Here is a 72,089-nt window from a genome sequence, read left to right on the forward strand (position 1 = left end):
CTCAGGCTTTGCAGCTTAGAAACTTTACCCTTTCAATATGTGTGTGTGTGTGTGTCTTTGTGTATATATCTATTTATCTATCTATATACATATATATCCCAAAGAATACATTGACTTGATGTGGATATTTTATGATAAATGTTCACCTAAATGAAGCAAGGCTTTGTCTTTCTGGGCATTGTTATGTGGCTATCATTTAAACCTTGAAATTATCGAATAGATTTTTAAATATTTTATTAAATATCACAAATAATAAAAATGAAGCAAAATAATTAGGGCCTTTTAAATAAAACTATTTCTAATTTATTCATAAAATTCTTGCTATGCTAATAAAATTAGTTTATTTCATTATTAATGGTACTTTTTTTTTACTTAATAAAGATTTTTATTTGGCCAAGAAAATTGTCAAAAGTTACTTGTTATACCTGTGAAGATTGTTAAAGTCAATGTTATTGAGCTAAAAAGGGCATCACAGTAAAAGAAAGCCTTGTTTTTTACCAAATGTATAATATGATTTTGTCTCTAATTTGATATTGTCTCTAATAATAGGCTAAGCAACAAAATAATAAAGGCAAGTCTGTATAGATGTTGAAAGTTAAGTTTGACAAGTTGTGTGTTCTATAGGTAATAGCCTTATTATCTTCAATTAATTTCCATTCTTATATTAGAATTGATACTTGTATAGGCATTAATGAACTATAGTTTTAAAGTTTGTAAGAGAAATGCAATATGAAATTAAAAAGAGAAAAAAACATAATTACTATAACAGCTATACATTGAGAAATGGAATTTTATATAATTGATCTCCATATATATATATATATATATAGTATTTTTTGTTTAAGAATATAGTAAGTTGCATAATAAAAATAAGATAATGTTGTTTCACATTTTGCCAATTCAAGTTTGAGGAACATAACTTTAAGTGTAATATATTACATAAAATTGGATTCCTTTTCCACCTAAGTCTTTATTCATGCTTTTCTCGAGGGAAAATCTCCATTAGTAATAATTTGTATATAGCAATATCTTTATTCTCAGTGCTTTTATTTCTTCAAAGTGTAATCTTCCTACATCCCCTGTTTCTCATATCTAGAAATACAGTGTTACTCTAATGAACTATTTCAGAATATATTTCACAAATTTTCCACATGACTACTGAGAGAAATGTGATTATTCAAGTACCTGAAATCAATCTGTATGCATTCACTATTGCACACCTATTTATAGCAATTTCAGCATAGCTGTAACAACTTTAAGTGAAGAGCATTCCTTGAGGATGAAAAGCTATCAGTTGCATTATGGATGGTTTCATCTGGAACATTACAGATTGTAAAGACAGACACAGTACCACACTTCTTCTCATCTAACAAAGGTATGTTCTCATTTTGTAACTTTTCTGAAACTTAGTTCAAATTTAGGAGCACAGATTACTGTTCAAATTCAAGTAGCAATGGTGAAATGGTGATGATTCCTACTACAAGTGAAACATGCACACACACACACACACACACACACACATGCATGCACAACATTCACAAAGGTTTCTCCATGTTGTATTCTGGATTTTAATTAGAAATTCTTTTTTTTCCCACTTATCAGTGAGCAAGTTTTAAAAAACTCTCTTTAGCTCACACCAATCAGAAAAAGAGAGACCAAATTAGAAATGAAAATAATAGTCACAATACCAATGGTTTTGTCTATGTAAGAGGCTAATCACTTATATGGAAGTTCCCTTCTTTAAGGTATGACTTAGTTTCAAGCTCTTAGGTGTACAGCTTCTAGATGTTTCCAGAAATGGCCATTTTATTGAGCTTGTACAAATTTTAGTACAGCCTGGGGCTGAATAAGTTCACTGTGGCCTGAGAGAAGTCCTTGACCCCCTTGCAGGCCCTGAAAGGTCAAGGAGAAATAAGGCAGGCCACAGGTACTGCCTCTACCCCAGGAGGAGACATCTGGCTGGAAGAAAGCCCCTCCCAGCTTCCCACAGATGTTTCAGTCTATTACAGAGTTTCATGAGTTTTGGTCTCTATGCATATAACTTCCCATATGAAAACTCATCTCTAATTAGACTGTAAGGATCTAACTGTGGAAATGTATAGGAAAGTGCTCCTCTGGTAAGCAAACTCTTGGGGGCACCCTGTTTTCCACATTTGGAATGTTTTGTAGTTTCTCCCAGGAACTAGTAAGATAACAAATGCATGTGCAATGCCTAGCTGTTGTGGCAATTGCCTTCATGAGGAGGTTCTGTGCTAGAATCTTATCACCCTTGACCTTGACCTCAGGCACTCAGATCCTGGAAATAAAGAAACTCTCTTGTTAGACAACCACAATGTTTCACCATGCTATGCTGTGCCTGAACCTGTCCACATAACAGTAACTTTAAACAATGGACTTTCTTGAGAGCTACACAAATCTCCTAACATTGCACATTGCAAGTATAGTATGTAACTGAGGAATAAGCTTCATGATATTGCTAACTCTGTAACCTGCCTAATGACACAATGCACAATAATGTACTACTAATGCCATTGACCTAATATAAACTATTGATATGAATAAGGCTGACAGCTTGGGCAAGGGCTTTCTGCCTTTCTGCCATTCTGCCATCCTGCTATTCTGCCACTTTGTCTCTGCACCTTGCTTCTGTCTCCTTTTGATTCTCTTTATATTTGACTGCTTGTGGGGCATCATATAAATAATACAAACAACTGATGCTCATTTTCACCCTGAGAGGCTTTCCACTGTTTTAAGATCATTTAATTACAGTTGTCACTAGGCTTTTGAACACTTTTATTTGCTACCATTATGATTGTCCTTTGTCCCTTGCTGTATTCTCTCTGTGTCTCTGTCTCTCTTGGTACAGTAGTATCCACACTTCTCCCCCATTCATGGTTTCAATTTCCAAGGATTAAGTAACACAAGAGTAATGAGAATAGTGAGTAAAATATAATATGATACTGAGAGAGAGAAAGAGAGAGAGAGAAAGAGAGAGAGAGAAACAATCACCTAAAATTTATTACAATGTAATTTTTTAATTTTTCTATTTTATTATTATTATTGTACTTTAGATATGACGTTTCCCCCAAAAGCTCATGTATGAGATGATGCAAGAATGCTTATCAGTGAAATGACTATATAATGAGAGAGTTAAACATTGAATTAATTCACTACATGAATTATCTGCATGGAAACTGTAGGCAATTAGATGTGGTTGGAAAAAGTATGACCCTGAGAGCATTCCTTTGGGGTTTGTATTGTGTCCCTGATGAAATGAAATTATTTCTCTCTCTTCCCCACCCTCTCTCCTTCTGATTACCTTGTCTGGAGCTACTTTTCCCCACCACATCCTTTCTCCATGACATTGTACCTCAGCTCAGGCCAGAGCTATGGTATTAGTTGTCCATGAACTGAACATATCTGACACCAGGAGCCTAAATAAACTATACCTGTTTTGTCACAGCAACAAAAATGTTAGCGATGTACATTTAATTATTGGCCAGACTCAAACACAACCCTCTACTGTGAGGTAGTCTGAATTTGTAGCACAGGGACCCATGTAGGGCTTCAAAGTTTAGTCAGCCCTTTATAAACTACCCTAAACTTGTAGTTGAGAGATTGTTAAAGAAGAGGCAGAGGTAGGGAGGAGACAATGAAGAGTTTTGTTGGGCATACATTAACCTAAAGAGGCCTGCTGTGTATCAATTCAAGAGCTTAGAGGGAACTTCACTGGAAAGAAGTGGTGTGAGTGGTGGTGTGAAGCAGAGATCTAAGGAATCTCTGCAGAATGAACTGGGTGGTAGCCTTTATCCACCTATGCTTAGAATTGGAGACAAGAAAGGTACATGGATTGGAGAGAGAAGAGCCAGTGAGGAGGGGTTAGCCCAAAGTGACCATCAGCTAAGCAGGTGCAGATGGGAGAAGGGGACCATTGTCCCAGAAAATACAGGCCCAGAGACTGCAGCTTGAACAAAATCAACATCAAGGGAGGGCTATGAGAAGATAAGCTCATGTAGGTAACCATGTCCAGACAATTTTCTGATAGAAAAGTACAGGAATAAGGTGCAAGTGGGGTGCCATGACTATTGGCTTTTAGACGAGGAGCCTCACAGTATGTTGTATTCTGAAGGAAAAGATACAGCTACCAGGGTAGCTCAAGATAGAGTGAGAGGACACCATCAGTGAAGAAATTAGGCTAAAGAGGATGTTGAAAGTCCAGAATATGGGGTAATGTGTAGGAAAGACTGTGATGTTAAGTAAAGAAACAATTCTACAACACATCTTAAAACATGGCACAAAAGACCTTACTCCTGATCAGTTGATGCACTAGTGTAAGGGACCTGCGAAACGTCGGAGTCGGAGGAAGAGACCACAAGAGACTGGCTTCATGCAATAAGCAGACAGGGATTTTTATTGAGGATCCTATTCAGCGCGCTGAGGCTCCAGGCTCCCTCAGGAAAGGAAAGCAGCCCAGAGCCCAGAGCAGGGGTTGAACAATGCTTAAGTACACTTTTTGGGGAGGGCGGGGGCTTTGCATACAACATAGTCTCCTTTAACAAATCACCATACACCGCGGGAAAAATCAAACAACAACTCCTAGACTTGATTAGTAAATTCATTGGTGGGAACAGGGCTGGCTGGAGTGATAGGTCATTCCTAAGGAGGGGGTTACATTTAAACTGATTGGTTCGGGCCCTGAATGTCTACGTGACAAGCAGCACAGGGTCTTGAATGCTTTCGTGAGGAGTTACACAGGATCCCAGGCCATAAATCAAGTAAATTCCCAGTAGGGCCTTGTCTTAACTGCCTCAGGAATTTAACCCATGCTCTGCAGTTTAGAAGCAGGTTTACAATGCCTGGTCCTTTACATTTTAACTCAGGCTTTGCAGCTTAGAAACTTCACCCTTTCACTAGGTATAGGGACCACTATAATGCAATACCACTCACATGGGAAAAACAGATTAGGCTAATCTGTGCCTACAGCAAAAACAAATGGATAGAGAGTCAAAAAGCAGGTTGGGGAACAGTGGATAGAAAATGAATTAAGAGGAGATAGAGATATTATTATGGGTCAACCAACCAAAGATTCTACTGAAGATAGACCTAGGTGATCAGAGATGTTACTGGGCATGGCAGAGGCTGAGGAGCTTGATCAGATTTGGAGATCTTCTCAGTCTGGATTTGATATTGAAGTGCACAGAGGAGCTTAGAGGAGAGTTAAGGGACCTGACTACTACTTGGCCCAGCCAAGAATCTCTGTCAGTACAGACCAGAGAATGAGTGCATATGGCTCCATTTCTGGGGTGATGGAAATGGAGTGATGGAGTGTTGTGGTCATGGGGTGATGGAGTGTTGTGGACTGAGCTGGGGCTGCACTGAATGCAGGCCATGTCTGTTTCTCTTTCAGCTTGGTGAAGTACAGAAGAGCCTACTGGGTCTGGGTTTTGCAAGGGTGAGCAAGACAAAAGGATGAGGGAAGCAAAAATATACATTTAATGGACATGCCTGGAGACTGGGCTGGTTAGGAAGAAATAAGGACACCAGGGGAGTGTAGAGAAATGGATAGTTATAAGCTGAGTGTTTGGATCATGCTTATATCCCAGCCCTGGGTCCCACCCTGGGGGTTTCACTGCATTGGGCCCTGCAGCATTCCACTGCTTGACCAGCCTGAGTCTGGCACCAAGTTGAAACCATTCTGTTATAGGTTCTGCAATGTGCTCTGAGAATGATCATCTTAGCCATATGGAATTGTTGTGAGTACTAAGTGAGATTGTCTGGGAAAGTGCCCAGCAGAAAGAACCTGGAAAAAGCAAAGTGCTCAATAAAGGGAACCTGTTGTTATAGCCTTTATTATTATTACCAATTGACTTAGAAACAATTGAAATGGTAATGAGATCTTAAATGCCCACTCTACAAAACTCAACTTTTCTTTTTGGAAGAGGTCTAGGTGAGCAGTCATACATAATTTATTCTTTGCATTTTATCAGTCACATTTAGAACTAAGTCCAGGCAAAAATTATGGTGTTTGTTTCTTATGTCTCATTGTTATTACTTTCTATAATTTAATATACAAAAAATATAAAAATAATACAAAAGAAAAGCCTCATAAATTTTGTTCTCAGTAAAGGAATGAAAGCAAAATTAAGGCTATTTAGTTTATATATTCTCTCTTAAGTTTACTCTAATAGTATGAGAACTAAAATCTGTCAGATCATGGTAGTCAACTAGTGTTACTCCAAGAATAATCCCACACCAAATTTCTGGTAGAATGAATAAACTAATATATGTTAGAAGCTGTAAGTTATGGCCCTTATGGCATAGTGGCATGGTGACCAAATGGAAGCCTTCTCAGGTCAGACCTTACCAATGGTCAGTCACTCCCTGAGCTTCTGAGGACATTAGTTTCCATGACTCTGTTACAGCAGTGTTTCTCAAACTATATTAGCCATATCCTTTACCTGGAAACCTTGTTTAGGTGCAGATTCTGAATGAGTAGGTCTGGGGCAGAGCCCAAAGCAAGCATTTTTAACAGGATTCCCAGGGAGGCCCATGCTGTCCTCTTTGGGTAACTAAGCTTTACAAGAAATAATTTGTCAAAACAGAGCCTCTTCTTGACCTTTCCTTGACCTTGTAACTCAACTCTGATTTTCTCTACTTAGCTTTTCTAGTAGTAATACAGGCTTTTAAGAAATTAGAACCTTTCGTGGAGGAAGGGCTATGTGCAGGTCAAGAAGTGAGGTGTGTTCTTTGACAGGCAGCGAGAGAGAAAATCTTCCTTGTACAGGTGGGCATCAGGATCTGCTCCTTGAGGTTTTCTGATCAGACCCTCCCAAATCTATGAAGATGTTTAGATCCTTGAAATATTTATACCCTTTTGAGGGTTTATTCCCATTCTCCACTGACTGCTCATTCTAAGATATATTTCTTCAGTTCTAGCCTCTAGAGAGTCTTTGGTTTCTCTCCCAGTTTTTCTTTTGTCATATTCTCTTTAGCCCTTGAGTTCCAGTCACCTCATAAACATCATTTAGGTGACCTTATCATCAAATACAGAAAAGAGCTCACTTCATTTCTGTGCATCTTCAGGAGGCTATTTCAGAAACTCCTCCAGAGTACTTTCTTAAGGTGGTACAGAAATGAGAGCATGTGGCCAGCGGTTGAAAGTGTAACTACTGGAATTGATAATCATTTGCTCTGGTGACATGAGCATGACTGACTTGCCTATTAAGCACTGTTTGGAGCTCTTAAAAATAGATTAATTTATTTCACAGCAAGTGAAAAAACTCTGAACATCATCTTTGTTATTGAGCACTCTAACACACATCCACCTCAAAGAAAATATTGTAATTATAATGTTCATAGGTATGCCAACATGGCTGGAAAACACAGTTTTGAATGTTATTTTTTATGGAAGAAGGGATCCAGGAAGGCAAATAAATCTGAAGTTCACTCAGGTTACCCATGGCTGAGTTTGTAAGAGGATGGAGATTAGATGCCACGGTTGGCTTCAGTTCTTAGAAACTTGGTGCAGTAATTACTGGATTGCTGTGTCTAGGAAGGTGTAAGGAAGCCCTGAATTGGCTGTGACACATTTCCTACTACAGGGAATAGAACTCAACTATCTTATTGTCCCTGAAAACATGTTTAATAAAGCAAATCTTTTATAATCAAGTATTTTAATGTTTCTTTTTGGGGGGTGGGAAGTGCAGAGTGATAATGTAGTATTTGAATTTAATCCAGCACTTTTCCCATGGAGTTTTTGCTATTTGGATATAACTATATTTAAAAACTAAAGAAAAAAACCCCTTTCTTTTCCAGTGCTCTTATTGGATGGTGTTCTTTCAGTGGCTTATTGTATGGTGTTCTTTCTCCCTTTTTCCCATGCAGAAAGAACTGAAGAGCATAAAGACTTATGCAAAGCTCTTTGCTTAATTAAAGACATGACTGCAGCCATGGATCTGAAAGTCAACGAATATGAGAAAAAACAAAAATGGCTTGAGATCCTAAGTAAGATCGAAAACAAAATGTACACAAAGCTGAAAAAATGGCTACGTGTTTAGAAAGCAGGACCTGAGGAGTATAGAGCAGACCCTGCTGTATGATGGCCTCGTTTACTAGAAAACCACCATGGGACATTTCAAAGGTGGCTACACCAGACACACTCCTCCCTTCATTCCTGTTGTTCAGGCAACAGAAGACAGGTTTTCAGAGGAAGGATGGTTCTGAGTGGCAGGACTGCATACACAGGCACTTGATTTTTCAGTTGAAAGATCAAGTTGTGAAGTTCAGTAGGCAAGTGTGACCAGTGATCATGTCTTTGATGGGAATTTGCTGTCCCGACCAACAACTTTCCTATGTATTTTTATGAATGTGCATGTTTGTGATGTCTAAGATTAAAGGAGCTGAGAGTTCTGCTCATCATTGGCACAGGAATATTATTCTGTCAGTTGTGTTGATAGCAAGGTATTATCACACCTACACAGGTAGGGGTCCATTGTGTGCCACATCAGTCTGAAGCTGTCAGACTGTGAAGGGAGCAAGTGAGAAAACTCTGAATATCATCTTTGTTATTGAGCACTGTAACACACATCCATCTGCTTGCTGGCCCTGTTTTAAGTACTTCCTCAGGCTACCTTTTGCTCATGGCATTAACTCAATTCTGTTAATCTGGTTAGACTCTAAACCAGCTGATTTCCATTATTGAGGTCGTATAGGTAGGACCTTGCCTGACCCAGGCTTTTTTACTCTGGCTACACACTAAAATCACCCCTGGAGCTTAAAAAACCCCAATAATGCTTAAGTCTCCTCCCAAGATTCTGATTTTGTCAGTGAAGGGATGAAAACCAGCTCAGAGGGATGTTTTAAAGTTCCCCAGGTAAGTCTGCTTTGCAGCCAGGAATAAGAGCTACCAGCCTGGTCTCCTTGTTTTTAACACTTCATCATAGTAATGTTCTCAGGTGATCAACAAGAGGAAGAAAATGTTAAATTCTAGTTAAATTGTTAAAATCAAGGTCATTATCCACAGGAGGATGATCAGGTTTTGTTGGAAGTTCAGCTAATGTCTGAAATGGGATTTGTTGTTTGACAGGTGCAATGTTGTATTGAAAAAGCATTAACCACTATACATAGATCTGATTGTTCCTTGTCCCTTTAACAGATTCACTGTGCAGGTTAGCCTGTGTGTGCAGTGGTTCCAGTGAAGGTGGGCTTTTGTAAACAATTTGCAAGAGAAATCTAAACACTCAAACTTCACTCAACTCTCCATGAAACAAAGGAGCAGGTTTTCATGTATAAGTTGATGTGGAAGCTGCCTTTTTATATTTTTTAAAAATATTTATTTTTTAGTTGTAGTTGGACACAATACCTTTATTTTATTTATTTATTTTTATGTGGTGATGAGGATCTAACTCAGGGCCTTGCACATGCTAGGTGAGTGCTCTACTGCTGAGCCACAACCCCAGTCCCCTTTTTGCATTTTTAATTGAGCATGGTTTTCCCCTAAATGTAAGGGCTTGCTCCAGTCTATTATAACTTTCTTTCTGTAAGATATTTTCCATCCATTTTGAAATCTGCAATTTAAATTCTGTATGTATATGTATAGCTGTACATACAAACATGCACACTTAAAATTGGCTTTTTAGTAAGTTGTTTGTATATCCTTCATGATCAAAATACTGGGGATTTAATAAAAGTTTTATAATTAGACTAATCTGAGTCACTTACTTTTTATTCAATTTATTTAAATTGGAAGCATGAAATTAGAATATTTAATAAAGGCATTTGAAATACGGTTTGCATCACTAACATTAGTAATGTTTTTTTTTTTCCTTTGAAGATATCCTAGCTCTACTTCTAACTGATGTTCTGTGCTTTTTACAAGAAAAAGACCAGAAATACATCTTTGAAGCTGTAGTAAGTATATGACTATATGATGCATATTTTTAATAAGACTTCATTCTGCATTTCCTTGGGATAAAATGCCCGAAATTCTTAGTGAAATAAAATGCACCTCATATAGTTCCATTATTATTAGTGATTTTACAGCTGATTTAGTAACTATTTGAATTGTGAAGAGATTGTAGTACTTTGGTACTAGATAGTGAATAGGCACTTCCCTGAGGCCCCCTGCCCCCCAACCCCGGGTACTTCTCTGTTATGTCTATCTTGGTCTTTCTTCTTATCCCAAAACCCCATATCCTTCTCTCAGATCTAATGACTGAAATGTTTTTTTTTTTATTGTTGGTCGTTCAAAACATTACATAGTTCTTAATACATCATATTTCACAATTTGATTCAAGTGGGTTATGAACTCCCAATTTTACCCCGTATACAGATTGCTGTATCACATCAGTTACCCTTCCATTGATTGACAAATTGCCTTTCTAGTGTCTGATGTATTCTGCTGTCTGTCCTATTCTCTACTATCCCCCCTCCCCTCCCCTCCCCTCCCCTCTCTTCCCCTCCCCTTTTCTCTCTCTACCCCTTCTACTGTAAATCATTTCTTTCATTTGTATCATCTTGTCTTACCCCTCCTTTCCTCTTATATGTCATTATGTATATATAACCCTGAGGATCGCTTTCCATTTCCATGCGATTTCCCTTCTCACTCCCTTTCCCTCCCACCTCTCATCCCTGTTTAATGTACATCTTCTTGTCAAGCTCTTCGTCCCTACCCTGTCCTTGTTTACTCCCCTTATATCAAAGGGGTCATTTGGTATTTGTTTTTTAAAGATTGACTAGCTTCACTTAGCATAATCTGCTCTAATGCCATCCATTTCCCTCCAAATTCTATGATTTTGTCATTTTTTAATGCAGAGTAATACTCCATTGTGTATAAATGCCACATTTTTTTAAATCCATTCATCTATTGAAGGGCATCTAGGCTGATTCCACAATCTTGCTATCGTGAATTGTGCTGCTATGAACATCGATGTAGCAGTGTCCCTGTAGCATGCTCTTATTAGGTCTTTAGGGAATAGACCGAGAAGGGGAATAGCTGGGTCAAATGGTGGTTCCATTCCCAGCTTTCCAAGAAATCTCCATACTGCTTTCCAAATTGGCTGCACCAATTTGCAGTCCCACCAGCAATGAACAAGAGTGCCCTTTTCCCTGCATCCTGTCCAGCACTTATTGTTGTTTGACTTCCTAATGGCTGCCAATCTTACTGGAGTGAGATGGTATCTTAGGGTAGTTTTGATTTGCATTTCTCTGACTGCTAGCGATGGTGAGCATTTTTTCATGTACTTATTGATTGATTGCATGTCCTCCTCTGAGAAGTGTCTGTTCAGGTCCTTGGCCCATTTATTGATTGGGTTATTTGTTATCTTATTGTCTAATTTTTTGAGTTCTTTGTATATTCTGGTTATTAGGGCTCTATCTGAAGTGTGTGGAGTAAAGATTTGTTCCCAGGATGTAGGCTCCCTGTTTATCTCTCTTATTGTTTCTTTTGCTGAGAAAAAACTTTTTAGTTTGAGTAAGTCCCATTTGTTGATTCTAGTTGTTAACTCTTGTGCTATGGGTGTCCTATTGAGGAATTTGGAGCCCGATCCCACAGTATGTAGATCATAACCAACTTTTTTTTTCTATAATGACTGAAATGTTAAATGCTGGGGACAAAGGGTCACTTTCAGCATCTTGCTCCTTCTATTCCTACTGGGATTGCCTTGTTGTGCTGCTTGCTGGCCCCATTTGTAACTGTCATTATAATGTCCCCTCTGCCAAACAAGTGAACACCATCCTGACATCTGAAGAAGATTCTTTCTTATTTCTACTACAACTGGTTCTGATGACTAAGGTCGTGAATAACACTTACCTTTGCAATGTGTAATCTTGAGTCGTAATTAGGTTTAGTGAAAGCCAACACTTTATCACATTTCTTACATAACATCTATGTAGTCCACAATGGTGTGGAGAAGGAAGATAGCATCCATTTACTTCTTATGGGCATCATGGAGCATCAGGCTCTGTTAACAAGAAGAATCCAAGAGACAATACTGACAGGGGCAGTACAGTGATGGCTCTGTAAAATGTATCTATTATCCATTGAATGACATGCTATTTGGTACATTAGCAGATAGCATTGATTCCATCTGGTTTTGGAAAATTCAAAGCTCAATGAAGTTTCTATCTTGCTGTTCCAAGAAAACAAAGAAGCATGTCTGTGGTGATGAGATTCTCGGGTGAGGCGGCTGGAGCAGTGTTTGCTGGTACATGTCAGTTGGCTAGAGAAGCTTCTTCATTCTGCTCAGCCATGCTGAGTTGTTCAAAGGTAAAATGTTTTTCACAGAGCTAAAGCAGAGGATGACAAGAAGCCTTCAACAAGCCCCATGTCCCTGATGCATTTGCATTGTAACTATTGCAACTTTCATGAAAACTTGCTGATTTTTCTAGCTGCCTCTTTGGTATCTGGGATATTCTGAAGGAATATGGAGAAAAAAAATGGCAAGTGAAGGGAACAGTTTTGATTAATTCATGGGATGGTGAAAACCAGGCTGGAAGAAGGAAAATCTCAGCATATCTTTATAGAAACTGAGATTTCTTCAAAACTGAAGGCCAGAAAGAGAAGCAAATCCTGCTTCTTGGATGGTATTTAAAGCCAAATGACTGGCATATTAATAAAGAATTAGATACAGTATAAAGATGATCGTTGTGTTTTCTGGGCAATATAGCATATGGATGCAGGTCAAGCCATGATGCTCAACTTACAGTATGACTTGAGCTATGGATCTGGGCCTCTTATCTCACATGATCTGCATAGACCACCCGTAGACCACACAAACAGGCAGTTTGGAATGCAGTTAGTCAAATATCAGAATGAAGGCAGCCACTACTTAGTTTTTGGTAAAATGTGTTTGGCCATGAACAATAGTAAAATGTTGCTAATATTGTTTCTGCATTCATATCATAAGGGTGATACCAGAGAGTAAAAGAGAAAGCAGGATTTTATCCTTAGTGTCAAGTGCACCCTGCTGTTTGCTCATAGACCTTTTAGTTACATCTGTCTGACATCTCTTATATCTGTCCCTGCACCATCAATCTCTTTTAGTGATCATCTTGGAGAATTGAAGCATTAGCTAGGGGTACACAGATACCCTCATTTCCTGGTTCCCATCCTAATGTTTCAGAAAATTATTCTCACACTCAGATCAAAAAGAAAGATTCTTCATTCCTTGTGCCCTTTAGAAAAACCTTCATTAGTACTAAGATGTTTATCTTGCTGCATGTTATAGAAGACATGATGAACTGGGAAACAGCCAGACGCTAACCATCTGAAAGTAGTAAGAAGATAGAGTAGTGTCCTTACCAGATGGTTTTGTTTGTTTGTTTGTTTATTTGTTTTTAAAGAGGACTCAGCTGGGAATGAGTGGGAACTAAACCTACAAAACGTATAGATAAGTTCACTAAGTCCTCAGATACTGAGTCTAAGAAGCATCCCTTGAATATTAAATAAGACAATTTCTAAATTAAACAATAAAAAAGACAATGAACATGTAGATCAGCTAGTTCAAGTTCAAAGTATGAAGCAATCTTAAATCTTTTCATTCCCTTGGAATCAGTCACTAACAGAATCAGTGCAAAGTGGATATGATATAACAACAGAACTAAAGGGAGCAGCTCCTTTTTGTCTTTCCCTGCATCATTGGTCTTTAGCTTTGTATGTCCATAGGGATTGGGCAGGAATGGAAGTGAGTGAATCCCAGTTCAGCATCAAGGAGTCAGTGTGGCGGAGGCAGCAGAGAATGATGGAGACTGTAGTCAACTAGTGAATACACATTCCAGCTTAGCAGAGCCGATACTCAGCCATAGTCAGTGTTTTTAAATGAGAATATGTACCTATTATTGCCAATCTTCGGTTTTACCAAGCACACAGAATCCTAGAGGTGTTTTTTTTTTAATGGTAGAATCTCTCCGTTTTTAAATGTTGGCAACTTATTTTGTAAGAAATGGTTTCTAAATGCTATGGCACAAATAAACATCTTTGCATTACCAATGTTTAATATCTGTCTCCAGAGAAGCCATGTTGCCTTTTCTCCTGGGAATTTGAGTTCTTGTTTGCAGCTTAGTGGTTCACATGATTACTGAGTAGTGATGGGTTTGCCTCGGTATCTTCTGGCCTAAAGGTTATTTAATGAGTGAGACTTTACATCCCTTTATCTATTCTTCACTTTTTAAAGATCTTATCATGCCAGGTGAGGTGGCACCTATAATCCCAGTGGCTTGGGAGGCTGAGGCAGGAGGATCGTAGGTTCAAAGCCCGACTCAGCAATTTAGGGAAGCTCTAAGCAACTTACTGAGACCCTGTCTCAAAATAAAAAGTAAAAAGTGCTAGAGATGTAGCTCAGTGGTTAAATGCCCTTGGGTTCAATACCTGACACCAAAAACAAAAAAAATAAAAACAAAACAAAACAAAACCTTACTCTGCCAGTGCCCCTCCCCCAATAACTCTGACTCAAGTGATTTCACTCTTCCTTATGTCTTAAGCAATTTAAACCCACCCTGAATTTTTACATATAGACACCATCAACCTTGTAATCTGAGAAAGTTGAAACAGTACATTGAATCAAGGGAGGCAGATGATACTTCAGATAATAGGGCTGTAATAGAACAACAATGCTCAGAAGACCTTTCCTCATTACAGAAGGCCATATTGGAGAAGGCTTGCCACAAAATTGCTTTTGCTTCCATTTTCAGAGGCCAAGCACAGAACCAGGTAGACCAATTGTCTGTCTGTCCCATCTTATATTTTCATGCTACTTTAAAAAAACATGGAGGAGGTACTCCAGGTCCCCCCTGGCACAGAACTCCGGATCTGGCAGTGATGACTGCAGAGTCAGGAGGGCAGACAAGCCAGTGCCAAGAAGCTAGCAGCAGTGCACAGAGCAGCATGTTCTGGGTAAAGGTGTCACTCAGTCCGTGAGGGAGAAAGAAAACCACACGCTGCAGCCAGCTCTGTAAACAGTGTCAAGAGCCACAAACCAAAGCCAAGTTTTCATTTTCACCCCCACACTGCTCAGCGGCAGACATTCTTTTGGCCGTTATTTCAGCTCCTGGTCCAAGTCAGTGTCAATCAGGGTGGTCTTCATCTTTGGGTCCCCTTCATCTTTGGGTCCCCAGAGCTGCACGTGAGGCATGTAAGGACTACAGTGAATGTCCATAGAACAGGTGGCTGAATCACAGTGTGGCTTCACATTTTAGGCTTTCCCCCTATTTCTCTCCAGTGGAATTATGTTAAATATATTTGTTGTGAGCCTGTTGTGTGCAAGACAGTGTGCCTGGCACAGAAAGATGAATTAGACACGCTGTCCACTAATCGGCTTATCTGGCTGGTGAGGAGAGATACCTACAGATAGAGCTGTAGCAGTTCTGTTGCTGGGTTGTACAGGACAATAGCAGAAGAGGCTGGTGACATCTGGGCAATGTAAGGTCTGGCCTTCTCTTTCTTACCTTTTTTTTAATAGTCAATGTTGTTGATTTCTGGGGATTTGTGCCCATTAAATAATCATTGAAACTATATTGCTATTAACTGCCAAATTCAAGGGACTCTTCAGGTCCATCATCCTTCTCCATCTGTCATGTTTTAGAGACTGCTTCCTTTTTCATATCCTCATAGAAAAATCCCTCATCCCCGACCACAGCATTTTGATATTTTTTAAATGAGTTCTCTGATTTTTTTCTCTCTTTTTTAAAAGTTGACTTTTTAAACCACTAATTGTTAAGCACAGACATTCCCCTAAACCTTTTCTTTTATTCTTTCTTCTCCATACCCTCTCCCTTAGAGATCTTATCAACTTCTTCAGCTCTTTTGAAAAGTGGGAAGTGAAATAAAGGTTTCCCTAGTCCTGTGTTTCCATGGCTCATGTGTTCCGTGTAACCCTTAGAAAGGACACGGGTTCATCTGCACATCCTCCTATTTTATGTAGAATCAGAAACCATCCGTTATTTCCCTTCAGAAGCTTACTGCTAGAGAAGTTGCTAATGAGGAGAGAGGAATGTTTCTGATCAGTGCTTCATCAGCTGGTCCCGAGATGTATGAAATTCACACCAATTCCAAGGAGGAATGAAATAACTGGATGAGGTGGATCCAATAGGCAGTAGAAAGGTAACATTTCCTTCTGACTCTGGTCCATGGAATGTGCTTGTTCAATTGGGAAAAAATATTAAAATAGTGTCTCCCCTGCATGAAAATGCTGCTTCAGCCAGAATGGTCTGCTCCCTGCCCCTGCACCTGCCTGTGATAGTGACAGCGCGTCACCTGCAGGTCTGTAGTCCATACTCCTCTCTGCATGCAGTGCCCTCCCCTTACCTCTGCCTGTGCACTGTGGTACAGCTTCTGTCCTCACCTGCTTCATGAAGAATGCGTTAGCACTTGCTCTCTAAGGCATTTATCTGGTGCTTGTGGATCTTATCTTTTACATGTATGTATATATATATATATGTGCTTATTTCATCAGATTGGAAGCTCCTTGAGGGCAGGGACATGTCATGCATACCTCTGGGTGCCTTGTATTGAGGAATCATTCAATAAATGTTTTTAGATTAGTGGATCTAAAGGTTCTAAATCAATCTATTTCTCTTGGGTACTCAAGGACAGTTTGTGTAAATGTGGGTGCAAGACATCACTCTTAATGTTAATTTGATTAGTTGGATTTTACTATTATGTAAAATTTCTCTATCTCCACTGTATCCACTCAGTATGGTTCCCTAATTCCATCCCCCAATGCTCTTACTCTCACCTGTTAAAACACCCAAATGTTGTAAAAAATAAAAATTATTATCTTATTTGTACCAAACATGGGTGTTGGATGTGTGTGTGTGTGTGTGTGTGTGTTTGTGTGTGTGTGAATATTTGAGTCATCATACACTGCTGACATTGAGAATCATGTTATATTTTTCAAAGTCCTTTTCTCTCAAGAAAACCAAGCTCTTGGCCAGGGAGCATCACTAATTCTCTTTATGCTGATTTTTTTTGCTTTTATAAATTAATTTTATTACCAAGTTTCCATGTTTTCCTAATGATCCTACACATACTTGGATTTAGTTTCAGTTGTGTCCCTTGACTATTGTCTCTTAAAGTTGCCCAGAAGAAGAAGGGGGAAGGACAAGTGAATTTGATGAAGAGAAGTGGAAAGCTGAAGCCAGAGTGGCCAGAACTCAGCAATGTCAAGGTATGGTGTGGGCCCTTCTGGCTCCCTGGTCATGGTGTGCTAGTTGGGTATTGGGAAAACCCTGGTGTCATGAATGGAAGGTTAACTGTGTGTTTCTGAGGCTTGCACTGACCTCCTTCCAGGAAAACATCCCGATACTATCCAATCTCCTTCTTTTACCTTAATGATTAAAACACACAGAAATGCATGCATGAAACAGTAACTGGGCAGTGTGGTACTGATGAATGTCGGAATTGCTTCCTGATGGTTTAATTTTAGGTCCAACACTGTCATATTGTAGTTTTATGATTGCACAAGGAACCCAATAGGTCTGGCCATCAAATACAAATCTGTAAAGTAAGATTAGCTCACTTGAGGAGGTTGCTCATCCTCAACCAACTGACTCAGAATCAGTGAGGTGTGCAGAGTAGACCTGAGTATTTTTTAAACTCCCCCAGGTAATCTTGAGGAGCACAGAGGGATGAGAACTCCTGTATTAGATTTTGGTTAAGGTTTCTTAGGTTTAAGAATTTTGTAACATAGTGAAATCAGGAGAGAAGGATTCATGCAAGGGTGGTCACAGAAATTGGGTGTTTAGAAACAAAGAAATAAGCCAGTATGCTTGGTTTTGACCATGACTGGCTGAGGACTGAGGAGTTTCAGTCTATTTGTGTTGTTTATTTGCATGTCTATTTGTGTTGTTTCCCCCTGTGGGCATTTGCTCATTCTGGACAGGGCTGCCTCAATTTTTATTCCTGAGCAGGGTGTCTAGTCTTAATAGGAAACAGCTTGCATAAACAAAGAAGAACTTTTCAGGGTTTTCTGGAAATAGGGGAATGAAGTGCAGAGGAAGCTGAGAGTGTTGATAAGTCACTTGCAGTCACTAAGTGGAAGAAGCAATATTTGAACCTGGGTCTGTCCTACCCAATGGAATCAGCTTTACCTTTTAGATCACACAACTCACTAAGTAGCATCTTTATCTCCTAACTTGAATTTTTATATAATTTGTTGTATTCATGGTAGTGATAAACTTCTATGGTAAATTCTATTCCACAGAAATACTCAGTAATCAAGACCAGCAAATTTGCACATATTTGGAGGAAAAGCTGCATATCTATGCTGAACTGGGGGAGCTGAGTGGCTTTGAGGATGTCCATCTAGAACCTCACCTCCTCATTAAGCCTGATCCAGGAGAGCCTCCTCAGGCAGCCTCTTTACTGGCAGCAGCACAGAAAGAAGGAAGGTTGTATTGTAAAGGATTTGTTTTGACAAATGAAAAAAATGTTTATTGAGTACCTACTATATGTTGTGTACCATCGTCTTGGTGCTAGGATATAGTAGAACAAGACATGAATACCTGCTCTCCAAGAAGTTAAATATAGGAAGAACAAAATATAAAGAAATAAACATGGAGGCTGCATCAAGTGCTATAAAGAAAAATAAGCAAGGCAGAAGAGATAGAGAGTGACAGACTTAGAATGGTTCCATTTTAGATAGGGTGGCCAGGGAAGGCCTCTTTGATATAATGCTATAAAAGCAGACATGAAGGAAGTGAGAAGGCCAAGTGACAAACCACTTGACTTGTGGTTTAAAGGGAGACCTCTGATTATGGCATCAGAGGGGCAAAGTGCAGATATTACACTGAATGAGGCCCATTATCAAGTATCAGCATGTGCCAATGTAGGAAAGAACATAAACGTGTATGTCATCTATATGTGGTAAACGTAGCATTTTGTATTTGGTATAAAATATGACATCAAGGGCTGGGGATGTGTCTCAAGTGGTAACATAATCGCCTGGCATGCGCTGGGCACTAGGTTCGATCCTCAGCACCACATAAAATAAAATAAAGATGTTGTGTCCACCGAAAACTGAAAAATAAATATTTAAAAATTCTCTATCTTAAAAAATATGACATCAAATAAATAATTTTATAAACAGCATCACAAAGTAAATATCTTTTTCATCAGCTTCCTGATTAGACATTCATTGTTTCATTGAAATACTATGTGTGAAAGGGCCTCAAAGGGTCTAGCTTTTATCAGTGTAAGGTGATGTATGTATTACATATGGCTAGGAGAAAAAGTTCAAAGATTTTTAAAAAAAACATAGGAAAGACAACTGTAATTTTAAAACTTTATAAGAAAAGTGAATATATATATATAGTTTTATGTTTTCTGATTGTAAACTTTCTAACTTATGTGTCTTAAAATGTTTCTGCTTTTCATCCTTCTCAGTACAGACTTCACTTTTAAATCTGTTTTGTAGCTTTTAACTGTTTTCATGTTATCAGGAAGGAAGGAAAGAGGTAGGGAGGTAGGAAGAGTTGGTCAGTGATAGTTTAATCTTGAATGGAAAGCCATCGAAGCAGCTCCCATCCATTATTTAGTCACAGGAGGATAATCGAGATTAAGTGTCCAGGTTCCTCTTTGTATTAACCTATCTAGAAAATTTGGCACTTAATAAGGCATTTTGAGGAACTTCGCTGAGGTACCACTTGAAATAACACTCTTAAAAATTGTATAATGGATAGTTTCCCATTAACTCACTTAATAAGGTAAGGTTAAAACATATTACTGAAAGAATTAAAAAAACAAAACACCACCACCCGCTTCCAAAAATCCAATGGCAGAAATCCTGTTAATCACCAATTGCAGTTATCCTCTTGAACCACAAGGTGGCAGACCAACTCCATTAAAAGGATAATGTGCAATTTCCTTTCTCACTAGTAATGGTAGTTCTTGGGTAGCACAAGGCAACTCATTTCTATGTGTTTAATTTTTAGAGTATAAAAATTCTATACCATTGGATTTATTGCTACGAAAATAATAAAATTTGGATGGGCAAGGACAGAACCAGTAGAAAAGCAAAAACTCCCAAACTCACTAAAGAATGTGGATACTTAGTCCTTGTTATCTTCCAAAGGGTTGAGCAGAGATCTAATGCCTTTTAAATCTCATCTCCTTTATTCAGGCTTTGTCTTTTCTCTATTGGAGGGGCTTCTCAGTAATGAAATTTTTAATTTGCCATATGGGGGAAGAGAAGATCTGGTTAGCTCATCATCAACCTGAAATGATTACATTTAACAAGCTGAAAGTTACCTGAAAACATTACCATGGCTGACTGTTTTTTACACTTAAAATTAGGTCTTCTCAGATGAAAATAAGCAGCATACTGGAGACTGTAGGCTCTTGGAGATCAGGGAGTCAAATGATCTCCCATAGGATAAAGCACAGAATCAATAGTGGGTGATCAGTACTTATTGAGTGGAGTGCAATCAAATTCAAGTGTTCGTTGCATGCAAGACATCATTCTTAGTTTTGCAGATATAATATTGAATATACAAAGTCCTGATACTCACTGGTTTACGTACAATTTGAGAAGACAGACAATAGATGAATAAGCAAAAATTTAATTCAATTCTGGAAACTGGAAACCCTCAGTATCCACATGTTCCGTTAATGTGTGCTGTGGGCAGGACAAAGAATGAAGCATAGACCCACTTCCCAAGGAATGGATGGTCTCCTGTGGCCTCATTTATAGTCTTTGCACTGGCCCAGTGAAGTCTAATTGAGGCAGGCTCTGGGGGAGACCAGTTTTCTTATCCCAACCAGTGACTATTTTAGCCAGTGAGGCAGGGAGCTGGAGGCCTGATAGAATGTTTTCTGTCTTCTAAATCTGGCCTCTAGGATGTAAGGGGTCAGTCTGACTCAGGAGACAACTTCAACCTGGGCAGAGTGCTCAGTTTATAATGTGGTCTGCATGCAGTAAATATGTGTCCCTTGCAAGGCTTCCTCTCAGTCCTCCCTTGTTTTAAGACCTAGCTTGGTAAAACTTGCCATGCATCCCTAACACCAAGTTTGCATGAGGGAGGCTCTTGCTTTCAAGTGGGGGTTCCTATAGGTTTTTCTTCCTAGGAGGATTCAGAGTCACTATAGATGAGGTAACTGAGTTTAGAGAGGATGCAGGTCATGCATTTTAAAACAGCTTTTTCAAATTGTAGAGTGGCTATTCATTTTCTTATGTTTTTATGTTTTGTAGGTGGAATATAGACTTTTTCAGAATCTTCACAGAGATAAGCTATGTATGCTTTAAATATATGACTATGCTTTTTTGATTTGTAGCTAATGAAAGGTTTTCAAGAATTTGATATATACCATCTTATTTTTCAGATTATACAAGCTATACAGAATTTAACCTGTCTTTTATATAACCTTCAGGTAACGACCTTCTGCTAATCTTTGACCTTGTGAATGTTTCTCTTAATGCAATTCACTTTGATGATTCCCAGACTTTAGAAATTAGAATATCTTGAGAGGTAGTAAGTGATCTCAGAAGAATACCAACCCCCTAAGAGTAAGCCAGCCAGATGAGCTGAACTTCACCTGGCTTTGTAATCATGAGGCAACACCACTACTACATTTTATAGCATTTATCTGAAACCATAAAACAGTTCATATTTTTAGAAAATAGTGATGAATATGTTCTGGCTTTACATTTACAATGAAGCTTTTAGGTGAGTATAGCATGACTTCACATTTTCTGGTGAAAACTTAAATCCACACCTAAACTTTTTCACTTACACATGTGGCCTTAGGAGCACTTAGGAGTTAAATAATCCATCCACTCTCTTGTTTTTTTTTCCCTTCCCCATCGCTTAACATTTTTTGAATACCCCCTCTGTCTGTGCTGGACACTGTGCTGAGGGTTAAGTCCACAAAAGCAAAAGGACCACAAGACCTAGTCTCAAAGGTCTTATTCTTTTTCAAGGAAAAATAAGCATATAATATGTCTGAATTGAGGATTAGAGTGCCGAGGGATCCCTCAGGTCATACACAAAAAAAGAGGGTCAAGGTACCCAGTTGCTTAATTTACTGATTAAAAAATTGTAATGCTATAAAATCAATGTTTATCTAGTAAAAAGGATTTGAAGAAATTTGGAAATACAAATAGATAAAAGAAATGGCTTGTGAGTCTGTGGAGAAGAATCACCACCATCATCTGGTGCACATCCCTCCAGACTTCTGGATTGTTTTGTGTATATATGTTAGCAACACCTGTCTGTGCCATCCTCTATCCTGCAACAGCATGATTTTCAATGAATATGTAATATTCAAGTCTATGAAATTTATGCAATCACTGATTAGCTACACTTTTGTACTATTAATAACACAAAATGTGGACATCTTTGTACGCTGATCTCTGTAGCCATAATTTATCCAGTTTCTTCAGGATAAATTACTAGAGCTATTTTCTTTTTCTTTCTCTTTCTTTCTTTCTCTCTTCAATTTGAAAATGGGTCAAGAATCTGATTATTTTAATTTGCATTTCTGTGATTACTAGTGAGACTAAACTTCTTAACCCTTCCTGGTTTATTATTCATTCATATTTCATATTTGTATACCTTTTGAATCTTAAAAGAAATTAAGTCTAATTTGTCACCAAAAAATGTTAAATCATATTGCATTTGCTGTGTCCTTATTTATACTTCAACCTAATTACATCAAGACTTCATTATTATCACATTGATTAATGAATAAAACTTTGGATTACATTTGAATATATGACAGTGCTAGTCTCCTCTTATTTTTCCATATATTTACATATACTTTTACCAGAACTTTTGAATCACTCTGTCAATTATTTCCTACCAAGGCCACAAAATCAAAATTTTATTTTATTTATGAATTAAATTGGACAGAATTGGAACTTCTGCCATAACCAGTCCTCTTGTCTAAGAACATGGGCCAGTTATCTCTTATTTTATGTTCTGTTAGAAAGCTTAGAATATCTTCATATAGGCACTATATATATGTTTCCCTAATGATTGTAAGAAAAGGTATTGATATTTATGTATTTATTTTTTAACTGGTCTACTCAATTAACTTCTTTATTTTAATAGTTTTCCCATTGATTCTTTAAAGTATATCCCAGGTAGAAAATAAAAATTTGAAAATATTAGTTATTTAACTGTTCTTTAATAGTCCTATCAATTTCATTTTCTTGATTTATTGCTTCAGATGAAACTTCTGAAAGTCTATTAATTAACAGTGGTGATAGTAAGTTCCTTATTCACAGTTTGTGGGATTGCCTTTAGTGTCTTACATCAGAGATGCTGATCTGGAATAGGTGTTCTTAGAGATGAATTTATCATGTAAAACAAATCTGTTTAAAAATATGCTTTCTTTTAAATGTCAACTAAGGAATAAAAAAAACCTTAAGCATCCTGGGTTGTGTTACCTGGTAAAATACAAGTTCATCTCTCTTCTATTCAACTCTGAATGCAGCCCCAAGTGGATTCAAGTTTTAAAATGACCTCATTTTTTCAATGCATTAGGTTGAAACCACGTGGGAAACACCAAAGTCTACAGTAGGCTTTTTCAACCAGGCTAAAACTTTTGGGCTGCTTTAAAGATATGGTCTCCTTCCATTTCCATGCAATATCCCTTCTCTCTCCCTTTCCCTCCCGTTTCTGCAATCTGTATATGGGGGGAAAAATGGGAGTTCATAACCCACTTGAATCAAATGTATGAAATACGATATGCCAAGAGCTATGTAATGTTTTGAACAACTAATAATAAAAAAATAAATAAAAAATAAAAATAAAAAAATAAGGATATGGTCTCTGAAAGATTTTCATTCATGGTACAGTCATCTCTTTAGAAGCTGAATTTCTTATCCATGCTTAATGTTTTTACATAAGCATGTCTGAATGAGATGAAAATGAAATTTGATCATTTGAGAATAGGGTCAGAAAATAGACAGAATGAGTCAAAAAAGGAAAAGGCACAGATATTCTGGCAAAATAAGTAAAGAGAGAATAAATTGTGGATTCCTAAAAAAGTGCTGCTCTCTCCTAAATATAAGTGCAAACTTTAATTTGGGAAATGAATATCCAATCTTTGGATCCCACCTCTGTATTAGGGAAGAAAATAGTCTTATCCCAAATGATAAGTAGACACAAAGAAGTCTTCATAGTCATGCTGAATTATTCTAATGGTAATCCTTACATGAGAGTTATCATTGCCCATGTTCTGCCAGGTCAGGGAGTCCTGAGTGGTTTATTATGTGCTAATTATTTCATATTTAAAGAGCATTTTAAATATCATCTACTCTCCATGATAATTATTGTTCTCTAACAGCTCTTAAAGGTCATTAACCAAATATTCAAGGGAGCCTGAAATTTTAAAAATAATTCTCAAATCTAAAAATATGAATTTCATTTCAAAAGGCCCCATTAATGTCTTTTTGAGTCTTACTCTAAAACGGGTACACATTTAAAATATATTTTAGTTCTCTAACTTTCAAAAATATAGAAAACTGCTGAACTAACAAAGAACTAATAATATCCAAACCCCCATCTTCCCAGCATATGTTACATGGACTGTTTAAAAAATTCTTAGAAAGGAAAAATGTGAATTTATTCCTAAGAGAGTAATGATTTCTCATATGAGTCAAAACACACACATACCCAGATACCCAGTATGTGTCCATTTTCAATCCATCCCTTCTGTACATCTTTGCACTTTAAATGGGAACTTTCAAAATGAAAAGCTTCCAAGGACATTCACAGATAATTTTTTTGGCTTAGTGGTATCTATCCAAATCTTGGCAATTATTTTCTGTGATGTTGCCAAACTTTTCATAGGCAGATACCATAACTCAATTTTTTTTAAATATGTTTGTTAAGTCCTCTGGGATTTAGAGTATCTATTTTAATCATTCCAGCCTCCTGTTAGCAATCTATTAAACAAATGAATTCCAGCTTAGTGTTTTACACCACCTTCCTGTGAAAATGCAAAGACATAACAGTAAGTAGACTATTCAGCCATTTACATATATCCTGAAAATAGCATTAACTGCTATCATTAAACATTATGCTATAAAGAGATATTTATCAAATCTCTCCAAATAGTTCACTTTTATTTTTATGTCTTTATGAAAGCAACCTACGTGACTCAAGTAATTTCTGGTTTGGGATTCAAATAAAAGTTATTACTAGGTTTACATAGACTTTAAAATTAATGTGACTATTAATTTATTAATAGGGAGAACTCAGAAAGAGAATGAGGTCTAGAATGATAATGTAGAGTCTTATGAGTTTATGTACTGTATTATTACTAAGTAGACTTACTTAAATATTATCCAACAGCTGGCAACCAATGACATTTCCAGAAAAGGGATTGAGTAAAATGAACCTTCTGTAACCACATTTTATGCATCCTTTCATTCAAACAACATAGGATAGAAAATGTAGGGAAAAAATTCATAAAGTTCCAAAAAGCAAAACTTGAGTTTGCATCTTGCTGAGTATTACACTGGCTTTGTGCACATGAAGTGATATGTGGGCATTGTATTAGGAATTATGAGTCATCCAGAGATGATTCAAAGTATGCAGGAGGATGTGTGTAGGTTATGTGCAAACACTAAGGGAATCCTGGAACCAATCCCCTGAGACACTAAGGAAAAATGATATTGATTCTGTGCATGATTTCTTCTCTCTGTAATTTCCCAGATAATGTCATTAAGAACTAAAGATAAACCTATTTGAAATGTCAAAGTCTGTCTTTACATGTAATTTGGGAAAAGCACAGAATATTAAGAGAAATAGTTTGATTATACATTTTGTGTTCAGGGATGCTTCCAACCCAAGAGGCAAACAATACACAAGCTTGTTTATTCATTTGTCCTCCACTGCCCTATAGGCCTCCTTGACCATTCAGGATAGCCACATTGAGATCCACAAGCTGATTTTCCATCAGGAGAGCCTGGCTCCCAGCCACTCTTTGCGAGGTGGCTCCTTCCAAGACCAGGAAAAGTCCCGCAACCTGGAGAAGCAGCGTGAGGAGCTGGCTAACATCCATAAGCTCCAACACCAGTTCCAGCAGGAAGAGCAGCGCTTGCACCTGGAACCGCAGGTATGACCAGCATCAGCAGGAGCAGGAGGCCAAGGAGAGCTGGCTGCAGGCGAGGGAATGGGAGTGCCAGACACAGGAGGAGCTTCTGCTGAAGAACTGCAGTGAGCTGGACCATCAGCTCCAGGAGTACTAGAAAAACCTGGAGTGGCTGAGTGAGGGCCAGAGGGTGGTGGAGAGGGAGAGAGAGAGAGCATGGGCACCCAACAGGGCCTGCAGTGTCCAAGCACAGCTGGCAGAGTAGACTCCCAGCAGCCTTTCCACCAGGAAGCAAGGAGGTATGGCTCTTCCAGGGTGTCAAAGCAGCTTTCAAAGGCAAGCTCAGTCCTCCTGGGATGCTATACAAACACTGGTGTTACTCATTGTTGTGTAAGAGCTCACAAAAGCATCTCAAATTGGTATATAATAAAAGCTAGGAGCTTTCAGAAGCAATGCATGTGTCTTGACTTAAAACATGGAAATTTTAAAGACCAAGGTTCTATTGGATCATTGTATTGAGAGACACCTTTCCCTGAGGAAGGAACATAGAATCAGATTGACCCAGTGAGGTGAGGGCAGGTTTGCCTTAGAAGCATGTTCACTGTGACCATGCCATTTCTCCAGTATTTTAAGGACCCTGTTTATATAATCTATTCTTATAGGATAATAATTCTATGATTCATATATTTGTCAGTAATTATTCATTTTCTACTTTGCTGGATTCAATTTGTTCCAGGTGTGGAGGAGAAACTGACCTGAGGATAAAAGGTGAGAGGAGCTTTCCCATAGGCTCTGGAGTTAAAGATACAGTTTCTTTTCCTCACCCTTTTGTTTCCTTTCTACCTATCTTTTCTATCTTGCCTCAATGCTAATTAATGACATAGGATGTGTCTGAGTAGGATGAAATCTTTCTCAGAAGATTATGTGTTTTCTTTGCATCCTCTCTGACAAGGCTTGGCAATTCCATTATCCCAGGAGTTTAGTTTTCTGTGCTATATGTGTTGCATGTATGCTTTTTATTGATAGTGCATGAAGTTGTAAAAGCTAATGAGTATAAAAGAAAGAACTGTGTTGCATCTGATTTTTCTTTCAAGTTTGCTAAATTACATTTATTGCAAATTCCTTATGTATATATGGATATGTTTTCAATTTTTATTTAGTAAAAATTAAAATGTTCTGTCTTTGATTAAAATAAAGTAGAAACTCTTTAATAGTCTAGGACACTTCAGCTTTGTTATAAAAGACATTGTACATAGTGAGAATTGAAAGCTTTGGTTTCTAGCTCATTTAAATGGAATGAGAAGAAAGAGTAAATGGTGATATTCTTATTGATGTCACTCTAGTGAGGTCTTGATTGTGAGATTTTAGTAGAAATAAACACTTTACTACATTTGTTTAAGTTGCTGGATAAATTATAGTACTTTTTCTGTATTTCTTTACACAGGTAATGGAATTTAATCGATCTGAGGGTTTGTGTCATGAAAATTCACTCCTCATCCATGAAGCTTTAGTACAAATGTCACTTAATACTTTCAGTAAACCTAGTCCATCAGACATCCACAAGGATGCCACTTACCCCCCAAATATATCTAATTCTGATTTGGTGAGGACTAGTGAAAATCAAGTAAACCTCAAGACAGAAGTTTCTCAGCCTTCAGACGTCAACCATGAACTGTGGACAGCTGTTGGGCCCTATCATCAGATACCTCCTCTCCATGAAAGCAGCAAGGATTCTTATAAATATGGTAATTAACACCTTATACATCGCCTGTGTAGTTTCAACAAGAAATCGTATTCTCTGAATGATTGGCTCTTCTGTAGATTGAATCAAAGTGAGCCCTAATATGGGAGTCAATTGGTGATGACGAGCTGGAGTCTGTAGCACACACTTTTCTGTGGGGAAATCTGGGGATGGCCTTCTCTCAGAAGCATCGAGACAAACAAAGCCACGAATGTGGGGTTTAGGAAATGAGACAAACACATAAGAACCAGGTGGTTTTTAGACCCATGGCCCAAAGGGTCATGTCCCCTTAAAAGTGAAGCAACTTGTTCTTTATTCCCCACTGTAGACCCAGCTATATCCCAATACACATATCTGTTGACTCTCAGAAATAAAAGATATGAACAGTGTTTGCAATAAGACTTTATGGTCTATCACAGCAATTTCCTGTAATGTTAGAGAAATCTTCTGTACTGCTATTAAACACCCAAAATGAAACTGTTAACATCATTTGTCATTGTAAAAAAAGGTCTCTCCATAAGTACCTCATAATAACACAATTTGCTAATCCCATTAAAGCATTTGCCAAATATAAAGGAGGGGCAGCTCGAGTTTCCAACTGAACGTGAATCCAAATGATTTAAATCTATGTCTATCATAAATTGTTTTCTGTGGGATATGAGGTAGGGAATGAGAAGAACTTGAAACCTCTCAACTGAAAAACAGATGATATGCAATAGAATAAACAAACGGCTGGCCACATGGACCTGAAATAAATCACTGACAGTAAAATGTTTCAGGGTGCTTTTTTTCTAGGCACATGTTGCTTTGCTCTTCTGATTCATTAACTTGCTACTTACAGGGCTTTATGTTTTTGCCAGTGTGGTTTTGCCTCCTGGCTTTGACATAATTCAAAAACTAAGTTTAACCACATTCAGCTTATGTTTAAGAGAAGTATTTCTCTTTTACTTGTTTTGTGTATCTGCCTTCTTTTTCTATTGCCTTGTGCTTCAAAGTAGAAAGCTTTTAAACATTTGGCAGCATACCTGCAGTAGGTAGAAAATGTACCAAGGATTGGGTTGGGAATGTGGCTCAAGCGGTAGCACGCTTTTTATCCTTTTTTTTTTAATTATTCTTTTATCATTTTTGTTTTTTAGTTATGGACCTTTATTTTATTTATTTATATGTGGTGCTGAGAATCAAACCCAGGACCTCCCATGTGATAGGCAAACACTCTACCAGAGTCACAACCCCAGCTCTTTTTTTTTCTCCTGAACATCCTGCTGGTCCGTCAATTAAGAAAAAATCACTACCGTAATTTTAATTTCTAAGACATTTTCCTTGTTTCTTAGGGGTCAGTATTTTACAGAATCTTGTTTTGTGGCTGAAAGTTCTCTTAAATATTTCTTTGAAGATAATAATTATGATTTGGGGAAATTTCCTTTTGCTTTCCACATTCTTGAGTTGTGTTCTTGACTTTTCTAGTTGGATTTGTCTGTGTTTATTTTAGGCTTCCTCTGCCATGTTCCATAGTATACCTACCATTTGTATAAGAGATGTGTGCATGTAGAAGAGTGCCTGGAATTTAACAAGTACTCAATGATTTTTTTTGTCATTTTAAAGGCTTTTCACATGCCTGGATATTTATAGATCACTTTGAAGTACCTTAAAAAATAAATGTAAATACCGAGACTTTACAGGAGAAAAATGATGAAAACATAAACCACATTATCATTCTGAGAAATCTAAGAAATTTTTAAGTTCAAAATATATAAACCTTCATCTGTTTTGATCAGTTGTGAAAAGTAGACTGAATAATAATACATTAGAAATAATGGAGAAATTGCTTAAGTTTGTAAACTATTGACATTTGACATGTATCATTTTAAGTTGGAGAAAATTCAAGTTTGCCTTTACAGGAGCAGTTCTCACTTGCATCCTGATGTACTTAGTAGCTCAGGAATTACTAATAATTTGTGACCTATTTTATGTGTGGGACCCCCAATAATTTAAACAAATATGTGGTTGTGTGCTCTGCTGTGAACGTCATCCCGTGTTGTGGGGAGATTTGAGGTCTTCCACCTAGTTCACATGCCTCAGTAGAGAAATAAGGACATGAAAGTTCACTATATGCTTACCTAAGATCAAACAATAGTAGTAGCTTAGTGGGAGAAGCCTGGTTATGCAGTTCTAGCTTTGTTCCATCTCAGTTTGATTCTGCCAAGAGGACAAGGATCAAAGAAAATGAGATTTTAAGGTCTTTTCTAAGCATAATAATTCCACATTAATGATTCCTTGTGACTCTCACCACAGTAGATAGAATTTTTGAGCCAAATATTCACAACTCATTCACTCATTTGACAATATATATTGTTGGAACTAGCTGTACTATTTTATTTATTAAATGTTACTTTTTTTGGTACCAGGGATTGAACCCAGGGCATTTAACCACATTCCTAACTCTTATTATTATTATTATTATTATTATTATTAATTTTGAGACAGGGTCTCCCTAGGTTGTTTGTACTCTCACTTTGTTGCTGAGGCTGGCTTTGAACCTGTGATGCTCCTGCCTCAGCCTCCCAAGCCACTGAGATTACAGGGGTGCATCACTGCACCTGGCTCAAATGTTACTTACAAATTTTATTTTATTTTATTTTTTTTATTGGTTGTTCAAAACATTACAAAGCTCTTGACATATCATGTTTCATACATTAGATTCAAGTTGGTTATGAACTCCCATTTTTACCCCAAATACAGATTGCAGAATCATGAATTCAAACTTTAAAAGCCAAAATTCCAAAAGAACGTTATGAATTTATTGCTAAGGGAAAATACACCCAGGGTATAAAATAAGTTATTTTTAGAATCACCTAGAAGGTATTATTGTATTTTCTAGACAAGAGCAAGAACTATACCTAAATCAATATCATTTTTATCATAGCTATAAACTCAAATGAACCATATTCATTTTATACACTATTTGTAGTATCTTTCTACATAGATAGAAGCCTATAGACACACTTGCCAATGACTTGTCATACAGTTGCCTTAAAGTTGATACAAACATGCTCAGCATCAGAAGGAAGCCTCTCATTTATCACCACAGTGTTCCATTTATATCAGATGTATAGAAGCTACATTGTTAGAATAGCAGAGTAGCCTTTATAATATTGTAGTCCAAATGTATGGAAGGCCATTGATTTTAAAATGTTATCATAGAAAATTTCAAACATACAAAAGCAAAATAATTTAATGAATCCCATCTGCCTACACTGAACTTGACAATTATCAACTTGCAGCCAGTCTTGAGTGGATGTCCTTTTCTATCTCTTTCATATTGACTTATCTTTAAATGAATCCAGGGAATCTTTTAATTTAATCCCAAAATACTTCAGTATCTTTCTCTAAAAGTATGATTTGCTTTGTAAACATATCCATAATATTGTTATCATATCTAAAATGATATTGATAATTGCTACTTAAAATCATGCTGTCAGTACTTGTCTTCGATTGTTTCACAAATGCCTTTTCCCCTTGGCTTCTTTAAATTAGGATCCAAATAATTTCATACATTGTATTTGGTTGCTGTCTCTCTTAAGATACCTTTAATGTTCTCTTTTCTTTAATCTTATAATTTATGTGCAGAAAAGACCACATTATTCATTTGTTGAAAGACCAGGTTGTTTGTTTATTTTTCTAAAAATATTCCCAAACTCTGGACTTTTCTGGTTACATTCCCATGGTTTCATTTAATGTATTCTTCTCCTCCTTAGTTCCTATAAACTGGTATTTGGAAACAGAGATTGGATGCAATCCAAGTCTTATTTTTCTGACATGAAAATATCTCCATGGATGGTATTGTATGTTTCCTATTGCATTCTCATGTGACACACAATGTCTGTTCCTCTCTTTAAGATGTTAAGATTGATCCCTGGGTTCAGATGTTGCCAGCCTGATCTGTTATAAAGTTTGCCATCAGCTTCTGTCTTAATAGTTTCAGCAGCCATTGATGATTATTGCCTCAGTCTCCTATAGACATTATATATAGGGTTATGAGCTTATAAATTTAGAAAACTTCACCTATTTCCACTTTTCATCCCTAATTTATTCTAGCATCTCAATTATTTACTTTTTTTTCCTCTCTCAGTCTATAATGGACTTATAGTTCTCTATGACCTGGTCTCTAAAGGGTGTTACATGGAACATAATACTATAAGGTACAATATTGAGAAAAGGATTCTTGAGTGGGGGGTATGCCTCATAGTGTTTGTTTTCTTCCTTTGAGGAATTATAATATACATGAATGTACTCAAGTTCTGAGCAATTTGTCAAATAAGAATCTTGACTTACCTGGAGTTTCACCATCTTATATTATCACTGTTTTCTTTTATTATGAATGCTTATTGGTATCCTGCTTAGAAAAACACTTTGAAATGTGCCTCAAGGATGAGGTGAAAATGTTCCTCTCGGGCTTGCTGATTTTGAGGTCATGACTTAACAATGGCACCTTCTTGAGAGAAAGATAAATGTGAGAGCCATCAAAGTTCAGGTGGCAGATTCATGCGTTTCACTGTTTTTTGTTAATATGATTTCATCTTCAATGTATTGATTGCTTCAATTTCTTTGTTTCTTTTACTCTTTACTTATATAACCAATATAGAATATTCCAAATATGTTAATTATGAAGGAAATTAAGTCCAACTGTCACAATCACAACTTTAAAAAATTATAACACAATTTGCTTTCTTGACAAATTTGTATATGCACATACCACACACACACACACACACACACACACACACACACAAATGCTCCAAAGCGCATTTCAATGATTTTATTTCAGGTGTAATATTGGTACCCTAGGAATAGAAAGGGAAATCATAAAACTAATGTCGATTTTTTTTTTGCTTCAGATATCAAGTCCAGATTTGTTTTCATTCTAGAGGCTCACATCCTGTTTGTGGCTGTCTATGGAAAATTGAGTTGAGCAAAATTAGGGACAGAGACCAATTTTCCTTTGCTCTGAAGATACCTCAAGCTCTCTACAGTAAAAGTTTTCCACTAGATGGAAAATATTGTTAATTAATGCTCCTCAGAAAAAACAGTGATTGCCACTAATGCCATCAGGAAATAATTTTTCAATGTTTCAGAGTGTAAGCATGAATCAATCACTAAATAGGGAATACAACTTATTTTGCAGAGTTGGAACATTAATGATAAAATCATAGGTATTTCAGGTACAGTTATTCTAGGAAAGTGTGAATTTTGATTTTAGGAATGTGCACGAGGAATATAGTCATGAGAAGTACAATTTAGAGCACTTGATTAAAATAAACAAGGGCAGAGCCAAGACTGCGAAGGAATGAGGTTCTGTTCTGTGACCCCGTTGAAAAGGATGGAATGGGATGGATGAGACATGAGGGGCTTGAGTGGTGTGTTATCAGTGATTTTGATAGTAAACTAAACATGCTTTGGTGCTGGACTTCTGGACTCTTGGCCATTGGGTACACAGTTGAGCTAAATTCATACTTTGGCAGTTGTTGTTTATGATGAAAATTACACAGTGATTTTGAGTTGAAATAAAATTTTCGTTTAAAAATTAAAATGATCATGATTTTAAATGTGTTTCTATTCAGAAGAAGGCCAAGACTACATTAATTTAATATTTTTACATTATAGACAACACTTTCCTGCTTGTCACAAATTTATTCTTTATGAAAGTTGCTATGAGGTTTAACAAGAGGAGAGATCAAGTGTAGATTATGAGTGTGGATGTTATTTTCAACTCATTAGTTAGCCTTCCAAATTCTATCCTTTGAGGATTGTGTGTGGGCTTGCCTCAAATATGTTGGGAAAAGCAAAGATAGAGGGGTGGAAAAATGTCTGACTCCCACTATAAAAACATTATTTTAAGTACAGCTTCAGGTAATGAATTTGATTGCATTTCCTCAGTAAAAAAAGGAAGGGAAACACATTTTTTTTAACTTCTAGTATGTTACTTGATAAATCAATCTGCCAAAACACACATGTAAAAATTCACATGCTATGTGACAAGTTTGAGAGGCTTTTGTCATGATTTCAGTTCAATCCTTCATGAGCTGATGTTCAGAGGGGATGTGAATTGCCCAGGATTTTTTCATTTCACCTTATGGTTTAGGAGATTTCATTTGCTTCATAGTTTAGGGGCCACTTTCTTTATTCTAAATATGACACACAGTTGTATTTCACACATGGTGTCTTAGACTGATCTTTAAAAACAGCCAATTATTGAGTTGGCTCAAAATAATAATAATGATGAGCTGACGGGAGGGTGACTGATTCTCTTCCCTGTTAGAATTTCCAATTCTGAGTGAGAAAAGTCTGAAGATGATAAATACAAATGTCAACAAACAGGTTTCCACTAGGAGATAAAGATCAGGAGACTCAGGGAATTGCCCCTGATTATCATTCCTCCATGCATGCATGTCCCTCGGCAGTTTGGGTATTTTTTTGCCCCATGTATCCCCAAGAGAAAGCAGCCATGACAACTAGAATGTAAATAACTGTAATTTAAAAACTGCATCAGAAGACTAACTAGACCCCATAGTGGTCCTCATAAATATGAGGATGGAAATTTCGTGTAGAGGATGAAATTTTAGTCTGTGAACAGAACCCTCACTATGAAGCAGAAAAATCCCTGAAACAAGATTCCACTTTTTCACTTGCTATAGCCAGGTTTGGGGGGTTTTTATGTGCATCAGCCTATTTGTCCTTATTTTAAACTTAATAATACTCATTCTGTTTCATTTCCATAGATATGGTTAGGATCAAATTAGTTCTGTTATGTCAAGAGAGACAGTGTTGGTTCTTTGCAGTCTGAAGTTTTGTTTCATTATAATAGTATTCAATTTTTAGTGGACCAAAATTATGATTGTATTAATACTTCTCTGTTATTTAAAAATAAACCATTCAATTTTTATCTCTTATTAACAGGCATTTTGATCATAAATGGATGATTAATTTTATGCCCCAAGAATCCTGCTTTTGGGATCAGCAATGTTTAATTTTCACAAATGTTTCTTTCAGCTTGGGGTTCTATGTGATGATAGTATTCTCTAGGGTAAAATGTGTGGAAAAAGGTGGCTGGCCCTGAGAAGCCCACTATTGCTGTGCTGGAGTTCTTTCAGGGTTGAAAGGGAGTAATAAAGCCAGAAATCATGGAACGATTCCAATTTCAAAGACAAACTGTCTGACCTTGCCTGCATAGTTCAGGTAGAAACCAAGAAGGTACACAGAGAAGGAAATTGAGTTCCTGTCCAGGTGATGCACAACCACAACATCATCCAGCAATATATCTGAAATTACATCATGGGCCATTTTATCATCAGGCTCAACAAGGTCTTGTTAGAAATGTTTTCTACTATACTTTTGTTCTAATTTGAAAGCATTTTTATTAAATCTCTGCATTCTCTCTCTCTCTCTCTCTCTCTCTCTCTCTCTCTCTCACACACACACACACACACACACACACGCACACACACACACATACACACAGTTTCCCCACCCCACCATTCCTTCTTGTTCCTCTATCTTCCTAAACTCAAGCCTACAATTTAATTTAAGGTAATTCTTCCTATTATACATTTGGTTCCCTGGCTTGTTCTTTGGACAAGTCTCTTGTAGCCATTAAAGAGATTTCCTAGGTTCTCAGGCCCATCAGTGTTCAGGACCTTTTGCTACATGTTTCACCTCCAGAAGAAGGAAACTTACACATATTAAGGGCTTCCAGTGTGCCTGACATTGTCACAATTCTCAGCAGTCACCTCCCAGATCCTTGTTCAACAGATGAACAAGGATCTCAGTGTAATATTTCTTGCCATGGCCAGATTCTTTTTTGAAGAGAAGGCTGTGACTAGAACAGCTTTGGTGTCTGCTCACTCTGCTACATAGAAGTTTTAAGAGTTTTTTTCTTCCTTTGAAGTTGTGTGATATTTACATAAGTAGTTGAACTGGGGCTTTTTGTATTTAGAAGTGGCTCATTCAATGGCTGGAAAAAAAATGGAGCGTATGAATGTGTGGCATGGCCACCAATAGTCATACTCTGTCTCCTAATGAGTAAAAATGATGGGGAACATTCTAGATTGATATGTTCTGATAGTGAAATCTGTTGGGGATATTTGTGTTTTTTGCCTGATTAAATGGACAAGGTTTCTAGTTCTGTAATAACTGTTGTCAGTTTTAAAAGGCTCATGATGTCTTTGCTTTTGTATTTTTTTTTCTCTTTTGGTTCAAAATGTAGAACTTTTGGGAGGGCAAGTATTAAACATCCAGGTTCTCTTACCTCAGAAAAGATGCACAAGCCATTTCTGGCACACTGAGAAATAAGGACCCTGAGACTCTGGAGCTGCTTAAGCAAGGTGTCTTCACAGGTCACGGTCCTCTGAATGGAGAGCTAAATAACATCCTAGCTGTGTGATGTCCTGCTTAGAGTTTAGCCTAAGGAAAGTTTCTGCAGTCAGAGAGGGTCCTGAATGAATGATGGCAGTTAGAAACATCCTCTGTAGTTGTTTTCTCTGTTGTTATTGAGTTATTGGCATTTGAGGTAAGGATTTGGTATCAGGGGCAGGAGAATAAAGTCATCTCATTGTCGGTGGATTTTTTCTTCGTACCCCATGGGCATGTAAAAGGTCAGGGTCTGAGTCATGGCCAGGGCTGGCCTAAGTCTTTGAGCATTCTGTGGAGGGCAGCCTTCCTCCCTCCTTTCCTTTCCTTTCCTTCAGAGGCACAGTTCAGCTTTTGGCACTGCTTCTGGGGGAGTCCTGTGTCTATTTCTGTGGCCCTGCTTGGCCTGACCCCATCGGTCACCCTCCTATTGGAAATTTGGTAATCAAAGAAATGATGAGTAGCAAAGGCCACCACCTTCCTGAAGATAGATCCTTGTGGGGACAGTCTGCTGTTCATTTCTGCTAAGCCTTGTGGACTCCTTTACTAGCAACCAAAGATCTGTGTCAGGAGGGTAAAAGTCACAAGCATTTTTTGTCATTAGAATGCTAACAGGCATAATATTCATCCAGATAATAGATGCTTTGAATAAGATGTGGCAAGAATTAGAATGGGCTCTAGTTAATGGCTGACAATGAAGAAGGTGGGCCTCAGGGCAGTTCACCCTCCCTGCCCACCTGGATTTCCATGCCTGCTCTACTTTTGGCTCCAACAGAAGCTGGTTATTTGTAATATTGCCTTATGGCTGTGCCTCAGGGAGGGTGGTTAATGGAAGAAGTGCAGTGAAAATGATTTGCAGTAAGTGTCTTCCTTCAAATCAATCATCTCCCTTTTAAACCCTACTATTAAAGAGTTTTACCACAAAGGGGGTGCCGAACCCTGCTGTTGCTAGGTAAACAGAAAGGGGAGGGCAGTTCAATCCCAGCCATAGTTGATATTGGCTTGATTTTCTTCAAGAATCTGTCTACTCTTGCTATGGATTCTGAGTAGTGTTAACAGATCTGTGCAATGGTAAGGCCTGAGGGTCTCTCTTGTTCCTCGACTTCTTTCTCCCCACACCTAGCCCATACCAGTGAAGTCTCATGTACTTTGTGATTTTAATATTGAGGTCATTCCTTAATTTTGAGGTATTCTGAGGAAAGGGGCTTTGTTGATAGAAATATGGTTTACTATGTGTCACTGGACTATATATTTTCAAGTCCTGGACCCATTAATAAAGTGGGGGTGGGCGACCTTTACTCAAAGGTAGCCATGATTTAACAGCTGTGAATAATAACCTCTTCATTCCCATGATGCTTCCCTAGGTGGATTTTGTAAAGGTGATTTGTAGCCACAGAGATATTTCTGCACACAATACAATATCTCTTAATGATACTGACAAAAATCATTAGATATCTATTATGTTCCTTTCTGCCTGGGCTCTGCCTATCTCTCTGTGGCTGACTTTCCTGGGTGCAGTGCTTCCTAATCTTTGAGATCTAGTTTCATGTGCTTTGTATCCCAAGCTGGCTGTCCTGTAACCTGTGCTGTCTGTCTGTTTCAGATCTGGACACCTCCCGAACTGAGTCCCCAACCCCACAGGACACAAATCCTCACTACCATCAGCCACAAACATTTAAAGCAGAGCAAAGTTAAATCTACAGATAGTGGCCAGACAAGATGGGGAAGTTGGAAATAAAGGGAGCTGAAGAAAATATTTTTTAGCTCTAATTGTGTTTTCATTATTTTTTCAAAAATGCAACAGACAAACCACTGGCATTTCTGATTTGTGTGTATGATTGTGCCCAAATTGCTTTATGAATATTTACCATTTCATGCAAGTTGATTTTTTTGCATGAGTCTAATAATTAAGTTATTGAGAACAGTTCTGTTTGTATAATCTTTAACTTATCACACCTACTTTCAACTTTCTGGAGGAGAAATTAACTTGAATAAGCAGAGTATATTAAAATTGTTTTGACTTTAAATTCCACATTGCATTTTTTGCACAGTCATCTGGATTTTTGAAATATCCTTTAAGATCAGGGTGAAGCAACTTGGATTTAAAGATTGATGTTCATAAGGGGTAAACTTTCACTGTCACAGTGATGTAGGGACAAACGAGGCAAGGCACTGAAGATAGCAGGAAACAGTTTTATTTGGCTGCAGCCAGGTTCAGAGGGTACAGCCTTTGCTGTAATCAATCAATCCCCTCAACCCCGAGTTCAGGGAGTTTCAGAGTTTTATATTGAACGTGTAAGGGGAGGGGTGAAAGAATTCCCCACGCAAAGACACTTCGCCGGGAGAATTCCAATTTTATTGTAAAAAGCTGTGTGCTTATATAGAACTAAAGGGGAGATGGTAGGCCTTAGATAAATGGCAGGCCACCGGTTTTTTGGCAAGTTCTTCCAGATATCAGTTCCCGAGCCCAGGAATTAGTTCTCATTGGGGCTAAGGTTCCCCGCCAGCAAGGTTTGAAAATTGGCGCCGAGATTTGAAATTGGCGCCAGTGGGAGAATTCACAAGGGCGGGAACTTTTCGCGCCACTGCAGAGAAGAAGAAGGTAGGAAAAAGAAGTCCTTAGGCGCCATGTTGGGGTTTTTTCTCTGGGGTACGGCTGCCGTTTATACTTTTCCCAACAAGGGGCTCAGAAGTTCACAGTCTGCAGAAATTCACATAAAAGCAGCTTTTGCTTTCACTGTTCTGGGCAAATTAACTCTTCAAGGACAACACCTGAGAAGGGGAGAGCTTCTTCTCCCCTTTCTTTCCTCCCCTGCCAGCTGTTACCATGGAGCCCAATTGTAACTTATCTTAAAAATGTAGACATCTCTGTGAAGCCCAGCTCAAGGCCAGAGGCCTTGTTTGCACATTTCTTCAAAGTACTATTCTTGATATGTTTATGAAAACTAGTAAGGGGTGTCCAGCACCTGGAGTGCTGGTATCTTCTCAGCCAGTGGCCAAGTAAACAGGGTGACACGAAAACAGGAAGTTTATCTACAATGGACTCTTTTGTTGACAGTCCTAAAATCAGCCATGGTGAAAAGGGCTTTTCTGTGGAGAAAGGGGGTGCCACTTCAACAGAAGTTGCTTATTAAGAGTGGCCTCAGTGCCCAAGAAGGCAGGGGAGGCTATGGGGAGGGCTTTGTATCAGCTAGCTTGTATGTGTTCATTTCTCTTTGGAACATCAAAGGTGGAGATCTGTCTTTATCACCATTTAACCAATGTGTCCTTCTTGGGCACCTGTTCTGACTCAGTGACCACTGTGCCAGGGACATAGTGTAAACATACCTAGGACCTAAGCCACATGCTCTGTGACATATTTTCTTGGTCCTGATACTGGTAGGGTTTCAAGCCACAGTTCATCAGCATCTTTCAGCCCAGCTCAGACCCCTTCACCTGGGCATTTTTATATAAATAGTAAAATCCTCTCATCTATCAGCTAGCCTGTCCCTGGGGCACTTGGAGCACCAATGACTACCACTTACTGGAAGGGACACTTCCCTTCAGTTCTTTAAAGACAGAAATGGCTCACTCTTGATGAGACATGTTGCCAGATAGTCTTTTCCATAGAGGACAACTGGGACATCTTGCTTTCTGAGTAATATGGGTCTGTGTGAGAAAATAACCAGGAAATATTTTCATTTTGTTCTTCAGAAATATTTGTATGTGTTTTGGTCAGCTTTTTCATGCCTCAAGTGCAAATTTTTAATCAGGTAGCCTGTTAGAATTGTTCCAACCTACTTTTTCAGAGCAACATTATTTTCAATGATAATCTCTTCTTATTGCAAGCAACGTTTTTGTGTTCTATGAAATTACCATTGAGATTCTTTCACTTTGAAATTCCCTCTCATACCTCTTCCCGCTTTAGAGTTCATTTCTAATGCTTCTTCATCAAGAATGCTCTCACTGATCTTTACTCAAGTCAGCTGACTGTTGTTTGTTTTTTGTTTGTTTGTTTTAATACTGGAGATTAAACCTAGAGGCACTTTACCAGTGAACTACATTCCCAGCCCTTTTTATTTTTTTATTTTGAGACAGAGTTTCACTAAGTTGATTAGGGCTTCTCTAAGTTGCCCAGGTTGGCCTCAACATTTTGCTTCTTCTGGCTCTGCCTACTGATCTGCTGCAATTACAGACTTGCACCACTGTGTTCAACTAGGTACCTCTTTTCTTATTTTTTCTTTCCTTGGTATCAGGGGGATTGAACTCAGGGGAACATCTCCAGCCCTGTTTTGTATTTTATTTAGAAACAAGATCTCATTGAGTTGCTTAGTGCCTCTCTTTTGCTGAGGCTGGTTTTGAACTTGTGATGCTCCTGACTCAGCTCCTGAGCTGCTGGGATTACAGGCATTCAGCACATGCCCAGCTACTACCTCTTTTTCAAAAATTAAATTATATATATATATATATATATATAAAATTCTCTTCTATGTGTTTATATGAATATTACCCATTCAGAACATACTCGTTACATGGATTATCTAAATTGTGTTTAGGGAAGAGAAACAAAGAAGTTATGAGTCATGAAACTTTCACTATTGAAAATATTTGCATTATGAATCATTTTTAAGAAGGTATATATTATATTTTTCCTCAGGAATATTTAAAAATTACTGTCACATGACTTTGTAAAATCATATTTTGGTTTTCTTGGGCCTCGGTTTTTCAACTAATTTGCCTTGGTGTTGCTTTTCTGAAGTGGGAAGAAAACTACACACACACACACACAAAAATTAAAGTTTTGTCTTTCTTTTTTTTTCTTTTTGCACATCATTTGAGCTTGATGGATACCAAGAGACATATATCAGACCCTGAGAGTTTCACGACACTCAGTCATTTAGTAATGATCTATGCTCTCAACAGTTGAAGATAATGACTTCAGGAATAATCTTTACGGGTTTCATATTAAATGAGATGAAAGTGCAGGCACGACATTAAAGCACCTTTTTATTTGCAGAGTACTTAGGGTAACCTTAAATATGGAGATGATCAAATTTCATGACCTTTACTTTTAATTCTTCCATCTCATCTTCTTGTACAGTTAGTATTTTTAATAAAGATGAGTGTGTGTGTGTGTGTGTGTGTGTTTCTGCCTAAATTAACCCAGACACTGAATACAACATTAACACTTTAGATTTAAATACAGAGGCCGAGAAAAGACAATATAAATATGATTATTTTTTATTGTCAGCTTATCTATATTACCTCTATGACTATATATTTTTAAGGGACTATTATTTTTAAAGCATGCTAGGGGCACATTACAATGAAGAGTCTCCATCTTTGATTTTCTTTCTACTGATTTGCATATTTCAATTTATAATAAAATTCAGTTTATTAAATTCCATTTTTGACAAGATGTTTTACTTTTAACATTTGTCATTAATAAAAACTCTACTGTGACAACAATGGCAGAGTTTTCTCCAGAGTATAAATCAACCCCCATGAGGTGGTGGGAGAATTTGAAAATCACACATAATTCGAGAATGAATACATATTTGCCCAGAAAGAACCATATATCCCTGTTACAATTCATAAACATAAACTGAAATTTGTATTTATTACTTCTGATGAGCTAAACCCGTAGGTTAATATAAAGTCCAAAAGTAAAATATGCCACAAGTTTCATTCCCAGGGAAAAACAGGAAACTAGTTGACTCATGAAAGTTCTAGAAAAAGTAAAATTCTCAAGACTGAAGATTTCTTTCTGACTGCATCTCCCTATCTTGCATAACCCATGTCCTGCCTATTGCAAGTGGGCCCTGCATAGCATTCGAGTTAGTAGAGTGATCCTTTTTTGACATTTAAATAAATGAGTGAATAAAAATGAGAAATAGACAGAAAAAGAAAGCAAGGGAGAGGGAAAGTGCAACATACTTGGGTTGACTTAAAGAATAATGTTTTAAATCATCTGGATGTAGAAACTAGTTTGGCTGTCTTCTTTGCTTTTTTTTTTTTTTAAAGACATTATTGGTGTAGAACAGTTTTAGAGACACAGAAAACAGATTTTCCTTACACCTTACCTCCATACATGCTTAGTTTCCAATTATCAACCTCACATGTAAGAGCAGTGCTTTCGTCACACAAGATGGACCTACTGTGACATCACACTCACCCAAGGTCAATAATTTACATTATGGTTCACTGTTGGGTCTTTTACATTCTATGGGTTAGAGTGAATGTCTAAAAACATGCATCCATCATTAAACCATCATTTATAGTAATTTCACTGTTCTTAGTCCTCTGTGATGTGCCTAATCATCTCCCAAGTCCCCAGCCCTGGAAACTGCTCATCCTTTCACTGTTCCAACAGTTGAGCCTTTCTCAGAATCCTATGGTGTAGAGATCATGCAGAATTCCCAGGGTGGCTTGTTTCAATTAGTAAGATTATTTCCTCCATGCCTTTTCATAACTCAATAGCTAAATTTTTTAGTGTTGAATAATATTTCATCATCAGAAGGTACAAATTTATCTAGTTACATACCATTATCTTGTTGTTTCCAGGTTTGGAGCAATTATGAATAAAACTGACACAAACATCTATGTGCATATTTTTTGGTGAACATAAGCTTTTGAATACTTTTAGGGGTAGATTCATGATGACAATTCATATTGTAAGAGTAAGCTTAGTGATCCTTTTTTGACATTTATATAAGATTCAAGTAAAACTCTCCACAACCAAATATCTCATTTTTTGCTTTTTTTTTTTTTTTGCATGTGCAGTGTGGCTCATTGTTTTCCATCTCCATTTTGTGCTGCCAGGGATGACCTGATACATCTGTTTTGCTGCTTGGCTTCTTCTAAGTAAATCAATGGTAGGAGAGCACAAGCTGTCATTCACTTTCTTGGAACATCTGGCTGTTTTGAGAGAGACATTCCAACCTGCGCTTGCTTGTACATGGACTTTACAACACCATTAGCAATACCTCTCAGCAGTTTGCTTTTGATTTTTTAAACTTACTTAGATTTTTTTCATTGTGTATGCACGTGTGTGTGTGTATGTGTGTGTGTGTTTGTGTACACACACATACACACATGGTACTGGGAATTTAGCCCAAGGGCTCTTCTCTACCACTCAGTAATACCCCCACCTTTTTCTATTTTTATTTTGAGACGTGGTCTTGCTAAGTTGCCCAGACTGGACTCCAGATTGCATTCCTCTTGTCTCAGCCTCCTGTGATTACGAGTGTGTGCCACCATGCCTGGCTTTTCACAGTGTTGCCGTGTCTTCCTTTCATGTATGTTTTCTTGTTTTGCTATTAAAATAGTATGCTTTTTGATGAAAATCATTTCATTTTGTCTTTCTTTTATTATCCTTGGTCTTATCAATTGAAGTTTGGTAAATATATCATTTGCCTGAAATAAGTGTTGTTGATTGACTGGCAGGCATTTATTACCTAAATAAAAATGTCACATTCAGAAATGGATTTTGAAAGATTCTGAAGATTACTGCTTAAACTCGGCAACTTCTCCAAGCTAAAATAGTCACATCAATAGGACTACAGGTACACAGCTAATAAAATGCCCAGCTTTCATGTTTTGATTTAAAGATCTTCCAAATACTGGTTCTCTTTGGGTGACCACACTTGCCAGTTTGGACTTTTGAAACCTACTAATATGGGCTGACATAACAAATTAGCAACAAGAAAAGTTCATGGAAGGACAAGTGTGAGAAAGTGTGCCAAATATATTAGCATTTGCTTTGCAACCTTGTCTCCAGTTTGTGTGAAGTTGAAGGTTGGAGGTTATGCTTTCATTAAAAAATTGACAACATTTTAAATGCTAATCAAAACTGCTTGTCCTTTCTACTTCTATTTATTTTGGAAAGAAAAAAAGAGAAAAAGAAGGCGAGAGGAAAAAAGACAGACAGAAAGGACAGGGCGGCTTGCTTTGAACTGCAACAAATATTTTATCCAAGAGCCCCCAGCCCCATTGCCTCCTTCTGTGTAGAACACACTTGAAGATTGCACATCAGTACCTCTGCCTGAAGTGTGAAGGCCCCACACATACGTTAGAAGTGTGTTTCCCCTAGGAAAAGAGAGCACTCACTCTGTGTGTGTATGAGTGCACACACATGTGTGCAGGAGTGGCCTATTCTAGTGAGTCTTTATAATTGAATATTATAAAAGAAGTGTGGAGGTGTAGTTGGCTTTGCTATGCGTAAAAGGAAAAAGGAATATATCTGAAAAAAATGGAGAGCCATATGGTGTGTGAGCAAAAAAACATAATAAGAAATTATAAAATTAAAAATTTTTTAAAAATGGGGAAAAATGTTTCAAGAATGCAAAGCAAAACAGTATCAGTGATCAACCAGTGGAGACATAATACCTTCCTTCAGGCCTTTGTGAAGAAGCTCAAAAAAGAAAAAGAAAAAAAAATGCTTGGCTTGATTTTTAATGTATTGCAAGTTGAGAGTATGCAGAGTTGCACTTTCCAGTGTTTTACATGGAATTACTTTCTTTCCACTTACTGTTGTCTGGTTCCAGTAGCTCCCATTGTCAGAGATCCAGTACCAATAGAAAAGGATGAAAACAAAGAAAAACTCTTTCAGATTTTTGTGTACACCAAAAGATAGTTTATATTTAAAAATAGAAATTGCTCAATTTCATGGAATTTCATGGTCATATCCAGCTATAAACATAACTGTTCACATTCTTAAAAAAATGAGGATTCATTGGACCAAAAGAGTCAAGGTGTGGGTGAATATTCATGCAGTGTGTGAGCTCATGCACGTGTTTGTGTGTGTCAATAGAACTTAGAACCCATAATTAAGATAATTGTGAGTGGAATCATCTTATGCACTGTAGATTTATGGTCTAAATCTGTATTACTCAAATGAAGTCCTATTTTCATTCTAAACCATATAATTCTTTGTTGGGTAGGATGTCCTAGAAATGTCAGGGATATGCTATTTTGGATTCAGCTGAGAATGGTCAGATATCAACCTGAACAGATTTTAACACCATCATTCATCTTTTCCTTTTTCTCCTCTTCTTCATCTCCCACTTCCTTCTCCTCCTCTTCTGCCATCTCCTCCTCTACTTTGTCCTCCTCCTCCTTATTTTTCTTCTCCTTTTTTCTCTTCCCCTCTATTGTTGGTTTCCATCATCTTCACCATCATGTACCATTCTGAAGCTAACTTGCTCCATCTCATTTAACTATCACAATAATCCTAAGGTGTATTTCCTGTTATTATCTCTACTGCAAAATACATACTGGGACTTTGAAGGTTAAGCTGTCTCTCAGGTAAGGGCAGTACTAGAACTTAAACCAGATGTGGATAACAATAAAGCAAAAGCACCTGACTAAAACCAGACCTTCCTTAGTAATGTAATACTGATCTTTATTCAGATATGGCTCTTTGCCTGAGTCTATTTATATTTTTAATGAATAGTAATAGTTGGTATAATGAGTTCCATAAATTTATCCCCCACTGTGTTAAAAAAAAAGAAGAGTTCATTCCATTTATCCTAATTCCTCCCTTTTCAAGCTTCAAAGGGGGCCTTTTGTTCTGGAATTTGATGAATAAGTCCTTCTCAATCCTCTCTCTATTCTTTTCAATTTTATAGACTTGTAGACTTTGAGCCTATTCAGCTTTGATTTTTACAGACTGAAGAGCCTGATTATATGATGTCCCCAAAGAAAATATTTCCATTCATTTGGTCACTTTCAATTCTGTATTCTCTAAACTTTCTCTAGCTATCTTTAAAACAAAAGACAATTCAGACATAACACAAGCAAGCAGAGCATGACTAATTTCTGAAGTGGAACCTGATGAAGTGGAATGGGCTGAGCTTTTATCTACTTTCTCTCATAATGCAATATCAGAGCTGACCTTACACATGAGGTTAGATGTGTGACTGCAGAGGAAGTGTGATATTTAAATATATGGGGATACTCTACTGCCTCAATAAAACTGTCCCTTTCCTCACGGAGATTTTGAAATCAGGCTTCAAAAGTTGTTCATTTATTTTTAAAAATACAAATGACACACAAGAAGGGTAATACATTCTTTTTTTAATAAAACAGTCTTTAAAAAATTATGAAAGCCTCAATATGATTTCAGATTCCTGAAATTAGAGCCCTGAGTCATATCGTAATATGAAAAATGGCAAAGGACTTGGAGCTCTTGGCCCTGCTTGGGAAAACTGGGTGGAGGAGAGACTACACAGGCCCCTTCTGGAGAAATAGAAGGTGATACAATGCCATTACATCTGACAGTGGAAAGAAACTGTGGAAGGTGTCCTAGGAGTAGAGGAAGGGCCAGTATAGGTGAAAGGAAAGACGGAGTCCACTAACATGTTTCCCTTCAGGGAAACTGAAGATACAAATCTTGTTCTAGATTTGCTTCCATTTCTTTTAGGCTGCTTGGCTATGAATTGACCATGCTTGAGTTTTCTGAGCTCAAAAGATTTGTACAAGGACAGCATCTTGCAAAAATTACTGGAAGGTGCTTTGCATCAATAAATGCAATCTATTTGTTAAATAATCATACCACACAGAAAGATAAAGCCCCCTTACAGTTTCTCAATTCTTTTATAATGTTTAAATATCAGAACAAAAATCTGGTGAAAAGTACTTTTTAGTTTTTTTTTATGGAGAGGTGGTCTTACAAAGCATAACAGGCATTCCTTTCCTGAAACTACAATTATAACAACAAATCTGTACTAATGTAATTAGTACAGATTTTTACCCTTCTCGATGATATTATATGTGTTATCATTTCATTAATATAATTTTATAGATAGGGAAACTCGGGTACTGAGGGGTGAGACCATTTCTACAAGGTCAAACTGTGTTTGGTATGAAGCCAGGAAAAGACAACAAGTTCTTAACTCAAAAAACACTGTTTAAGCTGATGAGAATTTCTGTGATTGATAAAATGGGTGCCCTAGCTCAATGTGGACAACCAGAGTGTCATGGCAAGATGCAAGCAAGAGACACAGCAATGAAAATACCCTGCTGCTTCTGAAAATAATGGAGGGCAACATCAGTATATTTTGTAACTGAAAACTGTTCAATTAAGTATTCATTTAATTTCACAGTCATTTTTGAAAAATAAATCTGTGTATCTTTATACCTTTAAGCTCAGTAGTTTTACACATTAGTTGATGTGCATAGCAAAATGTGGACAATTTTTAAAATTGCCAGATAAGAGCTAGTAAGTCATTACTATTTATATTTTGAAGTTGTAAAATCATGTGCTTTCAATTCATTTCACCTGCAAAGATCCCAATGTTTCCAGTTTGTAATATATTGCAGAATGTATTAGGTACACTGAGTCTGTATGATTCAAAGCTTTCTAATTGGCTATTTAGAGTTTACACCAAGCAGAAAATCAATGTATTCAAAATGTAGTAGCTCTCTTGTTAACTCTAGTCATTTGCTTAAAGAGTAATGTCAAGCTCATAATTGAAATATGACTTAAACTGTGTACTTTAATTCAAAACAAAAAAAAAGTTTGATATATTACTCATTTGATCTTTCTCTCCTCCAACCCCAAAGGACATATTTTGCCTGCCTGGCTTGATAATTGCACTCTAGGAGAGCAAGGCCTTGCACATATGCCTTGTAGTGCTAGAGAGTGGAATTTATTCACATCTCAGGGATGACTGGGCCTTGCTGAAAAAGTATGAGACTTCTGAAAAACTGGTGGTTTGCCTCTCTAGGCACTCTGGTTTTGATTCTGCTCACTGGTGGGGATATTGCTGCACTGTGTTTATGAAGGTGGTCCCACCCTCTGCACCCATCTCCTAGATCCTTTTTGCCTTAAACAACACAGGGTGTTAGTTGCTGGATGGTGACTGCAGTCTTGTGTTGGAATTTGAGCATGCCACATTTTAGAGACTGAAAATGATCTTTGAAGTAAGACCTTCACTACATGTAGGGCATTGAGTCATATTATTTGACAAACGGTAGGGAGTAAACAACATTTTAACCTAGAAAATTTTGGAGGGTACAAAAACCATAATATGAATTCAAATATGTCTGATGTTAGTATCCATAGAAAAGACTGGATGCAATATTGGAAGTTCAATACCAATAAGAGTTGAAAATTTGGCAAATAAAACAGTCATGCAGAAAGAAGGAGCTTTCTAGTAATTAAAATAGCATGTAAAGTAAAATGAAAAACTCAAATGGTAATATTTTACTTTGGTGGTAGTGCATGCCTGTTTCCCTGATAGATAGGATGCTGGGGAATTGTTTTGAAGACTTAATTCAAATATAACATGATGGGAGTGCAGGTAACAGCTGGTATGTGAGGTCTCACCTGCCTTTGCAACTCTTCCAAAGTCTTCTGCTTACTCTAGCTCCCTTCCTCACTATCTTTTAATGACATTTTTAAAGATTTCAGTGTGCCTTGCACACTGCATCTACCCAGTAAGTGTTTATTGACCTGACAATTGGAATTAAGGAGGTAGAAAGGGAGGTGCCATTGATAGCCAGACAAAAAATTAAGTCATAGAGAAACTATGGTCTCCTTCATAATTTGTCTTTAGGTAAACCATTGCTCAAGTCATAGCAGAAATAGCAGAATCTGCTCAGATTTGTCAATATTTCACATGTTGAATGTTAGCTGGTTTTAAAGTCAAACAAGAGGCTACTTGATGTGAGTTGAAAGTGGGTGCAGGAGCTGCAAAGCAAAAGAAAATAAGAGGCCTTGTTGGATTTTCAGAGAGAAAACCAAAGATGACAGAACGCCATTATTACATATGGAATATAGTACAAATGTTAAAGTGAAAATTTTCACTCCCATTCCGAAGATCAGTGGATCTGCTTTCTGTAGTAAAAAATAAAATAAAAGTCTAAGCTACTTTTCTAGCCCATTTGTAACTTTGGTAAATACATTTAAAATTCTAATTTTCATTTAAAAAGAAAAAAGAACATACCAAATACAATGTAAGTAAAGCAAGCAAAAAAAATTCTTGCAGGTCTGATTTGTAATGGTTCTCAAGAAGGCAAAGATTTTTGTCCCCAGGTAACACTAGACAATGTGTGGACAAGTTATTGATTGTCAAGGCTATGGGGGACAGGATACTGGCATGTAGAATGCAGAGAGGATAGGGTTACTCATAACATGCTACAATGCACAACACAGCCTCTTTCAACATCAACAAAACCAACAAAAGACTCATCCAGCATAATTACCCTGTTTTTTTCATAGTGAAGAAGCATACAACACACTCTCCATATAGCTTAATTATTGACTTTGCTTGAAAAAAAAAAGAAAGGAGAAAAGACACAGTTAAGTTTGACTTTGGTCTTATCATATAGGAGTATGTGACCTATTTTAATTTTCACTTCTATCTAATGCTAAAAATGAATAAACTAAAGTCAAATAGAACAGAAAGAAGGGCTAAAGGGGCATTGGAGGGAAGAGGACCAAGAGAAAGAAGAGGAGTGTATAATGGAAACAGAGAAGGAAAAAAAAGAATTAGAAAAAGGAGAAGAGTGAGATAAAGAATTGGTGGAAAAAGTGAGTTGATGGCATTACTTACTCTGTAATATATTTTTATGATAAGGAATATTATGGGTAAATATTTAATTCTTAGAATAGTACTGTAGTTTTCCTGTTCTCTTATTTCCATGGATTCCTCAGAGAAGCCAATTCCACATATGAAAAAAGGAATGAGAAGAGATTTTCCTACAGTGAATAGTAAGAGGACAATGCTAATGTATATTAAAAATATAGTGCTTCACTCAATGTAAGCATGTCAGAGCAAGTTCTTTCTGTGTTCCATATACATGAGAGCTCTTCTCTGTTATTGTCTCTAAGACTTAGTTCCACCTAACATGGTTTTTATTTGTTTGCTTAGAACCAAACAGCTTTACATTTATGCACAGATTCACAAACCTTAAAATTCACCCACTTAAAGTGTACAATTAATTGTCCTTGGGGAAGCTATGTGCAAGCATTACTACAGTCAATTTCAAAGTAGTTCCATCATCTGTAAGGAATCCCAAGACTTGAAGCTATCTCCTTCCTATCACCCCAAGTTCCCCTCTCCAACCATAGCCACAACTAATCTAGTTTCTGTCTGTATAGAAATTGCTTATTTTTGATATATGTTTTCTTCTGAGAGTTTTATGTTTTAGATTGTATAATGAGGGCATTGATCCATTTGAGTAAATGTCTTTATACAGTGTGAGGAAAGAATTCAACTTTTATTTGTGCATGAGTAGCTAGCCACTTATCCAAGACCCATTTGTTGAAAAAAAGCTCTTTTTTTTTCCTCCATTGAATAAACTTGCCACAGTTGCTGAAAATCAGTTGGCCATGGACATATGGATTATATCTGGGATTAACTATATTCCATTGATCTATATGTTTATGCTTATGTTAGTTCCACACTGCCATGATTATTATTTTGTCATTATTATTTTGTCACCAGTTTTGATATAAAGAGGTGTAAGTCTTTTAGTTTTGTTCATCTTTTTTGGTACTGTTTTGGCTATTCTGTGTCATTTCCATTGTATATGAATTTTAAAATTAGTTTGTCTAATTTACAAATAAAATACCTGGAATTCTGATAGGAATCATGCTGACTTCTTAGATCAATTTGCAGAGTATTTTTATCTTGACAACATTAAATCTTCTGGCTCATGGATATGATATATTATTTTTCCATTTATTCAGATTGGAGTTTTTAAAGTATAAATATTTCACTTTCTTTGTTTACTTGATTTATAAATATTATATTTTTTTACATTATTGTAAAGAGAACTTTTTATATGTTATTGTATACATAACTTTTTAATTTTAGTTTTGCATTTTTGTTGGCACTGTATATTAATATAATTGATTTTTGTATATTGATCTTATACTCTTCAACCCAGCTGAGGTCCTTTTGTAATTCTAATATTTTTTCTTAAATGTATTTCATTTCTAATTTGGAGGTACTTTTTTATGTTTCTTATGTAACTGCCATAGATAGTATTTCTACTGAGATATTGATTAGAAGTAGTGAGAATAAGCTTTTTTTGTGTGTTTCTGATTTTGGGGAAAAATATTCAGTGTTCCACTACTGATAATGCTATTATTTGTGTGGTTTTCTCTAAAAATATCAGTGGAGTGGCAAGTTTTCATGACATATTGCTAGGAACCTTGTCCATTCTATGCTTACAATCATGTTATTCTTTGCCCAGTGCAGGCCATATGGCTTGACAGCATACTTGACATTTTTAATTGGAAAGCATTGTATCTTAAAAATCTTTCCAAATAACTATGTGATTATGTGATTGGAATGAACCTGAGATGTAGATGGTATATTGAAGATTAATTGTATAAGCTAACAAAGTTTTAATGCAATGATAGGAATTCAGATGAGATATCATAAATTATCTACAGAGAGAATACTATTAGCTAACCATCACTGTGTGCTCACAACTCCAAAAACTTCGAGTGCCATAAAGACAGCAGCAGAGTTATCTCACAGGCATTGACTGAGGGATATTCTGAAATAGGTGACTAGAGAAGGGTTTCCCAAAAAAGAGGGTGTTTGAACTAAAGTTGAATAAATGGGGGGACCAGAAGGGTTAAAACCACAAGGTCTAGGAGTGAAACTGATGTGTTCTTTTGTAATAATACAAAGAGAGGCAGAGACAGTGCAATACGATGGAAAATGTAGGGGATTGTTCGCTAGGAGGCTTGAGAGAGTTGACCAATGCATCAGATATGGGATTAGATTTTATTTTAAGGAAAATATGAAGTCACTGATGAAGTTTAAACATGAAAGTTACATATTTCTAAGTAGCTCTTGTTATTGAAAGTCCTTAATAGGATGGCAATATTGGAATTTGGTAGACCAGCCGAGTGCATTAGCATGCACCTGTAATTACAGTAGCTCAGGAATCTGAGACAGGAGGATCGCGAGTTCAAAGCCAAACTCAGCAAAAATGAGGTGCTAAGCAACTCAGTGAGACCCTGTCTCTAAATAAAATGCAAAATAGGTCTATGGATGTGGCTCAGTGGTTGAGTGTCCCTGAGTTCAATCCTTGGTACTAGGAAAAAATTTTTAAAAAGGAAGAAAGAAAAGAAAAGGAAAGAAAGGGAGGAAGAAAGGAAGAAAGAAATTGGTAGAGTGGTTGGAAGGTCCTTGAAGTTCATGCAGATGAGAGGTATGTGATGGAGATTGAATGATCATCAGTGAGGTTGAAGTAGCCAGAGTCAGAACAAACTGTGTAGATACAGCAGAAAAGATGGTGCAAATATTGCCTAAATAAACATAGAGTTGTTCCTCTTGCAAAATAAAATTCAGTGCCTTTGTCAGTCTTTTTTTGGCCTCTTGCATAAACCTTTCTTGGAGAAAAAATGTGATTAAGAATCCACATTTTTCTTCTGTCTTCAAACAGAATGAAAGCAGAATCATTCCACAAAGATAGATATTTTATTCCAAGATTGAGATTGCTTCGGGATTTTGTTACCATAGGAACCATAGTTTTAAATGTCTCACTTCCATAAATTTTACATTAACAATTGGTGAGCTTATGAATTGCTGGAATTGATATTAAAGATCTCTGGGGAGATGAATGTTCTTGAAGCTAACCAAGGAACTACCATAACTAGTAGTTGCAGTAACTAAATAGAATATAAATAAATAAGCATAAGAGTTAGTTCAACCCCTTTGATAGGTTGAAACTGGCTCTCAGGAAGGACCTCTTCCCTAATTGCCATCAGCCACAGGTTCAGAGGATTTACCTGGCTTTTCTCAGTAGCCAATGAAGATTTATATTTGAAATAATCTATGATATTTCATGAAAACAGGAAAAAGACTGGCTGGAGTTTATGTCACTAGTACATAATTCCTGGTTAATTATTAATAATTTAATCCATTTCTAGGCCATGAAGGAGGAAATAATTTTCCTTTTTTTGTGTGTTTGACTTTCCAATCTTTCTTCTGCTTAGCCATTGCCTGGTTATATAAGTCTTAGGCAGGTGTGAAAAGTCAGTCCATTGAGGTTTTTTCCTGTACACTGACATTATCTTTTCCATGCATGGGGCTGTCACAGGATTTTAATAGAGCCTTGTGGATGGTGAAGATAGGAAGCTATTAGATTAAAAAAAAAAAAAAAACTTATTTCTTTTAATTCCTTCCTTTTACCAATGATTAAAGATAAGTAGATATATTTGCTTTGTGTATATATGTGTGTGTGAGACAGAACCCAGAGAATTTCTAAGAATATATCTGACATTGCTTCCTTGTGTGTGTGTGTGTGTGTGTGTGTATTTTATTGCTCATCTTTTCCCCAAAGCCTTAGCATCTTCTCTTACACTTCTCTTGTTCTTCCCCTGCCAACTGCACTGTTAGTGACACCACCTTCAAATCATGGATTACTAAGCCTCTGATATCTAAACAAAAATAAATGATGAGATTGGATAAGTGCCCACTAGAATTTATGTCCTCCAAATTTGTACCCCAAATTAAGAAGAGACACTTCTGTGTATTTCCACTGCTCTTTTTTGTTAGACCTAAAATTTGAAGAACTAACCCCCATCTCCCAAGAAAAACATTAGAATTGAGCATACCAAGTAGCTCCAATGGTACTGCTAGCCATAAACTAGACCAGCTGCTTCCTTGTCTCTAGTATCATTCAAAAGTGTGCCTAAGTTCTGTAAGGACATCTTTGTGACTGCTGAGTGGGAAGCTGTCTTTAGACATATATGATGTGATTCAGCACATGTGGTCTCTGTCTCATTAACAGAGTTCCTGAAAATACCACCCTTAATCAAATAGTTAGGGATTCCATGGGCCATGGGGTCATACATAAATTTTTACTCTAAAATGTGAAGTAATTGAACAAGTAAAATTGGTCGACTTTTAAGTGTCCTGGAGAAGATGGTTATTTTTCTCAAGAATGGAAATGGCCACATTCTCAGGAGTGAAGTTCATATCCTCAGTTTCTCTGGGTGCTGGTATACTCAAACTCATGGAGACATTTTCTCCTCATTCTGTTTCTAAAGATCATCCTTCCCGCAGAGATGGCTTGGCACCAATTCCTTTGTCTGACCTTGAGAAGTGCCAGTATCTGATTCAGAGAAATCCAATGACTTCTGGAATGAACTTTGCTCAGCTCAGTGACTCAAGGTACAAGCCGGAGCAAACTGAACATGAGCAAAATTCTGGAGAGCACACACACACACAAATATTCATATATACACTTATCTACATATATGTGTTAAAAATTCTCAGTACCTCCAGCTTTTACTAAGAGCTGAAGGTCTCAAACAGGAACACAGTTTGAAAGTAGAAATTAGAAGGTGTCATTAATCCCAGCATAGTCAAGCTGCTCTCACAGAGTTCTGCTGGATTATTCTGACAGTGTCTAAACTGAAACCTGAAATAGTTTCTTAAATATTTTTTTCTGTGCAAATTTGCCCCAGAGTGTGAGCTTATAAAGGGTGGCTGTAATCAGTGCAGGCTCTGTGACACCACACCATGTGTTTTTTACTTCCTACCACCCATGTACCTGTCTTTGCCTCGGTTCATGGGCAAGCAAGTGTTTTTTTTTTTTTTTTTTAATAAAGCTATAGAGGGTCCTGAGATGCAGTGTTCTTTCCTGATCCTTGGAGTTCTCCTCTGTTTTCAAGCAGTAAACTGTATCTTTCTTTATCAGAAGCACTAATTTCAAAATAGTGGAATGCTTGTTTCTCCCAAGGGTCTGGAAACCCCTGGAAGGCAGGAATTTTCACATTTTTCTAACTAGTAAGTATTTGCATGCTGAGAGCCATCGCCAAGTAGGAATGACGCATGGCAATTTCTTTGTCAGCCTACTCCATGCTGCTTAGAGGAAGGACTCTCCATTGTGGGCTTGCCTTTGGACTCAGGTCATTTGCAGTGACACTGCATGTATTCTTGAGTAAGGTGACCTTGCTCAAGGACCAGGGCGGATCCGGGTTTAGGGCGGATCAGGTTTTAGGGAGTATCTTGCTCCTTGGGTTTAGGGCGGTTCCAGGTTTAAGGTGTACCCTGCTGGGAATAGGGCATATCCTGCTGCCTCAGGCACGCCCACTCCTTGAGTTCCCGTTGAGTTCTCACGGGATTCAGAGAGTATTTGGGATTCAGAACATGGATTTCCCCAGAACATGTGTAGAGTGCCAGTGTGAGTTCAGGAATAAAGAATTGCTGTTTGAATCTACAAGGCTGTGAGTGGCTCGTGATTTTGTGCCACATTGACTGGAACAGAGTAAGTTATCAAAAGTTTCTAAATATATGACACACATTTGATCTGGGGCAAAATCTAGGTAGGAAGAATAAATTTAAAATATCTTTGAGAGACATACAAAAATATAAAAATTTAGGTGTGATTTATTTCCCATGAATCTGAGCAAAGCTTACACGGAAATGCTATAAACTTTCCATGCCTTGGGTGTCTCAGGATATATGGGCTAAGTGTATGATAATGTTTTTTGTCTGGCTGTCTAAACTTTCGAGGTCTGTATCTATACAATTTAAAGATAATTAATTGACTTACAAACTTATTTAGTCAATGATTTTTCGTATTTGTGTAGGATGCTCAACAATGATTCTTTTTTCCAGTAGATAATTATTTTAAATTATAGAACACATGGTTCAAATAAAAGTCTGATTTTTGATGCCTCCAGGCTTATGTTTCTATGAGTCAATATTTTCAGTTGCATAGAAGAATTTCATGATTTCTCAGACATATGCACAACATAAAAATTCCAAAGAAATAGTGGGAGGTACTTTTGAAAAATGCAATATGCTAGCTTGTAAGGCCAGTCTTAAAATTTGCCTATTTATTTATTTAACAAATATTTGGGGGATGGTAGGAAGCGCCATCTGTGTGACAGAAGACTTAACCTTGACTACAGGAGTTTCTTCAGATCAACCAAGTTACCAGAGCCCTATCTAGCTACATTTTGAATACTTCATAGAACATTGCCTTGTTATGCCAGATATGTTTCGTTTTCTGCATGACTTCATCTGGATAGGCATTTCAAGCTGTGATTTCCAGATTTGAATTCCCATTGTAGACCACTTTATCACTGAAAAGGAGGTTTTAAAGTTCAAAGTCAGTTAGAATGAGCAACGTCTTAAAAGTTCATATCTTTCTGATCCTTCCTGGCTGTTTGTTGCTTCAAAGAATGTCAAATTATTGTACATGCGTAGCAAATATCTCCAATGGGCATTCTTTAAAAATGCACTCAGGAAACCAGTCTTCCAGCTCAAAGGTTTTATGGTGAAACCCTTGTTGTTGATATGAAAAGTTGTTCTGTAAGCAAAACTTCAGCAGCCACGATTCTCCCAGATGGCTCCCAGCTTATTGTTCTTGTCCTGGGATAGTGACTGAAGTGATATGATAATTCCTAGATTCCTTGAGGTAGCAATTGGATTCTGCTATCCACATGCATTGTGTTTCCCACCACCCCCAGACACCAATAAGGTGCCTTTGTACACTCTCTCTATTCAATCCTAGGCATGTCTTTAAAACCAATGAAACAATTACATCTTCTATATCAAAGCATACACATTCACCAGTTCTTACTCCTCCAGAATGCTAATCACAATCTGTTCTTGAGGGAATGTCAGTTTCTATGGATCTAAGCTAAATAGATAATAGCTAAATTGTTAGATAAATGTTTTGTGTAATTTAAAATGACACAATAATTCCTGTATTTTAAAGCTTTAATAAAACAAATTTAAGAGAATTTGAAGATAGAGGCAAAAGAAAAGTGTTTGATTGACTCTATAAAATTAAAACTATGTTTTTTTATGATTTACTTTATTAATTTAAAGAAAGTATGTTATATTGTATATAATGTGTAGCCAACTTAAACATTCACATCATATTATTATTGCATGTGAAGTTAAGATTCCTGATTGGAAAATAAAATATTTTTTACATGCTAGTATTACAAACTAATGTGAGGAAACATAAGGAAACAAGGAAGCACTAAATGAAAATATGACTAAAATAGACAGGGCAAACTTTATAAATGAGGATCTAACATTTTTAAACATATGATTATATAGAAACTGACTACATGAAATTGGCTATTACAATATCTGAAAAAAAAGATTTTATTTATTCCCAAGATTTCACTTATGTTTCAGGTACATATGAACTAATTTCAATAATTTGTTCATGTCTCATAGTATGTGCCCTTAAGAGTGCTACTGGTGTCCTAGGCCAGATGCCTGGCTCTGATTCTCAAGAGACCATGTTCACTCCAAATAACCAGACAGGAGACAAGTGGTGAATTCAGGAAAGGTATTAATTCTGCATATGGCCACATGGGGATAATTGATCAAAATTCTGTCGTCAGGATGAAACAGTAGCTTTGGGTTTACATAGGAAAAAAACAAAGGCAAGAATCCAGAGGATTTGCACAACTAGCAATCTCAGTCAGGCTGTGGTATGGTTGACCCTAGAACTGGATGTGCAGAATCTTCTTGGCACCAAGGAAATTGCCCCTACTGAGTGAGAGCAATTTTGATTTATGTGCCAGGATATTCTTCTATCAGATCTGGGATCCTGGAATTTAAGATAAAATGTGGGAAAAATAACTCAGAAAAGAATAGATCAGAAGAGACCAAATTGAGTGAGTTAGGTAAAAAATGGCTTCTTCCCTAAAGGAGGCAATATTTAACTTAGGATCCAAGTTCAAGTGCTAGGTCAATATGTCTGGATCGTGTTTTCACCGACATCATGTGTAAAGAACTGCCAGGTGGCACAACTCTGGAGAATTTTTAGGGACCACCAGAGCATGGTATCCTTTGTAATGACCCTGACTATGAAATTATTTCCATAGCAAAATAATATCCTCACCCTATTCTGCACACACAAATTGCTTGAGGTACATAAAGTTTCAGTAATAAGAAAAATCTATTAATTTAATTCAAGACCCTAATCTTTACCTGAAATGCCAATTTTGGGAGAGTTAACACTCATTCAAAACTATGGAAATGCTATGCATCTTAAATAATGTCTGACCTTTTAGGAAATTTATTATGTTTTATTTGTTTATCAAGATAATAAAGATATTACTTATCTACATAAGAAGAACCAAGTATCTTGTTTGAGTAAAATAGTATATATAGAAGGTGAGTACATAAATTCCACACCTATTCTCTTTGGGTTTGAATTATTTCTGTGCCACTGAAGAGCACTCATTTGGGATGAGTTTCCTGTCAGTGACCTTATTTGTAAAAATAAGAGTTGAAAACTGGCACAGGAAGTAGAAGGTAAGGATGGAAGAAATACTCCTGGTCATTACCTCTACTTTGGAAAGTTTGACAAGACAAGAATGTAAAATGAAAAAAAAAATGGGATTCTCAAGACATTTTTTGTTTTAAGTTGGTTAAACCTCAAAGGAAAACCAAAATTGTATTAAAAATATGAAAATGGTAAGAAGAGTAAAATGAAAAACATCCATTTGGATAATTATTTTACTAAATGTAATAGAGGATCACAGCATTAGTGTATATACTTTAGGAAAATACTATCTTAGATCATGTTATTATTCAAAATGCATTGAGGTGAGTATCCTAAAAGACCTGACATTCTTCTCTCTATAGGGTTTGAACTTACTTGAATAGGACATAAAAGGTATTTACTTCAGCAGGTAAGAAAACCATAAATCTTTATTAAATGAGATAATCCAGGAATACTGAGGAACCTACAGATGAAGGGATTGAATGTCACAGAAGAAGGATTTTAGTGGAAGTTTGAGACCATAAGAGTGAAGCTATGGTAAGAATATGCTCTAATAATAAACTCAGTTCCCGGAGAAGGCTGGGAATAAACTCAAACAGAATAAGCACATGAACATTTTAGAAGTCAGAAAGGAAACAGATCAGGAAGGCAGTGAAGATAGGAAGGAAAGTCCACCCTTCACCTGGTGCCAGTTTGGACTCCAGGAAGATGATTTTTGTAATTCCTATTAGGATCAGAAATAGCTTCTGGGTATGAGCAACCAGAAAAGCAAAAGTAAGATAAGTGTATGCCTCAGTGTGAGAATAGTCCCCAAAAGTGAGTGGTATGGGATGGCACATAAAACTGATATGCATCTTCATAAAAGAAATAACTTGTCCTCCAGGGAAAGATTGATAAGCAACCATGGATTGTGATACACTCAGATAGGAAGAAACAAACATTTTTTCCAAGAGTCATATTGAAAATACATTTTTTGTTGTTTTAAGTTGGTTAAACCTCAAAGGAAAACCAAAATTGTATTAAAAATGTGTATGGACTCTTATTTCCATACAGAACATGAAGGATGGTAATTTTGAGGGCATCATCAGAAGGACCCCCAACTGAGTTGGTTTATTTTTAGACAATAAAGGGTTGAACCTTCTTTCCTGGGATTTAAAGACAAGGTTTCACAGAGTGCAGCTATTTCAAACCCACAGCTAGCAGGCCTTGAAATTGATACAGTATAATAACACTGTGCTTAGAAGCCCAGAGTTCCTATGGATGGGAATGATACCATTGTACCCTTAAACGAGAAGCATAAAGAAGATTTTAGTAATTCTGAGCTGCAATTGTTCTGTGATCAAGGGAGTCTCTAGCTATTCTTCTGACAGGGTTCAAACTCATGAAGGTACAGTTCATAGGGTTCAGAAAATAACACCTACTTCTCAGTTTGGAAAGGTATAACATACAAAATCACAACCCATTATTGGGGAAGTCTGAATGACAGATAATGTCCAAAGGTAGAGCAAAATGTCATCAAGTACAAAGCAATCATCTGAAAGCCCTTCTTAAACAAATTGTGTCACTGTGTGTATTTTCATATTTCTCTTATTAGACTACTTATAACTTTATATATGGTCTTTAGGGCATGGGGATTAAAGAATATTTTAAAGAAAAAAAATATCGATTGCTTAGCTTTGTCTCTCAACTCTTTCATGGAAAACTTCTGAAATTAAATCTCCTAGTTAAATAGAAAGATATTTATTTAAGGAAAAGTACTGCTTTCAAAATTTTGAAGTGCCCTAGGGCTCATTCTAGGGATCCTTTATCTCCTCTCCATAGGTAATCTCATCTACTCCCATGGCCTAAAATTCATCTATATGATAATGACTCCAAAACTATATCTCTAGCCTTGACCTCTACCCCTATCTCCAGGCTAGTATCTCTAAGGAATGTCTAATATGCATCTCAAATTTATCATGTTCAAAACAGAAATGTTCACTACCTTCCCCATCCCTCATCCTCAATCTCCTCTTTACTAAGTGTGTTTCATTTCCACTAGATAACCACTCCACTAGCCAGCCAAAACCACTGCTTAAGCTAAGCAAAATGTCTTCCTTGATAACCCACCCCCCCCCCAAAAAAAAATCACAAGTAGGACCTGCCGATTCTGCCACAAAATCATAGCTCAGATCTTCCTCACTCATTCCATCTCTGTCTCTGTCAGTGTCATCTCCTTGTCCACTGCCATCTGACTCCTGACTGATCCTCCTGCTCATTTCTGATCTTTCATCTTTCTAAGCAGAGAAAATAAACTTTTAAAATCATAATTTGCATCACATCTCCTCAACATACAACCTGAACAGCTTTTCAGTGTATTTATAATAAAGTCTAAATTTCTCACCCTGGCTTATGAAGACACAGACAACTTGGTCCCGTTTATCCCTGACCATATCTAACAGCATCTAACCAACACACATAAGCCATAGAAGGAATTGATTCTGCTTCTGCAAAATGCCAAACTTGGTCTCACCTGAAGACTCATTACTATCTTCCAGAAATGTTTTTACCCCTTATTTTTATGTGATCAGTTTTTTCTTATAATTTAGGATTTCTCCATTTTGATGGAGAAAACCTCCTGCAGAGGGTTTGTCAGTAAATCATAACTTCTAGTACAACAGGACCATTGCTTTTAATGTTCATTGTTATATATCAAAAGCTTTAAAAAGTGTTGGATCTTAGTAAATATATGGGTGAGTAAATGGGCTGGCTCTACTACTGTAGGAGTCACAAGTTGGAAGTAATTAGCTTTTTTGTAAGTTGACCTTGGTACAATAATCTCACCTATTTGGGGGGATAGGGTCAGAGGCAGAGCTGGGGGTATAATGCACAAGGCAAGCATTCTACCACTGAACCACACCCCCGCCCAGTGATCTCATAATTTAAAGAACTTAAAGATTTAAGACTGCAGGATTTTGTAGTCTATAACAATGCTCTAAACTATTTTTGATATAAATAACTGGGTTGAAGGAAAGAAAAATGATAGTAAACAGGGGATATCAATGTGCTTACATTTTTAATCTTCCAATTTGATTGGCAATTAGATAATTCTGCTGCTGGGCCATAGGAAATATCTTAGATATGGTTGTATAGCCCAAACCATTAATTTTTAAAAGTTTCTCTTTAATTTGGAAATAAAGATTAAGTTGCTCATTCTGTAACAACTGAACTTATATTAAAACAGCAAAGCATATCTGTTAAGAAGTTTTAAAATGCACTATATGTGAATAGCATATGGGAAGAGGAGACATGAGCAGGTCTTGCTTAAATTCTACCTTTTCTTCTCAGTGGTGGTATGACTTCAGGGAAAATTTTAATCTTTCTGAACTTCTGTCTCCTCTTATTAAAAATGATATGATAATAGTTAAATCACAGGATTGTTATAAAATTCTTAAGTAGTTCCCCACACAAGATATAAACTGAATTATATTCAAGTCTCTTCCTTCTTTTATTTCTTCTTGTTCATTGTGTACACTTCTATTCAAATAAGATGACTTTATTCTTGCTTGCTTAATTGTGCTTTGTGACTTATTATTCCAATTGATATTCTGTAACAGGGTTGAAGGAGTACTACCACACAAGAGGTATAGATGAAATCTCTTTGGTGCTTTGCTCAGAAATCTTCTAGTACCAGATCTTCTCTACTGCATCACCACAGGCTGTATTTTCTAGCAAGGAAGTGTAAAACTACTTTAAAAGCTAAGGAAGGAATGGACTCCTATACTTATATTTAGTTTCTAGCAGGACAAGAAAATAGATAAAAAATTACACATAACCATAGAACCCCTTATCTGTAAGAAATCCTATTGCCTTTTGCCCAGTGAGGATGAGAGTTTTCTTAAAATTGATTGCTTCTCTTGTCTTATTATTTTTCTTCTTAAGGCATTCAACTCTCTCAAATCTACTCTATGTATTGTATTTGCATAAATTTGCTCCTATACCAATCCCCCAGTTCAAGGATTCATTTTATAGCTCCTTAAATTCACTTTTAAAATGATTTTAAAGTTTAAAAAATGTCAGTTATATCAAAGAGCCATTTTTTAATGGACAAATAGAATATTGAATTTAAAATATATAATAGAAATAAAATGGATAGAAATAACTCATTCTTATTTCCCATGTATGCCCACAAAACATGAGTTACATGGCACAACTAGCTAATGACAAATTGAAGAGTAGAATCAAGTTCTACCAATTCCAACTTAATGTTTTTAATCACCAAATCACGGGATGATCTATGCTTATGAAATATAAAATGTCTGCATGTGTAAGTATTGCTGTATGTGTAACTGTGAGAAACCATGGGGCTTTGTATCCTTATCTCACTGCTTTTTGAAGAGGTCAACATGCTGCTCTTGGTGAGGGATTGCAGGAGACAGTTCACCCACTGAGTGAGCAATGACAGTTCGGAAATTAGCAAGCCAGAAAAAATTATCATGATCAAGTATATATACCAATCATTCATTTGAGGTCAGCTATTTAATTTACTATGAAACATTAATATCAGCAATAATATTTTGTGCATTCAATTCAACAGATAATTATTTATGGAGCACAATATGATTAGTACTGTGCCTAGCTCTAATAAATGCTGAATAAATGTTGGTTATCATAAATGCTTTAATTTTTTTTCATTCCATACAATGTATAATAATATTTAAAAAACATTTTTCTCATTTAATTCTTTTTTTTCTTTTTTATTAATTGCACATGACATTACAATGATCTTGACATATCATAAATTTGAATCAAATGGAGTATAATTTCTCATTTTTCTGAGTGTACAGTTTGCAGAATCACATTTGTTATACAGACACATAAATACATACAGCAATACTAGTGTCTATTTTATTCTGCTGCCCTTCCTATCCCCCCTTTCCCTCCCCTCCCCTCCCATAACTTCTCTCTACCCAATATTATGTGACACATTTCTTTTATCCCCCATCACATCATCATACATGTATTTTTCTCATTTAATTCTATCAGCAATCCATAAAATAATGATTATTAGTATCTTATTATTAATGGTACTATTATTTTTATTGTTAGGGTTGAATCTTTAATGTACCTCAAATGCCATGGGCTTAGTCACCGGCCTGCAGTGCTCTTGGAAGGGTTTGGAATTTTTAAGGAGGTGGGGCTAGTAGAAGAAAGTTAGGTCATTGTGGGTGTGCCCTTGAAGGGGACATTGAGACTCCATTTGCTCTTTTTCCTCTCTCTCAATATGCTTTCCATATGTCATGAGGTGAAGAGCTTTGTTCCACCATGCATTTCTTGTCACAGACCCAAAACAACAGGGTCAAGTGACTAAGGACTAAAACTTCTGAAACTAGAGCCAAAGTAAATATTTTTTATCCTCTGTTTTGCTTATTTCAGTTTATGTCCCCGTTTATAAAAAGCAGACTAACTCAGTTATTATTTCATCATTCATATTTTACAAGTGAGAAAACAAAGCAAGGCATAGATACCACCTCTGCCAATATAAAACAGTAAGAGTTTAATGAAGAGTCAATCACCTATTTGCATGATAAACCAGTTCAATGCTTCCCTTCACAATTTTTAGGCAGAAGGTCATAGGGTCCATTTATGAATGCTTCCAGACTCAAGGATCCCAGAATAAACAGAACAGCCTGCTTAGTGTTTTACTTACTCACTATAGGCTGCAGAAGGGTCTTACTATATTCAGCCCAAATCTGTGTCCGAATAACTTCTTCTAAAGTATGGGAAACTCTTTTTCAATCTCCAAAAATTGTGTAAATCTCTCTTCCCTATGGATAAAATGTTATTACCTGTCTACTTCTCTTCTTCGGGTTAAAAATCCGATTCTTTCAACAATGCCATGTGTGATACAATCTGCAATATGACATTTGGTTAATTTTCAGAGTGTGCTCAAATTTATCAATGTCTGTTTTTATAGGTGGCAGTAGAATTTTATAAAATTCTTGAGTCATGGTCTGGAAATAGCAGGACATAGTGGGACTATTAGTTTCTTTGAATTTGAGCCTATAAAAATCTCACTCCACTTTCAAATTTCAGCCCACATGTCACCATTCTGTTATAAAAATCATCTTCACTGAGTTGGACAGTAGAAGTATAGATATCAACATTTTTATATTCATTCATATATGTTACTTACCATATATGGAGAACTCGCCCAGCTGTTGGACATATTATGAAAAGTAAAACAAGTGGGTTCCCTGACCTCTTTAATCTTGTGGAAGCCAGGTAACAAACAAACAAATAGAAATCCACGAATGATTACAAATTCAATTGAAGTCAAAAGGCAGAGTATCAGGAGAGTGATTAGTAGGGGTACTTGAGTAATAGTTTAGGTCATCTATGGAAGATAGCTTGAATAGCTCTGAATCATTTATATGAACATTTCTGAGTATTTTTGTCTGTTTCAGGTAGTGGTGGGGTTAATAGAGTATAATGAGTGTTTTGAGAAAAAGAAAAAAAAAGTTCTAAAATTCTTGAGTTAGGAAAGTGCTTGACTTTTGAAGAAACTATATGATGTGTATGGAAGGGGTTAAATTATGGGTGAGGAGGCAAGAGAAAGAAGACCTTCGAATGACATGATACACTTTGCTTTCTGACACAACTTATATCTGTTTAATTAAGGTATCCTCATTCAGGTAAGTAGCCATGTGCTGTATTTGGAGCCCTCACATGGTCAACTTGGAGCAAGTTGTTGTGACTTGAAATGAAGAAATATTTCTAACCATTTCTCACAACTTTTTCTATCTATCGTTTTAAGAAGCTATTCATTAATACACTGATGAGAATATTGAACACCAATGGCTAAGTGTAAAACTCCATATTTTAATCAAGTGACATCACCTATGTTGAAAATCACTTATTGATGAACATTTTTGGGATCTGGATATGATTCAAACATTTTTAATTACTCTCAATTTCTCCCATTTATATATTTAAAAGAATTCTAAAGAATTTTTAATTTTCATTGTTAAAATGCTAAATATAGTAGTTTTTCAAGGTTTTGTGGACATTAAACAATTTTTAAAAAATCAAAAGATTAAATATTTGACTCTATAAGTTAAACAATGTTATTTTGATTCTCTAGTATAGAACTTGTCAAAATATTTAAAAGAATGCCCCTCTCCACCTTTTCCACCTCTCCAACTCATAGATCACCCATAATTCACACATAAATGGAGCATAACTTCTCCGTCTTCTGATTATACATGATGTAGAATTACACTGGTCATGTAATCATGTATATACATAGGGTAATAATGACCGATTTGCTCTACTCCTTCTTATTCCCATACCTCCTCCCCTCCCTTCACTCCCCTTTGTCTAATCCAAAGTACCTGTATCCTGCTTCTCATATTGTGAATTAGCATGCCTATATCAGACAAAACATTATCCTTTTGGTTCTTTGGTATTAGCTTACTTTGCTTATAATAATGTTCTTCAGTTTCATCCATTTACACTCAAATGTCATAATTCTTTATGGCTGAATAATATTCCATTGTGTATATTTTCTTTATGTATTCATCTGTTGAATGACACCTAGATTTATTTCATAGTTTAGCTATCATGAATTAAGCTGCTATAAAATATTGATGTGGCTGTGTCACTGCAATATGCTGATTTTAAGTCCTTTGGGTATAAATAGAGGAGTGGAGTAACTGGGTCAAATGGTGATTCCATTCTAAATTTTCTGAGTACTCTCCATACTGCTTTTCATAGTGGTTGCACCAATTTGCAGTCCCAGCAGTAATGTATAAGTATACGTTTCACCCTACATCTTCACCAACATTTATTGTTGCTTGTATTCTTGGTAATTTCCATTTTGACTGGAGTAAGATGGAATCTCAGTGTAGTTTTGATTTGCATTTCTCTAATTGCTATAGGGATGTTGAACATATTTTCAAATATTTGTTGATTGATTGCATTTCTTCCTCTGTGAAGAGACTGTTCAGCTCCTTAACCCATTTATTGATTGTATTATTATTATTATTATTATTATTATTATTATTAGTTTTTGAGTTCTTTATCCTGGAGATTAATGCTCTATCTGGGGTATATGTAAAGTTTTTCTCCCATTCTGTGGGCTTTTTTTTTTTTTTTTGCTGCAAGGAATCTTTTTAGTTTAAATCCATCCCATTTATTGATTCTTGACTTTACTTCTTGCACTTTTGGAGTTTTTTTTAGGAAGTTCCTAAACAAATATGATAAAGATTTGGGCCTATATTTTCTTCTATTAGGCACAGGGTCTCTCTTCTAGTGCCTAAATCTTTGGTTCACTTTGAGTTGCATTTTGTGCAGGGTTAGAGATAGGTTTTAATTTCATTTTAAGTGCTGATCTGTTTCATAATGATCATGAGAATAAACTCTGAGAATTACTTTCAGAACTGCTGGTGACCAGTATCATGGCTCAAAGACAGTGATTGACATAAGCTTTCAAAATCAGCAAGTGGATTGGTCCCCTCTGTGGTGTGATTTGTAATTCCTTTTCTTCAGCTCTATATTCCACCACTCAAAATACATCCATTTGATACAGAGGACATTTGTGTCACCAAGAGGAAACATTCTTGATTTCAATAAATTATAAAAATGACCTATTCTACATATTACCAAAGAGTACATACTTCAACTTTTTGCTCTTTTCAGTTAATCAAACTACCCACCCAAACCCCTAAGAACATTTTTATTTGGGGTAAATAATCCCATTCAGTAATTTCTTAAGGGCATGGAGATTCATCCACCCAAACATTTCAATTCCTTTCAAAATGGCCAAGAAAAAATGGATTAGTACTCTTTTCATGGGTTTGTTTGTTTTAGCCTCAATATCACTCTGTAGGAAAGGACCTCTCAATTCAGTGAAATCCTTCAGGGTGATTTTGCAGCCCAGATCCTGTCTAGTCAGTAGAATTACCTTGTGTTGGGCTACTCATTCTCTCTCTCCCTCATTTTTTCCTTTCCTTTATTCCTTTCCTTTCTCTCTTGTTCCCTCCCTTTCTTCTAACTATATTATTTAATGTTCCAACATAGAGTCCCAGTGGGAAAATCAGGAATTCCTAAGAATCTTAGCCACTTAACTGGGGCTAGAACTATAGCCCAGCTTCTCTTCCTTGCAGTAATTTTATTTTGGAAGACAATGTACTTTTCTCTGTTACTGAAAGAGAGGAACAGTCTTATTAAATTTCCAGAAGCCACTGGTTCATTGTGAAAATCAATCCATCTCCCCATCCCTGCCAAAAGAAAGGCAGATTTGCTAAACTCCCCAACAAATCAGAAGCTATTGCTCAAAAACATTCTCTAAGAACAATCAATGACTACACTGTATATGTGCAGTAGTAAAAAGGAACATTCCATGTATTCTTTTCTGACCACTCCAGATGTGTACTACTAGGCTTTGATATGGCTTGTCCTCTATGAAAACTCATATTGAAATTTAACTCAATTGTGAAATGTTATGAGGATTAAAACAATCCATCTACGTGTTTAGAAGTGGGATTTTTGCAGGGTGTTCAGAATTAGACTAAATCATCAGGGTGGAGCCCTTGTGATTGAATCCTGGTGTCATTTTAAGAAAAAGAGAGAACATCATAAACACACAATCTCCTGTTACACACTACATGATTCCTTATACCACCTTGGGACCATGTTAGCCAGGGAAAAATCACTAGATGAAGCCTTTGACCTTGGACCAGAATATGAGCCAGAATAAACCTCTTTTCTTTATAATTTCCCAGTCTGTGGTATTGTGTTATTAGTGACACAAAATGGACTAAGATAGTTGGCTTCTTGGTGCTCTCTGTCCCTATCTGTTATATGGAGGTCCAGGGTGCATGGACTTTTGAAGGAGTGACTTCTAGGCTTAGGAAGTATCCTGCAGAAAATAAATAAATAAATAAATAAATAAATACTAAAGGAGTCATAGCTTTATTGTGTAAGAAAAAAGTCAAGTCTGGAAAGATTATTTCTGCAAGTTTAGAAGAAGGGAAGAGAAGGTACAACCAAAGGAATAACGGGGGCACCAGAGGTAAATTCCCCTCTTTGAAGTCAAACTAAAGCCCCACATCAGACTGGGAGTGCAAGTTTATTTTTTCTCCTTTCTCCTCCTCCTCCTCCTCCTTCTCCTCCTCCTCCTCCTCCTCCTCCTCCTCCTCCTCCTCCTTCTCCTCTTCTTTTCTGAAAAATCATTTTTCTCAAGAACATTTAAAATATTATTTACACAGGTACAAAACTAATCCTATAAAAAGATAATTTACTGAATCATGATAATGTTCTACTTATTCCTAAATATCCAGCTTGAAACGACAGAGGCATAATGTTATTTAGATCAGATGTGGATTTTTAAATCAGACAAAATAGGATCTTCCTAAGTAGGAGAGCAAAATATTATTCTACTGATCCCTCAGATTCCTCATTTACAAAATGATGATTAGTATACTATAAAATATAATTATATTACTCATTTTAAAAATTGCTATGAGTATTAGTTGAAATAATGCATGTGAATAAATGTGTATCCAGTGGGCTTCCAATTCTTAGCTGGGTAAATTAATCAATTTATTTAATTTTTGTGTCTTCTTTTTTTCTCATCTAGTGAGTTTGGATTATTGTAGTAACTACCACATGGGGTTATTGGGACCAAAATATGTAAAGCCCATTCAGTGTTACCTGGTATGTGCACATGATGATGATGAGGAAAAGCATGAGGATATATGACTAGCTTTTCAATCAAATGTGACCATTAATTTAAATGCTCTATAGATGACTCTTTAGCTTAAGAAGCCACTTTCTATCATGAATAGTTCATTGACTAATAAACCAGCTGCTAAGCTCACCATCTTGCCCTCTGTTTCAAAGTTTCACCCTTTCTTTTCTTCCTTTCTTTGTATTTTCCTTCCTTTCATTCATACTAGGTAAGACCTGGCTATTTGACACTTATCTTCATAATGCTCATCAGATTATACAAAGAGATGAGAAAAGCAGATAAAGTGGGCTCATAAGAGCTCTGCTTTTAACACTGAGACCTGAGATCCAGTCTGCATTCTGACACTTTCTGTAAAACCTTAGTTTAATTATCAGTTTAATATAATTAATAACATCTTCATTACTTCTGCTTTTCAGACTCAGTTCACTGAGAGGAGTATGATAATTTTCTGCCTTTAGGGCTCACGTTGTCTCTTTACCTTATAAATTTTGCTTCCACTGCCATCTTGTTCCTTCTCTCTATAGTATCCATTTCAAATTGGAAAATCTTCTTGACCACATTGTGTTTCACAAGAGTAGAGCCTTTTATACTAGTCCAGTGTTCTATGAGAACACTGACCATTTTGGCTGGGTAGCCTTAGAACTAGTACTCAGTAGTGCTCAAATAGGCAAAATGAGGAGAAGGTTCAGGTGACAAGAACACCCTTTAAAGAACTCTCCATTCTGCAGGGGTGATGTGAGAAAACAATTTTATTTGAAGGCAATAATCATAGGATACAATGTGGCTGATAAATGAAGCAAACTTTAATACTATGTTTCTGGGTCTGCATTTTATTTTAAATATTCCATCGAATTCAAATGCATGATATGTCAAGATCATTGTACTATCATGTGTAACTAATTAAAACAAATAAAAATTATAAAGATGACAAAGACACAGATTTTGCGCTTGAAGAATTCATAGTGTAGTGTATTAAACAGAAATTGCACATACAAATGAGAAAGAAAGATTGTGAACTGATATAGTAAAGCTATGTATTCCCTGCAAGGCAAACAAAATACCTTATTTTGCATGTGAGTGAAAGTGTACTCTACAGGACACAGTCCATGAGCTGATATTTGGAGGATGAGAAAACATCAGGCGGAAAAATAAGTATAAGAAAGTCATTCTACATCACAAAGACATGTGTGAACAAAGGTACAGAAGAAGTGTGGTAGAGCATTGGAGTGTGTAGTGTGTGTGTGTGTGTGTGTGTGTGTGTGTGTGTGTGCCTTGACATACAAGTAGTTCAGTAACACTGAGCTTGTAGAGAGCTTGACAGATGAATTATGTAAGAATAAAAAGGGAGTAAGAAGAGAGATTTCTCCATCCTAGAGGAGAAGAGCAAGGTTATGATGAAGAGAATTCCTGGATGGGGTACCATGCATTAGAAAAGGGGCCTCTGTCCCTTGAGAATACAAGAAAGAAAGTGAAGAGGGGAGCTCAGGTAGATAAACATTTATGTGAGGTGCAGGGCTTCAGGTCTACTCTTTCTAATGAATTCTATTCATCTTGAAGCAGTGGAGAGGCTCATCTGCTCTGCAGAAGGGTATATATTTGGTGGTGAGAAAGTTGAGAAAAATGACAAAGTTTTGGTACCCTCAGTAAAGATACTCAGAATAAAATAATTAGTGTAAAATAGCCAAAGTATCTAATGATAAGAAAAAAATAGGAACCAGGTACGGTGGCAAACACTTGAAATTCCAGTAGCTTTGGAGGCTGAGGTCGGAGTATTGCAGGTTCAAAGCTACCCTCAGCAACTTAGAGAGACCCTAAGAAACTTATCAAGACTCTAAGCAACTTAGACAGACACAGTCTCAAACAAACAAAAAAAAAATAAAAAAATATAAAAGGGTTGGAGATGTGGCCCAGTGGTTACATGTCCCTGAGTTCAATCCCTAGGACCTAAAAAATAAGGAAAAAAAGAATCAGAAGTAAATGAAATAGAAGATAGAACAAACTGTCCATCTAAGACTGCTTGTAAGGAATTCCATGAGAAGCATAGGAATGCTAGGTGAGTGCCATCAACATTGTCCTATTCCCTGGTTCTTGGTGGAATGAATGAAGATTAGTGTTTTGATCTTTTTTTCTAGGCTTTCTACATGAAGTTCCCAGTTAGGTATATACTTTTTCCAGAAGAAAAGATACAAGGAATAGAAGGTCTTAGTAAGACTAATTCAGGTGATGCACCGTGAAGTTCAGGATGGCAAGGTTTGCAGGAACAGCTGGGCAGGGACCAATGGGGAGGTGATTTTCAGAATAGTGTGGGTGATCATTGAAGTGTAGGACTTCATGATGCTGAAAAATTTGTCAGAGAGAGACTATTAGAAAGCTCTAAGGATGAGATTATTTGGCAAGTCAATATTACAATATGAGATTTCTGGAATGACTGATATGATAATATTGCTGGGGCTAATGTTATAGGGGTCAAGTTATAGGTCTAAATACTCAAATATTACAGGAAGAACTCAAATGATAGAAAATTTTTTACTTTTCTTCCTGCTCCATGATCTTGCATAATCTTTTAAAGGAAGGATAAATGTCACTGACTTTTATTTAACATCTTATCGTCTCCCACGCTGTATCACTTTGGAACAGATTTAAGTTCTGTAAAACCCCAAGTAAGTAAAGTGATAGGTTGCAAAACACTCTACTCCCTTCAGTGTAAATAATCAAGGTTACTTACATTTTGCATGTATTATATGATTCCTGGGGTTGAGGTTTTGAAGGAGGGCTTTCTATCTGTGGTATGTTTGCTGAAATTTTAGATCAGAAGAGAATGAAGGAATCATAACCCCAGATAGGACAAAGAGATGTAGACATCTGTCCCCCTGGCCCTTTTGTTAGGGACATTGCAGTGGTGCAAGAAGGGGATAGAACTCACAAAACAGGAAGGAGACAGGCAAGTGTACTAAAATATG

The 72,089-nt window shown here is 36.8% G+C and overlaps 1 pseudogene; it reads left to right on the plus strand.

The window, feature by feature from the left end:
• Window positions 1-6,336: 6,336 nt before the first annotated feature.
• LOC144251766 (rho guanine nucleotide exchange factor 28-like) lies at window positions 6,337-37,874 on the plus strand (annotated as a pseudogene).
• The last annotated feature ends 34,215 nt before the right edge of the window (window positions 37,875-72,089 follow it).

Source organism: Urocitellus parryii, unplaced genomic scaffold (assembly GCF_045843805.1).
Source record: "Urocitellus parryii isolate mUroPar1 unplaced genomic scaffold, mUroPar1.hap1 Scaffold_203, whole genome shotgun sequence".
In the NCBI taxonomy this organism is placed as follows: Eukaryota; Metazoa; Chordata; class Mammalia; order Rodentia; family Sciuridae; genus Urocitellus; species Urocitellus parryii.